Here is a 72,089-nt window from a genome sequence, read left to right as displayed (position 1 = left end):
CCAGGATCTGTTCAACAAGTATGTGAAAAACGCGAAACTGTGAGCCTGATGAGGGCAAATCTTAGACCTAACCTAGACCTAACATGCGTTATCCTCTAAAATATTGATCCAAACCAGGTTTAATGGACTGTTTCAGTGTGGTACCACATTACTATGTGATCCAAACCAGAAAATAACCCAGGATCTGTTCAACGAGTATGTGAAGTGTGCGAAAGTATGAGTCTGATGAGGGCAAATCCCAGACCTATCCCAGACCTAACATGCGTTTTCCTCTAAAATATTTATCAAGACCAGGTTTAATTGATTGTTTCAGTGTGGACCCACATTACTACATGATCCAAACCAGAAAAAACCCAGGATCCGTTCAACAAGTATGAGAAGAATGCGAAAGTATGAGTCTGATGAGTGAAAATCCCAGGGCTAACCTAGACCTAACATGCGTTATCCTCTAAAATATTGATCCAAACCAGGTTTAATGGACTGTTTCAGGGTGGTACCACACTACTACGTGATACAAACCTGAAAAAACCCAGGATCTGTTCAACAAGAATGTGAAAAACGCAAAAGTATGAGCCTGATGAGGGCGAATCCCAGACCTATGCCAGACCTAACTTACGTTGTTCTCCAAGATATTGATGGAAACCAGGTTTAATTGACTGTTTCAGTGTTGTACTTCATTACTACGTGATGCAATCCAGAAAAAGCCCAGGATCTAGCCATCAAGTATGAGAAATATGCGAAAGTATGAGCCTGATGAGAGCAAATCCCAGACCTAACCTAGACCTAACATGCGTTATCCTCTAAAATATTTATCAAGACCAGGTTTGATTGAATGTTTCAGTGTGGTACCACTGTACTACGTGATCCAAAGCAGAAAAAACCCTCGATCAGGTCAACATGTATGTTAAAACTGCGAAAGTATGACCCTGATGAGGGCAAATCCCAGGCCTAACCTAGACCTAACTTGCGTTATCCTCTAACATATTGATCGAAACCAGGTTTAATTGACTGTTTCAGTGTGGTACCACATTACTACGTCATACAATCCAGAAACAGCCCAGGATCTAGCCATCAAGTATGAGAAATATGCGAAAGTATGAGTCTGATGAGTGAAAATCCCAGGCCTAACCTAGACCTAACATGCGTTATCCTCTAAAATATTTATCAAGACCAGGATTAATTGACTGTTTCAGTGTGGAACCACATTACTACATGATCCAAAGCAGAAAAAACCCAGGATCAGTTCAACAAGTATGTGAAGAATGCGAAAGTATGAGTCTGATGAGTGAAAAAACCAGGCCTGACCTAGACCAAACATGCGTTATCCTCTAAAATATTGAGCGAAACCAGGTTTAATGGACTGTTACAGTGTGGTACCACACTACCACGGGATCCAAACCAGAAAAAACCCAGGATCTGTTCAACAAGTATGTGAAAAACGCGACAGTATGAGCCTGATGTGGGCAAATCCCAGACCTATCCCAGACCTAACTTGCGTTGTGCTCTAAAATATTGATGGAAACCAGGTTTAATTGACTGTTTCAGTGTTGTACTTCATTACTACGTGATGCAATCCAGAAAAAGCTCAGGATCTAGCCATCAAGTATGAGAAATATGCGAAAGAATGAGCCTGATGGGGGCAAATCCTAGACCTAACCCAGACCTAACATGCGTTATCCTCTAAAATGTTTATCAAGACCAGGTTTAACTGAATGTTTCAGTGTAGTATCACACTACTACGTGACCCAAACCACAAAAAACCCAGGATCTGTTCAACAAGTATGTGAAAAACGCGAAAGTATGAGCCTGATGAGGGCAAATCCCGGACCTATCCCAGACCTAACTTGCGTTATCCTCTAAAATATTGATCGAAACCAGGTTTAATTGAATGTTTCAGTGTGGTACCATATTACTACGTGATCCAAACCAGTAAAAACCCAGGATCCGTTCTACAAGTATGTGAAGAATGCGAAAGTATGAGTCTGATGAGTGAAAATCCCAGGCCTAACCTAGACCTAACATGCGTTATCCTGAAAAATATTGATCGAAACCTGGTTTAATCGACTGTTTCAGTGTGGTACCACATTACTATGTGATCCAAACCAGAAAATAACCCAGGATCTGTTCAACGAGTATGTGAAGTGTGCGAAAGTATGAGTCTGATGAGGGCAAATCCCAGACCTATCCCAGACCTAACATGCGTTATCGTCTAAAATATTTATCAAGACCAGGTTTAATTGAATGTTTCAGTGTGGACCCACATAACTACGTGATCCAAACCAGAAAAAACCCAGGATCCGTTCAACAAGTATGTGAAGAATGCGAAAGTATGAGTCTGATGAGTGAAAAAACCAGGCCTGACCTAGACCTAACATGCGTTATCCTCTAAAATATTGAGCGAAACCAGGTTTAATGGACTGTTTCAGTGTGGTACCACACTACTACGGGATCCAAACCAGAAAAAACCCAAGGATCTGTTGAACAAGTATGTGAAAAACGCGACAGTATGATCCTCATGTGGGCAAATCCCAGACCTATCCCAGACCTAACTTGCGTTGTCCTCTAAAATATTGATGGAAACCAGGTTTAATTGACTGTTTCAGTGTTGTACTTCATTACTACGTGATGCAATCCAGAAACAGCCCAGGATCTAGCCATGAAGTAACAGAAATATGCGATAGTAAGAGCCTGATGAGGGCAAATCCTAGAACTATCCCAGACCTAACTTGCGTTATCCTCTAAAATATTGATCGAAACCATGTTTAATTGACTGTTTCAGCGTGGTACCACATTACTACGTGATACAATGCGGAAACTGCCCAGGATCTAGCCATCAAGTATGAGACATATGCGAAGGAATGAGCCTGATGAGGGCAAATCCTAGACCTAACCCAGACCTAACATGCGTTATCCTTTAAAATATTTATCAAGACCAGGTTTAATTGAATGTTTCAGTGTGGTACCACATTTCTATGTGATCCAAACCAGAAAATAACGCAGGATCTGTTCAACGAGTATGTGAAGTGTGCGAAAGTATGAGCCTGATGAGGGCAAATCCCAGACCTATCCCAGACCTAACATGCGTTATCCTCTAAAATATTTATCAAGACCAGGTTTAATTGATTGTTTCAGTGTGGAGCCACATTACTACGTGATCCAAACCAGAAAAAACCCAGGATCCGTTCAACAAGTATGTGAAGAATGCGAAAGTATGAGTCTGATGAGTGAAAATCCCAGGCCTGACCTAGACCTAACTTGCGTTATCCTCTAAAATATTGAGCGAAACCAGGTTTAATGGACTGTTTCAGTGTGGTACCACACTACTACGTGATTCAAACCAGAAAGAACCCAGGATCCGTTCAACAAGTATGTGAAGTGTGCGAAAGTATGAGCCTGATGAGAGCAAATCCCAGACCTAACCTAGACCTAACATGAATTATTCTCTAAAATATTGGTCGAAACCAGGTTTAATTGACTGTTTCAGTGTGGACCCACATTAATACGTGACCCAAACCAGAAAAAACCCAGGATCCGTTCAACAAGTATGTGAAGAATGCGAAAGTATGAGTCTGATGAGTGAAAATCCCAGGCCTGGCCTAGACCTAACATGCGTTATCCTCTAAAATATTGAGCGAAACCAGGTTTAATCGACTGTTTCAGTGTGGTACCACATTACTATGTGATCCAAACCAGAAAATAACCCAGGATCTGTTCAGCGAGTATGTGAAGTGTGCGAAAGTATGAGTCTGATGAGGGCAAATCCCAGACCTATCCCAGACCTAACATGCGTTATCCTCTAATATATTTATCAAGACCAGGTTTAATTGATTGTTTCAGTGTGGACCCACATTACTACGTGATCCAAACCAGAAAAAACCCAGGATCCGTTCAACAAGTATGTGAAGAATGCGAAAGGATGAGTGTGATGAGTGAAAATCCCAGGCCTGACCTAGACCTAACATGCGTTATCCTCTAAAATATTGAGCGAAACCATGTTTAATGGACTGTTTCAGTATGGTACCACATTACTACGTGATCCAAACCAGAAAAAACCCAGGATCTGTCCAACAAGTATGTGAAAAACGCGAAACTGTGAGCCTGATGAGGGCAAATCTTAGACCTAACCTAGACCTAACGTGCGTTATCCTCTAAAATATTGATCCAAACCAGGTTTAATGGACTGTTTCAGTGTGGTACCACATTACTATGTGATCCAAACCAGAAAATAACCCAGGATCTGTTCAACGAGTATGTGAAGTGTGCGAATGTATGAGTCTGATGAGGTCAAATCCCAGACCAATCCCAGACTTAACTTGCGTTATCCTCTATGATATTGATCGAAACCAGGTTTAATCGACTGTTTCAGTGTGGTGCCACATTACTACGTGATACAAACCAGAAAAAACCCGGGATCAGTTCAGCAAGTATGAGAAGAATGCGAAAGTATGAGTCTGATGAGTGAAAATCCCAGGGCTAACCTAGACCTAACATGCGTTATCCTCTAAAATATTGATCCAAACCAGGTTTAATGGACTGTTTCAGTGTGGTACCACACTACTACGTGATACAAACCAGAAAAAACCCGGGATCAGTTCAGCAAGTATGAGAAGAATGCGAAAGTATGAGTCTGATGAGTGAAAATCCCAGGGCTAACCTAGACCTAACATGCGTTATCCTCTAAAATATTGATCCAAACCAGGTTTAATCGACTGTTTCAGTGTGGTGCCACATTACTACGTGATACAAACCAGAAAAAACCCGGGATCAGTTCAGCAAGTATGAGAAGAATGCGAACGTATGAGTCTGATGAGAGCAAATCCCAGACCTAACCTAGACCTAACATGCGTTATCCTCTAAAATATTTATCAAGACCAGGTTTAATTGAATGTTTCAGTGTGGTACCACTGTACTACGTGATCCAAAGCAGAAAAAACCCTCGATCAGGTCAACATGTATGTTAAAACTGCGAAAGTATGACCCTGATGAGGGCAAATCCCAGGCCTAACCTAGACCTAACTTGCGTTATCCTCTAACATATTGATCGAAACCAGGTTTAATTGACTGTTTCAGTGTGGTACCACATTACTATGTGATCCAAACCAGAAAATAACCCAGGATCTGTTCAACGAGTATGTGAAGTGTGCGAATGTATGAGTCTGATGAGGGCAAATCCCAGACCTATCCCAGACCTAACATGCGTTTTCCTCTAAAATATTTATCAAGACCAGGTTTAATTGATTGTTCCAGTGTGGACCCACATTACTACGTGATCCAAACCAGAAAAAACCCAGGATCCGTTCAACAAGTATGTGAAGAATGCGAAAGTATGAGTCTGATGAGTGAAAATCCCAGGCCTAACCTAGACCTAACATGCGTTATCCTCTAAAATATTTATCAAGACCAGGATTAATTGACTGTTTCAGTGTGGAACCACATTACTACGTGATCCAAACCAGAAAAAACCCAGGATCAGTTCAACAAGTATGTGAAGAATGCGAAAGTATGAGTCTGATGAGTGAAAAAACCAGGCCTGACCTAGACCTAACATGCGTTATCCTCTAAAATATTGAGCGAAACCAGGTTTAATGGACTGTTTCAGTGTGGTACCACACTACTACGGGATCCAAACCAGAAAAAACCCAGGATCTGTTGAACAAGTATGTGAAAAACGCGACTGTATGATCCTCATGTGGGCAAATCCCAGACCTATCCCAGACCTAACTTGCGTTGTCCTCTAAAATATTGATGGAAACCAGGTTTAATTGACTGTTTCAGTGTTGTACTTCATTACTACGTGAGGCAATCCAGAAAAAGCTCAGGATCTAGCCATCAAGTTTGAGAAATATGTGAAAGAATGAGCCTGATGAGGGCAAATCCTAGACCTAACCCAGACCTAACATGCGCTATCCTCTAAAATGTTTATCAAGACCAGGTTTAACTGAATGTTTCAGTGTAGTATCACACTACTACGTGACCCAAACAACAAAAAACCCAGGATCTGCTCAACAGGTATGTGAAAAACGCGAAACTGTGAGCCTGATGAGGGCAATTCTTAGACCTAACCCAGACCTAAGATGCGTTATCCTCTAAAATATTTATCCAGACCAGGTTTCATTGAATGTTTCAGTGTGGTACCACTTGACTACGTGTTCCAATCCAGAAACAGCCCAGGATCCAGCCATGAAGTATAAGAAATATGCGATAGTAAGAGCCTGATGAGGGCAAATCCTAGAACTATCCCAGACCTAACTTGCGTTGTCCTCTAAAATATTGATCGAAACCATGTTTAATTGACTGTTTCAGCGTGGTACCACATTACTACGTGATACAATGCGGAAACAGCCCAGGATCTAGCCATGAAGTATGAGAAATATGCGAAAATATGAGCCTGATGAGGGCAAATCCTAGACATAACCCAGACCTAACATGCGTTATCCTCTAAAATATTTATCAAGACCAGGTTAGTTGAATGTTTCAGTGCGGTACCACATTACTACGTGATCCAAACCCGAAAGGACCCAGGATCCGTTCAACAAGTATGAGAAGAATGCGAATGTATGAGTCTGATCAGTGAAAATCTCAGGCCTTACCTAGGCCTAACTTGCGTTGTCCTCTAAAATATTGATGGAAACCAGGTTTCATTGACTGTTTCAGTGTGGTACTACGTTACTACGTGATGCAATCCAGAAAAAGCCCAGGATCTAGCCATCAAGTATGAGACATATGCGAAGGAATGAGCCTCATGAGGGCAAATCCTAGACCTAACCCAGACCTAACATGCGTTATCCTTTAAAATATTTATCAAGACCAGGTTTAATTGAATGTTCCAGTGTGGTACCACATTACTATGTGATCCAAACCAGAAAATAACGCAGGATCTGTTCAACGAGTATGTGAAGTGTGCGAAAGTATGAGCCTGATGAGGGCAAATCCCAGACCTATCCCAGACCTAACATGCGTTATCCTCTAAAATATTTATCAAGACCAGGTTTAATTGATTGTTTCAGTGTGGAGCCACATTACTACGTGATCCAAACCAGAAAAAACCCAGGATCCGTACAACAAGTATGTGAAGAATGCGAAAGTATGAGTCTGATGAGTGAAAATCCCAGGCCTGACCTAGACCTAACGTGCGTTATCCTCTAAAATATTGAGCGAAACCAGGTTTAATGGACTGTTTCAGTGTGGTACCACACTACTACGTGATTCAAACCAGAAAAAACCCAGGATCCGTTCAACAAGTATGTGAAGTGTGCGAAAGTATGAGCCTGATGAGAGCAAATCCCAGACCTAACCTAGACCTAACATGAATTATTCTCTAAAATATTGGTCGAAACCAGGTTTAATTGACTGTTTCAGTGTGGTCCCACATTAATACGTGACCCAAACCAGAAAAAACCCAGGATCCGTTCAACAAGTATGTGAAGAATGCGAAAGTATGAGTCTGATGAGTGAAAATCCCAGGCCTGGCCTAGACCTAACATGCGTTATCCTCTAAAATATTGAGCGAAACCAGGTTTAATCGACTGTTTCAGTGTGGTACCACATTACTATGTGATCCAAACCAGAAAATAACCCAGGATCTGTTCAGCGAGTATGTGAAGTGTGCGAAAGTATGAGTCTGATGAGGGCAAATCCCAGACCTACCCCAGACCTAACATGCGTTATCCTCTAATATATTTATCAAGACCAGGTTTAATTGATTGTTTCAGTGTGGACCCACATTACTACGTGATCCAAACCAGAAAAAACCCAGGATCCGTTCAACAAGTATGTGAAGAATGCGAAAGGATGAGTGTGATGAGTGAAAATCCCAGGCCTGACCTAGACCTAACATGCGTTATCCTCTAAAATATTGAGCGAAACCATGTTTAATGGACTGTTTCAGTATGGTACCACATTACTACGTGATCCAAACCAGAAAAAACCCAGGATCTGTTCAACAAGTATGTGAAAAACGCGAAACTGTGAGCCTGATGAGGGCAAATCTTAGACCTAACCTAGACCTAACATGCGTTATCCTCTAAAATATTGATCCAAACCAGGTTTAATGGACTGTTTCAGTGTGGTACCACACTACTACGTGATACAAACCAGAAAAAACCCAGGATCTGTTCAACAAGAATGTGAAAAACGCAAAAGTATGAGCCTGATGAGGGCGAATCCCAGACCAATGCCAGACCTAACTTACGTTGTTCTCCAAGATATTGATGGAAACCAGGTTTAATTGACTGTTTCAGTGTTGTACTTCATTACTACGTGATGCAATCCAGAAAAAGCCCAGGATCTAGCCATCAAGTATGAGAAATGTGCGAACGTATGAGCCTGATGAGAGCAAATCCCAGACCTAACCTAGACCTAACATGCGTTATCCTCTAAAATATTTATCAAGACCAGGTTTAATTGAATGTTTCAGTGTGGTACCACTGTACTACGTGATCCAAAGCAGAAAAAACCCTCGATCAGGTCAACATGTATGTTAAAACTGCGAAAGTATGACCCTGATGAGGGCAAATCCCAGGCCTAACCTAGACCTAACTTGCGTTATCCTCTAACATATTGATCGAAACCAGGTTTAATTGACTGTTTCAGTGTGGTACCACATTACTACGTCATACAATCCAGAAACAGCCCAGGATCTAGCCATCAAGTATGAGAAATATGCGAAAGAATGTGCCTGATGAGAGCAAATCCCAGACCTAACCTAGACCTAACATGCGTTATCCTCTAAAATATTGATCCAAACCAGGTTTAATGGACGGTTTCAGTGTGGTACCACATTACTATGTGATCCAAACCAGAAAATAACCCAGGATCTGTTCAACGAGTATGTGAAGTGTGCGAAAGTATGAGCCTGATGAGGGCAAATCCCAGACCTATCCCAGACCTAACATGCGTTATCCTCTAAAATATTTATCAAGACCAGGTTTAATTGATTGTTTCAGTGTGGAGCCACATTACTACGTGATCCAAACCAGAAAAAACCCAGGATCCGTACAACAAGTATGTGAAGAATGCGAAAGTATGAGTCTGATGAGTGAAAATCCCAGGCCTGACCTAGACCTAACATGCGTTATCCTCTAAAATATTGAGCGAAACCATGTTTAATGGACTGTTTCAGTATGGTACCACATTACTACGTGATCCAAACCAGAAAAAACCCAGGATCTGTTCAACAAGTATGTGAAAAACGCGAAACTGTGAGCCTGATGAGGGCAAATCTTAGACCTAACCTAGACCTAACATGCGTTATCCTCTAAAATATTGATCCAAACCAGGTTTAATGGACTGTTTCAGTGTGGTACCACACTACTACGTGATACAAACCAGAAAAAACCCAGGATCTGTTCAACAAGAATGTGAAAAACGCAAAAGTATGAGCCTGATGAGGGCGAATCCCAGACCAATGCCAGACCTAACTTACGTTGTTCTCCAAGATATTGATGGAAACCAGGTTTAATTGACTGTTTCAGTGTTGTACTTCATTACTACGTGATGCAATCCAGAAAAAGCCCAGGATCTAGCCATCAAGTATGAGAAATATGCGAACGTATGAGCCTGATGAGAGCAAATCCCAGACCTAACCTAGACCTAACATGCGTTATCCTCTAAAATATTTATCAAGACCAGGTTTAATTGAATGTTTCAGTGTGGTACCACTGTACTACGTGATCCAAAGCAGAAAAAACCCTCGATCAGGTCAACATGTATGTTAAAACTGCGAAAGTATGACCCTGATGAGGGCAAATCCCAGGCCTAACCTAGACCTAACTTGCGTTATCCTCTAACATATTGATCGAAACCAGGTTTAATTGACTGTTTCAGTGTGGTACCACATTACTACGTCATACAATCCAGAAACAGCCCAGGATCTAGCCATCAAGTATGAGAAATATGCGAAAGAATGTGCCTGATGAGAGCAAATCCCAGACCTAACCTAGACCTAACATGCGTTATCCTCTAAAATATTGATCCAAACCAGGTTTAATGGACGGTTTCAGTGTGGTACCACATTACTATGTGATCCAAACCAGAAAATAACCCAGGATCTGTTCAACGAGTATGTGAAGTGTGCGAAAGTATGAGTCTGATGAGGGCAAATCCCAGACCTATCCCAGACCTAACATGCGTTTTCCTCTAAAATATTTATCAAGACCAGGTTTAATTGATTGTTTCAGTGTGGACCCACATTACTACGTGATCCAAACCAGAAAAAACCCGGGATCCGTTCAACAAGTATGTGAAGAATGCGAAAGTATGAGTCTGATGAGTGAAAATCCCAGGCCTAACCTAGACCTAACATGCGTTATCCTCTAAAATATTTATCAAGACCAGGATTAATTGATTGTTTCAGTGTGGAACCACATTACTACGTGATCCAAACCAGAAAAAACCCAGGATCAGTTCAACAAGTATGTGAAGAATGCGAAAGTATGAGTCTGATGAGTGAAAAAACCACGCCTGACCTAGACCTAACATGCGTTATCCTCTAAAATATTGAGCGAAACCAGGTTTAATGGACTGTTACAGTGTGGTACCACACTACTACGGGATCCAAACCAGAAAAAACCCAGGATCTGTTCAACAAGTATGTGAAAAACGCGACAGTATGAGCCTGATGAGTGAAAATCCCAGGCCTAACCTAGACCTAACATGCGTTATCCTGAAAAATATTGATCGAAACCTGGTTTAATCGACTGTTTCAGTGTGGTACCACATTACTATGTGATCCAAACCAGAAAATAACCCAGGATCTGTTCAACGAGTATGTGAAGTTTGCGAAAGTATGAGTCTGATGAGGGCAAATCCCAGACCTATCCCAGACCTAACATGCGTTATCGTCTAAAATATTTATCAAGACCAGGTTTAATTGATTGTTTCAGTGTGGACCCACATAACTACGTGATCCAAACCAGAAAAAACCCAGGATCCGTTCAACAAGTATGTGAAGAATGCGAAAGTATGAGTCTGATGAGTGAAAAAACCAGGCCTGACCTAGACCTAACATGCGTTATCCTCTAAAATATTGAGCGAAACCAGGTTTAATGGACTGTTTCAGTGTGGTACCACACTACTACGGGATCCAAACCAGAAAAAACCCAGGATCTGTTGAACAAGTATGTGAAAAACGCGACAGTATGATCCTCATGTGGGCAAATCCCAGACCTATCCCAGACCTAACTTGCGTTGTCCTCTAAAATATTGATGGAAACCAGGTTTAATTGACTGTTTCAGTGTTGTACTTCATTACTACGTGACGCAATCCAGAAAAAGCTCAGGATCTAGCCATCAAGTATGAGAAATATGTGAAAGAATGAGCCTGATGAGGGCAAATCCTAGACCTAACCCAGACCTAACATGCGTTATCCTCTAAAATGTTTATCAAGACCAGGTTTAATTGAATGTTTCAGTGTGGTACCACATTACTATGTGATCCAAACCAGAAAATAACGCAGGATCTGTTCAACGAGTATGTGAAGTGTGCGAAAGTATGAGCCTGATGAGGGCAAATCCCAGACCTATCCCAGACCTAATATGCGTTATCCTCTAAAATATTTATCAAGACCAGGTTTAATTGATTGTTTCAGTGTGGAGCCACATTACTACGTGATCCAAACCAGAAAAAACCCAGGATCCGTTCAACAAGTATGTGAAGAATGCGAAAGTATGAGTCTGATGAGTGAAAATCCCAGGCCTGACCTAGACCTAACGTGCGTTATCCTCTAAAATATTGAGCGAAACCAGGTTTAGTGGACTGTTTCAGTGTGGTACCACACTACTACGTGATTCAAACCAGAAAAAACCCAGGATCCGTTCAACAAGTATGTGAAGTGTGCGAAAGTATGAGCCTGATGAGAGCAAATCCCAGACCTAACCTAGACCTAACATGAATTATTCTCTAAAATATTGGTCGAAACCAGGTTTAATTGACTGTTTCAGTGTGGTCCCACATTAATACGTGACCCAAACCAGAAAAAACCCAGGATCCGTTCAACAAGTATGTGAAAAACGCGAAAGTATGAGCCTGATGAGAGCAAATCCCAGACCTATCCCAGACCTAACTTGCGTTGTCCTCTAAAATATTGATGGAAACCAGGTTTAATTGACTGTTTCAGTGTTGTACTTCATTACTACGTGATGCAATCCAGAAAAAGCCCAGGATCTAGCCATCAAGTATGAGAAATATGCGAAAGAATGAGCCTGATGAGAGCAAATCCCAGACCTAACCTACCCCTAACATGAATTATTCTGTAAAATATTGGTCGAAACCAGGTTTGATTGACTGTTTCAGTGTGGAACCACATTACTACGTGATCCAAACCAGAAAAAACCCAGGATCAGTTCAACAAGTATGTGAAGAATGCGAATGTATGAGTCTGATCAGTGAAAATCTCAGGCCTTACCTAGGCCTAACTTGCGTTGTCCTCTAAAATATTGATGGAAACCAGGTTTCATTGACTGTTTCAGTGTGGTACTACGTTACTACGTGATGCAATCCAGAAAAAGCCCAGGATCTAGCCATCAAGTATGAGACATATGCGAAGGAATGAGCCTGATGAGGGCAAATCCTAGACCTAACCCAGACCTAACATGCGTTATCCTTTAAAATATTTATCAAGACCAGGTTTAATTGAATGTTTCAGTGTGGTACCACATTACTATGTGATCCAAACCAGAAAATAACGCAGGATTTGTTCAACGAGTATGTGAAGTGTGCGAAAGTATGAGCCTGATGAGGGCAAATCCCAGACCTATCCCAGACCTAACATGCGTTATCCTCTAAAATATTTATCAAGACCAGGTTTAATTGATTGTTTCAGTGTGGAGCCACATTACTACGTGATCCAAACCAGAAAAAACCCAGGATCCGTTCAACAAGTATGTGAAGAATGCGAAAGTATGAGTCTGATGAGTGAAAATCCCAGGCCTGACCTAGACCTAACGTGCGTTATCCTCTAAAATATTGAGCGAAACCAGGTTTAATGGACTGTTTCAGTGTGGTACCACACTACTACGTGATTCAAACCAGAAAAAACCCAGGATCCGTTCAACAAGTATGTGAAGTGTGCGAAAGTATGAGCCTGATGAGAGCAAATCCCAGACCTAACCTAGACCTAACATGAATTATTCTCTAAAATATTGGTCGAAACCAGGTTTAATTGACTGTTTCAGTGTGGTCCCACATTAATACGTGACCCAAACCAGAAAAAACCCAGGATCCGTTCAACAAGTATGTGAAGAATGCGAAAGCATGAGTCTGATGAGTGAAAAAACCAGGCCTGACCTAGACCTAACATGCGTTATCCTCTAAAATATTGAGCGAAACCAGGTTTAATGGACTGTTTCAGTGTGGTACAACACTACTACGGGATCCAAACCGGAAAAAACCCAGGATCTGTTCAACAAGTATGTGAAAAACGCGAAAGTATGAGCCTGATGAGAGCAAATCCCAGACCTATCCCAGACCTAACTTGCGTTGTACTCTAAAATATTGATGGAAACCAGGTTTAATTGACTGTTTCAGTGTTGTACTTCATTACTACGTGATGCAATCCAGAAAAAGCCCAGGATCTAGCCATCAAGTATGAGAAATATGCGAAAGAATGAGCCTGATGAGAGCAAATCCCAGACCTAACCTACCCCTAACATGAATTATTCTGTAAAATATTGGTCGAAACCAGGTTTGATTGACTGTTTCAGTGTGGAACCACATTACTACGTGATCCAAACCAGAAAAAACCCAGGATCAGTTCAACAAGTATGTGAAGAATGCGAAAGTATGAGTCTGATGAGTGAAAATCCCAGGCCTAACCTAGACCTAACATGCGTTGTCCTCAAAAATATTGATCGAAACCTGGTTTAATCGACTGTTTCAGTGTGGTACCACATTACTATGTGATCCAAACCAGAAAATAACCCAGGATCTGTTCAACGAGTATGTGAAGTGTGCGAAAGTATGAGTCTGATGAGGGCAAATCCCAGACCTATCCCAGACCTAACATGCGTTATCCTCTAAAATATTTATCAAGACCAGGATTAATTGATTGTATCAGTGTGGACCCACATTACTACGTGATCCAAACCAGAAAAAACCCAGGATCCGTTCAACAAGTATGTGAAGAATGCGAAAGTATGAGTCTGATGAGTGAAAATCCCAGGCCTAACCTAGACCTAACATGCGTTATCCTCAAAAATATTGATCGAAACCTGGTTTAATCGACTGTTTCAGTGTGGTACCACATTACTATGTGATCCAAACCAGAAAATAACCCAGGATCTGTTCAACGAGTATGTGAAGTGTGCGAAAGTATGAGTCTAATGAGGGCAAATCCCAGACCTATCCCAGACCTAACATGCGTTATCCTCTAAAATATTTATCAAGACCAGGTTCAATTGATTGTTTCAGTGTTGTACTTCATTACTACGTGATGCAATCCAGAAAAAGCTCAGGATCTAGCCATCAAGTATGAGAAATATGCGAAAGAATGAGCCTGATGAGAGCAAATCCCAGACCTATCCCAGACCTAACTTGCGTTATCCTCCAAAATATTGATCGAAACCAGGTTTAATTGGCTGTTTTAGTGTGGTACCACATTACTACGTGATCCAAACCAGAAAAAACCCAGGATCTGTTCAACAAGTATGTGAAAAACGCGAAAATGTGAGCCTGATGAGGGCAAATCTTAGACCTAACCCAGACCTAAGATTCGTTATCCTCTAAAATATTTATCCAGACCAGGTTTCATTGAATGTTTCAGTGTGGTACCACATTACTACGTGATACAATGCGGAAACAGCCCAGGATCTAGCCATGAAGTATGAGAAATATGCGAAAATATGAGCCTGATGAGGGCAAATCCTAGACGTAACCCAGACCTAACATGCGTTATCCTCTAAAATATTTATCAAGACCAGGTTAGTTGAATGTTTCTGTGCGGTACCACATTACTACGTGATCCAAACCAGAAAGGACCCAGGATCCGTTCAACAAGTATGTGAAGAATGCGAATGTATGAGTCTGATCAGTGAAAATCTCAGGCCTTACCTAGACCTAACTTGCGTTGTCCTCTAAAATATTGATGGAAACCAGGTTTCATTGACTGTTTCAGTGTGGTACTACGTTACTACGTGATGCAATCCAGAAAAAGCCCAGGATCTAGCCATCAAGTATGAGACATATGCGAAAGAATGAGCCTGATGAGAGCAAATCCCAGACCTAACCTAGACCTAACATGTGTTATCCTCTAAAATATTGAGCGAAACCAGGTTTAATGGACGGTTTCAGTGTGGTACCACACTACTTCGTGATCCAAACCAGAAAAAACCCAGGATCTGTTCAACAAGTATGTGAAAAACGCGAAACTGTGAGCCTGATGAGGGCAAATCTTAGACCTATCCCAGACCTAAGATGCGTTGTCGTCTAAAATATTTATCCAGACCAGGTTTCATTGAATGTTTCAGTGTTGTACCACTTTACTACGTGATCCAATCCAGAAATAGCCCAGGATCTAGCCATGAAGTATGAGAAATATGCGAAAGTATGAGCCTGATGAGGGCAAATCCCAGACCTAACCTAGACCTAACATGTGTTATCCTCTAAAATATTGAGCGAAACCAGGTTTAATGGACGGTTTCAGTGTGGTACCACACTACTACGTGATTCAAACCAGAAAAAACCCAGGATCCGTTCAACAAGTATGTGAAGTGTGCGAAAGTATGAGCCTGATGAGAGCAAATCCCAGACCTAACCTAGACCTAACGTGAATTATTCTCTAAAATATTGGTCGAAACCAGGATTATTGACTGTTTCAGTGTGGTCCCACATTACTACGTGACCCAAACCAGAAAAAACCCAGGATCCGTTCAACAAGTATGTGAAGAATGCGAAAGTATGAGTCTGATGAGTGAAAAAACCAGGCCTGACCTAGACCTAACATGCGTTATCCTCTAAAATATTGAGCGAAACCAGGTTTAATGGACTGTTTCAGTGTGGTACCACACTACTACGGGATCCAAACCAGAAAAAAACCAGGATCCGTTCAACAAGTATGTGAAGAATGCGAAAGTATGGGTCTGATGAGTGAAAATCCCAGACCTAACCTAGACCTCACATGCGTTATCCTCTAAAATATTGATCCAAACCAGGTTTAATTGACAGTTTCAGTGTGGTACCACATTACTACGTGATCCAATCCAGAAATAGCCCAGGATCTAGCCATGAAGTATGAGAAATATGCGAAAGTATGAGCCAGACCAGGTCAAATCCTAGACCTAACCCAGACCTAACATGCGTTATCCTCTAAAATATTTATCAAGACCAGGTTTAATTGATTGTTTCAGTGTGGTCCCACATTACTACGTGATCCAAACCAGAAAAAACCCAGGATCCGTTCAACAAGTATGTGAAGAATGCGAAAGTATGAGTCTGATGAGTGAAAATCCCAGGCCTGACCTAGACCTAACATGCGTTATCCTCTAAAACATTGTGCGAAACCAGGTTTAATCGACTATTTCAGTGTGGTACCACATTACTATGTGATCCAAACCAGAAAATAATGCAGGATCTGTTCAACGAGTATGTGAAGTGTGCGAAAGTGTGAGTCTCATGAGGGCAAATCCCAGACCTATCCCAGACCTAACATGCGTTATGCTCTAATATATTTATCAAGACCAGGTTTAATTGACAGTTTTAGTGTGGTACCACATTACTACGTGATCCAAACCAGAAAAAACCCAGGATCCGTTCAACAAGTATGTGAAGAATGCGAAAGTATGAGTGTGATGAGTGAAAATCCCAGGCCTGACCTAGACCTAACATGTGTTATCCTCTAAAATATTGAGCGAAACCAGGTCTAATGGACAGTTTCAGTGTGGTACAACACTACTACGGGATCCAAACCAGAAAATAACCTGGGATCTGTTCAACGTGTATGTGAAGTGTGCGTAAGTATGAGTCTTATGAGGGCAAATCCCAGACCTATCACAGACCTAACTTGCGTTGTCCTCTAAAGTATTGATGGAAACCAGGTTTAATTGACTGTTTCAGTGTTGTACTTCATTACTACGTGATGCAATCCAGAAAAAGCCCAGGATCTAGCCATCAAGTATGAGAAATATGCGAAAGAATGAGCCTGATGGGAGCAAATCCCAGACCTAACCTAGACCTAACATGAATTATTCTCTAAAATATTGGTCGAAACCAGGTTTAATTGACTGTTTCAGTGTGGTCCCACATTACTACGTGACCCAAACCAGAAAAAACCCAGGATCCGTTCAACAAGTATGTGAAGAATGCGAAAGTATGAGTCTGATGAGTGAAAAAACCAGGCCTGACCTAGACCTAACATGCGTTATCCTCTAAAATATTGAGCGAAACCAGGTTTAATGGACTGTTTCAGTGTGGTACCACACTACTACGGGATCCAAACCAGAAAAAAACCAGGATCTGTTCAAGTAGTATGTGAAAAACGCGAAAGTATGAGCCTGATGAGGGCAAATCCCAGACCTATCCCAGACCTAACTTGCGTTATCCTCTAAAATATTGATCGAAACCAGGTTTAATTGAATGTTTCAGTGTGGTACCACATTACTATGTGATCCAAACCAGAAAATAACCCAGGATCTGTACAACGAGTATGTGAAGAGTGCGAAAGTATGAGTCTGATGAGGTCAAATCCCAGACCAATCCCAGACTTAACTTGCATTATCCTCTAAAATATTAATCGAAACCAGGTTTAATCGACTGTTTCAGTGTGAAACCACATTACTACGTGATCAAAACCAGAAAAAAACCCAGGATCTTGTCAACGAGTATGTGAAGTGTGCGAAAGTATGAGTCTGATGAGGGCTAATCCCAGACCTATCCCAGACCTAGCTTGCGTTATCCTCTAAAATATTGATCAAAACCAAGTTTAATTGACTGTTTTAGTGTGGTACCACATTACTACGTGATCCAAACCAGAAAAAACCCAGGATCTGTTCAACAAGTATGTGAAGAATGCGAAAGTATGAGTCTGATGAGTGAAAAAACCAGGCCTGACCTAGACCTAACATGCGTTGTCCTCTAAAATATTGAGCGAAACCAGGTTTAATCGACTGTTCCAGTGTGGTCCCACATTACTACGTGATCCAAACTAGATAAAACCCAGGATCCGTTCAACAAGTATGTGAAGAATGCGAAAGTACGAGCCTGATGAGGGCAAATCCCAGACCTATCCCAGACCTAACTTGCGTTGTCCTCTAAAATATTGATGGAAACCAGGTTTAATTGACTGTTTCAGTGTTGTACTTCATTACTACGTGTTGCAATCCAGAAAAAGCCCAGGATCTAGCCATCAAGTATGAGAAATATGCGAAAGAATGAGCCTGATGAGAGCAAATCCCAGACCTAAACTAGACCTAACACGAATTATTCTCTAAAATATTGGTCGAAACCAGGTTTAAGTGACTGTTTCAGTATGGTCCCACATTACTACGTGATCCAAACCAGAAAAAAGCCAGGCTCCGTTCAAGAAGTATGTGAAAAACGCGAAACTGTGAGCCTGATGAGGGCAAATCTTAGACCTAACCCAGACCTAAGATGCGTTATCCTCTAAAATAATTATCCAGACCAGGTTTCATTGAATGTTTCAGTGCGGTACCACTTTACTACGTGATCCAATCCAGAAATAGCCCAGGATCTAGCCATGAAGTATGAGAAATATGTGAAAGTATGAGCCTGATGAGGGCAAATCCTAGACCTAACCCACACCTAATATGTGTTATCCTCTAAAATATTTATCAAGACCAGGTTTAGTTGAATGTTTCAGTCTGGTACCACATTACTACGTGATCCAATCCAGAAAAAGCCCAGGATCTAGCCATCAAGTATGAGAAATATGCGAAAGTATGGGCCTGATGAGGGCAAATCCTAGACCTAACCCAGACCTAACATACGTTATCCTCTAAAATATTTATCAAGACCAGGTTTAATTGAATGTTTCAGTGTGGTACCACATTACTATGTGATCCAAACCAGAAAATAACCCAGGATCTGTTCAACGAGTATGTGAAGTGTGCGAAAGTATGAGTCTCATGAGGGCAAATCCCAGACCTATCCCAGACCTAACATGCGTTATCCTCTAATATATTTATCAAGACCAGGTTTAATTGACAGTTTTAGTGTGGTACCACATTACTACGTGAGCCAAACCAGAAAAATCCAGGATCCGTTCAACAAGTATGTGAAGAATGCGAAAGTATGAGTATGATGAGTGAAAATCCCAGGCCTGACCTAGACCTAACATGCGTTATCCTCTAAAATATTGAGCGATACCAGGTTTAATGGACTGTTTCAGTGTGGTACAACACTACTACGGTATCCAAACCAGAAAAAACCCAGGATCTGTTCAACAAGTATGTGAAGAACGCGAAAGTATGAGCCTGATGTGTGAAAATCCCAGGCCTGACCTAGACCTAACATGCGTTATCCTCAAAAATATTGATCGAAACCTGGTTTAATCGACTGTTTCAGTGTGGTACCACATTACTATGTGATCCAAACCAGAAAATAACCCAGGATCTGTTCAACGAGTATGTGAAGAATGCGAAAGTATGAGTCTGATGTGTGAAAATCCCAGGCCTAACCTAGACCTAACATGCGTTATTCTCTAAAATATTGGTCGAAACCAGGTTTAATTGACTGTTTCAGTGTGGTCCCACATTACTACGTGACCCAAACCAGAAAAAACCCAGGATCCGTTCAACAAGTATGTGAAGAATGCGAAAGTATGAGTCTGATGAGTGAAAAAACCAGGCCTGACCTAGACCTAACATGCGTTATCCTCTAAAATATTGAGCGAAACCAGGTTTAATGGACTGTTTCAGTGTGGTACCACACTACTACGGGATCCAAACCAGAAAAAAACCAGGATCTGTTCAAGTAGTATGTGAAAAACGCGAAAGTATGAGCCTGATGAGGGCAAATCCCAGACCTATCCCAGACCTAACTTGCGTTATCCTCTAAAATATTGATCGAAACCAGGTTTAATTGAATGTTTCAGTGTGGTACCACATTACTATGTGATCCAAACCAGAAAATAACCCAGGATCTGTACAACGAGTATGTGAAGAGTGCGAAAGTATGAGTCTGATGAGGTCAAATCCCAGACCAATCCCAGACTTAACTTGCATTATCCTCTAAAATATTAATCGAAACCAGGTTTAATCGACTGTTTCAGTGTGAAACCACATTACTACGTGATCAAAACCAGAAAAAAACCCAGGATCTTGTCAACGAGTGTGTGAAGTGTGCGAAAGTATGAGTCTGATGAGGGCTAATCCCAGACCTATCCCAGACCTAGCTTGCGTTATCCTCTAAAATATTGATCGAAACCAGGTTTAATTGACTGTTTTAGTGTGGTACCACATTACTACGTGATCCAAACCAGAAAAAACCCAGGATCTGTTCAACAAGTATGTGAAGAATGCGAAAGTATGAGTCTGATGAGTGAAAAAACCAGGCCTGACCTAGACCTAACATGCGTTGTCCTCTAAAATATTGAGCGAAACCAGGTTTAATCGACTGTTCCAGTGTGGTCCCACATTACTACGTGATCCAAACTAGATAAAACCCAGGATCCGTTCAACAAGTATGTGAAGAATGCGAAAGTACGAGCCTGATGAGGGCAAATCCCAGACCTATCCCAGACCTAACTTGCGTTGTCCTCTAAAATATTGATGGAAACCAGGTTTAATTGACTGTTTCAGTGTTGTACTTCATTACTACGTGTTGCAATCCAGAAAAAGCCCAGGATCTAGCCATCAAGTATGAGAAATATGCGAAAGAATGAGCCTGATGAGAGCAAATCCCAGACCTAAACTAGACCTAACACGAATTATTCTCTAAAATATTGGTCGAAACCAGGTTTAAGTGACTGTTTCAGTATGGTCCCACATTACTACGTGATCCAAACCAGAAAAAAGCCAGGCTCCGTTCAAGAAGTATGTGAAAAACGCGAAACTGTGAGCCTGATGAGGGCAAATCTTAGACCTAACCCAGACCTAAGATGCGTTATCCTCTAAAATAATTATCCAGACCAGGTTTCATTGAATGTTTCAGTGCGGTACCACTTTACTACGTGATCCAATCCAGAAATAGCCCAGGATCTAGCCATGAAGTATGAGAAATATGTGAAAGTATGAGCCTGATGAGGGCAAATCCTAGACCTAACCCACACCTAATATGTGTTATCCTCTAAAATATTTATCAAGACCAGGTTTAGTTGAATGTTTCAGTCTGGTACCACATTACTACGTGATCCAATCCAGAAAAAGCCCAGGATCTAGCCATCAAGTATGAGAAATATGCGAAAGTATGGGCCTGATGAGGGCAAATCCTAGACCTAACCCAGACCTAACATACGTTATCCTCTAAAATATTTATCAAGACCAGGTTTAATTGAATGTTTCAGTGTGGTACCACATTACTATGTGATCCAAACCAGAAAATAACCCAGGATCTGTTCAACGAGTATGTGAAGTGTGCGAAAGTATGAGTCTCATGAGGGCAAATCCCAGACCTATCCCAGACCTAACATGCGTTATCCTCTAATATATTTATCAAGACCAGGTTTAATTGACAGTTTTAGTGTGGTACCACATTACTACGTGAGCCAAACCAGAAAAATCCAGGATCCGTTCAACAAGTATGTGAAGAATGCGAAAGTATGAGTATGATGAGTGAAAATCCCAGGCCTGACCTAGACCTAACATGCGTTATCCTCTAAAATATTGAGCGATACCAGGTTTAATGGACTGTTTCAGTGTGGTACAACACTACTACGGTATCCAAACCAGAAAAAACCCAGGATCTGTTCAACAAGTATGTGAAGAACGCGAAAGTATGAGCCTGATGTGTGAAAATCCCAGGCCTAACCTAGACCTAACATGCGTTATCCTCAAAAATATTGATCGAAACCTGGTTTAATCGACTGTTTCAGTGTGGTACCACATTACTATGTGATCCAAACCAGAAAATAACCCAGGATCTGTTCAACGAGTATGTGAAGAATGCGAAAGTATGAGTCTGATGTGTGAAAATCCCAGGCCTAACCTAGACCTAACATGCGTTATCCTCAAAAATATAGATCGAAACCTGGTTTAATCGACTGTTTCAGTTTGGTACCACATTACTATGTGATCCAAACCAGAAAATAACCCAGGATCTGTTCAACGTGTATGTGAAGTGTGCGTAAGTATGAGTCTGATGAGGGCAAATCCCAGACCTATCCCAGACCTAACATGCGTTATCCTCTAAAATATTTATCAAGACCAGGTTTAATTGATTGTTTCAGTGTGGGCCCACATTACTACGTGACCCAAACCAGAAAAAACCCATGATCCGTTCAACAAGTATGTGAAGAATGCGAAAGTATGAGTCTGATGAGTGAAAATCCCAGGCCTGACCTAGACCTAACATGCGTTATCCTCTAAAATATTGAGCGAAACCAGGTTTAATGGACTGTTTCAGTGTGGTACCACACTACTACGTGATCCAAACCAGAAAAAACCCAGGATCCGTTCAACAAGTATGTGAAGTGTGCGAAAGTATGAGCCCGATGAGAGCAAATCCCAGACCTAACCTAGACCTAACATGAATTATTCTCTAAAATATTGGTCGAAACCAGGTTTAATTGACTGTTTCAGTGTGGTCCCACATTACCACGTGACCCAAACCAGAAAAAACCCAGGATCCGTTCAACAAGTATGTGAAGAATGCGAAAGTATGAGTCTGATGAGTGAAAAAACCAGGCCTGACCTAGACCTAACATGCGTTATCCTCCAAAATAATGAGCGAAACCAGGTTTAATGGACTGTTTCAGTGTGGTACCACACTACTACGGGATCCAAACCAGAAAAAACCCAGGATCTGTTCAACTGGTATGTAAAAAACGCGAAAGTATGAGCCTGAAGAGGGCAAACCCCAGACCTATCCCAGACCTAACTTGGGTTATCCTCTAAAATATTGATCGAAACCAGGTTTAATCGACTGTTTCAGTGTGGAACCACATTACTACGTGATCCAAACCGGAAAAAAACCCAGGATCTTGTCAACGAGTATGTGAAGTGTGCGAAAGTACGAGCCTGATGAGGGCAAATCCCAGACCTATCCCAGACCTAACTTGCGTTGTCCTCTAAAATATTGATGGAAACCAGGTTTAATTGACTGTTTCAGTGTTGTACTTCATTACTACGAGTTGCAATCCAGAAAAAGCCCAGGATCTAGCCATCAAGTATGAGAAATATGCGAAAGAATGAGCCTGATGAGAGCAAATCCCAGACCTAAACTAGACCTAACATGAATTATTCTCTAAAATATTGGTCGAAACCAGGTTTAAGTGACTGTTTCAGTATGGTCCCACATTACTACGTGATCCAAACCAGAAAAAAGCCAGGCTCCGTTCAAGAAGTATGTGAAAAACGCGAAACTGTGAGCCTGATGAGGGCAAATCTTAGACCTAACCCAGACCTAAGATGCGTTATCCTCTAAAATAATTATCCAGACCAGGTTTCATTGAATGTTTCAGTGCGGTACCACTTTACTACGTGATCCAATCCAGAAATAGCCCAGGATCTAGCCATGAAGTATGAGAAATATGTGAAAGTATGAGCCTGATGAGGGCAAATCCTAGACCTAACCCAGACCTAATATGTGTTATCCTCTAAAATATTTATCAAGACCAGGTTTAGTTGAATGTTTCAGTCTGGTACCACATTACTACGTGATCCAATCCAGAAAAAGCCCAGGATCTAGCCATCAAGTATGAGAAATATGCGAAAGTATGGGCCTGATGAGGGCAAATCCTAGACCTAACCCAGACCTAACATGCGTTATCCTCTAAAATATTTATCAAGACCAGGTTTAATTGAATGTTTCAGTGTGGTACCACATTACTATGTGATGCAAACCAGAAAATAACCCAGGATCTGTTCAACGAGTATGTGAAGTGTGCGAAAGTATGAGTCTCATGAGGGCAAATCCCAGACCTATCCCAGACCTAACATGCGTTATCCTCTAATATATTTATCAAGACCAGGTTTAATTGACAGTTTTTGTGTGGTACCACATTACTACGTGAGCCAAACCAGAAAAATCCAGGATCCGTTCAACAAGTATGTGAAGAATGCGAAAGTATGAGTATGATGAGTGAAAATCCCAGGCCTGACCTAGACCTAACATGCGTTATCCTCTAAAATATTGAGCGATACCAGGTTTAATGGACTGTTTCAGTGTGGTACAACACTACTACGGTATCCAAACCAGAAAAAACCCAGGATCTGTTCAACAAGTATGTGAAGAACGCGAAAGTGTGAGCCTGATGTGTGAAAATCCCAGGCCTAACCTAGACCTAACATGCGTTATCCTCAAAAATATTGATCGAAACCTGGTTTAATCGACTGTTTCAGTGTGGTACCACATTACTATGTGATCCAAACCAGAAAATAACCCAGGATCTGTTCAACGAGTATGTGAAGAATGCGAAAGTATGAGTCTGATGTGTGAAAATCCCAGGCCTAACCTAGACCTAACATGCGTTATCCTCTAAAATATTGATCGAAACCAGGTTTAATCGACTGTTTCAGTGTGGAAACACATTACTACGTGATCCAAACCAGAAAATAACCCAGGATCTGTTCAACGAGTATGTGAAGTGTGCGAAAGTATGAGTCTGATGAGGGCAAATCCCAGACCTATCCCAGACCTAACATGCGTTATCCTCTAAAATATTTATCAAGACCAGGTTTAATTGATTGTTTCAGTGTGGGCCCACGTTACTACGTGACCGAAACCAGAAAAAACCCATGATCCGTTCAACAAGTATGTGAAGAATGCGAAAGTATGAGTCTGATGAGTGAAAATCCCAGGCCTGACCTAGACCTAACATGCGTTATCCTCTAAAATATTGAGCGAAACCAGGTTTAATGGACTGTTTCAGTGTGGTACCACACTACTACGTGATCCAAACCAGAAAAAACCCAGGATCCGTTCAACAAGTATGTGAAGTGTGCGAAAGTATGAGCCCGATGAGAGCAAATCCCAGACCTAACCTAGACCTAACATGAATTATTCTCTAAAATATTGGTCGAAACCAGGTTTAATTGACTGTTTCAGTGTGGTCCCACATTACTACGTGACCCAAACCAGAAAAAACCCAGGATCCGTTCAACAAGTATGTGAAGAATGCGAAAGTATGAGTCTGATGAGTGAAAAAACCAGGCCTGACCTAGACCTAACATGCGTTATCCTCCAAAATAATGAGCGAAACCAGGTTTAATGGACTGTTTCAGTGTGGTACCACACTACTACGGGATCCAAACCAGAAAAAACCCAGGATCTGTTCAACTGGTATGTAAAAAACGCGAAACTGTGAGCCTGATGAGGGCAAATCTTAGACCTAACCCAGACCTAAGATGCGTTATCCTCTAAAATAATTATCCAGACCAGGTTTCATTGAATGTTTCAGTGCGGTACCACTTTACTACGTGATCCAATCCAGAAATAGCCCAGGATCTAGCCATGAAGTATGAGAAATATGTGAAAGTATGAGCCTGATGAGGGCAAATCCTAGACCTAACCCAGACCTAATATGTGTTATCCTCTAAAATATTTATCAAGACCATGTTTAGTTGAATGTTTCAGTCTGGTACCACATTACTACGTGATCCAATCCAGAAAAAGCCCAGGATCTAGCCATCAAGTATGAGAAATATGCGAAAGTATGGGCCTGATGAGGGCAAATCCTAGACCTAACCCAGACCTAACATGCGTTATCCTCTAAAATATTTATCAAGACCAGGTTTAATTGAATGTTTCAGTGTGGTACCACATTACTATGTGATCCAAACCAGAAAATAACCCAGGATCTGTTCAACGAGTATGTGAAGTGTGCGAAAGTATGAGTCTCATGAGGGCAAATCCCAGACCTATCCCAGACCTAACATGCGTTATCCTCTAATATATTTATCAAGACCAGGTTTAATTGACAGTTTTAGTGTGGTACCACATTACTACGGTATCCAAACCAGATAAAACCCAGGATCTGTTCAACAAGTATGTGAAGAACGCGAAAGTATGAGCCTGATGTGTGAAAATCCCAGGCCTAACCTAGACCTAACATGCGTTATCCTCAAAAATATTGATCGAAACCTGGTTTAATCGACTGTTTCAGTGTGGTACCACATTACTATGTGATCCAAACCAGAAAATAACCCAGGATCTGTTCAACGAGTATGTGAAGAATGCGAAAGTATGAGTCTGATGTGTGAAAATCCCAGGCCTAACCTAGACCTAACATGCGTTATCCTCAAAAATATTGATCGAACCCTGGTTTAATCGACTGTTTCAGTTTGGTACCACATTACTATGTGATCCAAACCAGAAAATAACCCAGGATCTGTTCAACGAGTATGTGAAGTGTGCGAAAGTATGAGTCTGATGAGGGCAAATCCCAGACCTATCCCAGACCTAACATGCGTTATCCTCTAAAATATTTATCAAGACCAGGTTTAATTGATTGTTTCAGTGTGGGCCCACATTACTACGTGACCCAAACCAGAAAAAACCCATGATCCGTTCAACAAGTATGTGAAGAATGCGAAAGTATGAGTCTGATGAGTGAAAATCCCAGGCCTGACCTAGACCTAACATGCGTTATCCTCTAAAATATTGAGCGAAACCAGGTTTAATTGACTGTTTCAGTGTGGAACCACATTACTACGTGATCCAAACCGGAAAAAAACCCAGGATCTTGTCAACGAGTATGTGAAGTGTGCGAAAGTACGAGCCTGATGAGGGCAAATCCCAGACCTATCCCAGACCTAACTTGCGTTGTCCTCTAAAATATTGATGGAAACCAGGTTTAATTGACTGTTTCAGTGTTGTACTTCATTACTACGAGTTGCAATCCAGAAAAAGCCCAGGATCTAGCCATCAAGTATGAGAAATATGCGAAAGAATGAGCCTGATGAGAGCAAATCCCAGACCTAAACTAGACCTAACATGAATTATTCTCTAAAATATTGGTCGAAACCAGGTTTAAGTGACTGTTTCAGTATGGTCCCACATTACTACGTGATCCAAACCAGAAAAAAGCCAGGCTCCGTTCAAGAAGTATGTGAAAAACGCGAAACTGTGAGCCTGATGAGGGCAAATCTTAGACCTAACCCAGACCTAAGATGCGTTATCCTCTAAAATAATTATCCAGACCAGGTTTCATTGAATGTTTCAGTGCGGTACCACTTTACTACGTGATCCAATCCAGAAATAGCCCAGGATCTAGCCATGAAGTATGAGAAATATGTGAAAGTATGAGCCTGATGAGGGCAAATCCTAGACCTAACCCAGACCTAATATGTGTTATCCTCTAAAATATTTATCAAGACCAGGTTTAGTTGAATGTTTCAGTCTGGTACCACATTACTACGTGATCCAATCCAGAAAAAGCCCAGGATCTAGCCATCAAGTATGAGAAATATGCGAAAGTATGGGCCTGATGAGGGCAAATCCTAGACCTAACCCAGACCTAACATGCGTTATCCTCTAAAATATTTATCAAGACCAGGTTTAATTGAATGTTTCAGTGTGGTACCACATTACTATGTGATCCAAACCAGAAAATAACCCAGGATCTGTTCAACGAGTATGTGAAGTGTGCGAAAGTATGAGTCTCATGAGGGCAAATCCCAGACCTATCCCAGACCTAACATGCGTTATCCTCTAATATATTTATCAAGACCAGGTTTAATTGACAGTTTTTGTGTGGTACCACATTATTACGTGAGCCAAACCAGAAAAATCCAGGATTCGTTCAACAAGTATGTGAAGAATGCGAAAGTATGAGTATGATGAGTGAAAATCCCAGGCCTGACCTAGACCTAACATGCGTTATCCTCTAAAATATTGAGCGATACCAGGTTTAATGGACTGTTTCAGTGTGGTACAACACTACTACGGTATCCAAACCAGAAAAAACCCAGGATCTGTTCAACAAGTATGTGAAGAACGCGAAAGTATGAGCCTGATGTGTGAAAATCCCAGGCCTAACCTAGACCTAACATGCGTTATCCTCAAAAATATTGATCGAAACCTGGTTTAATCGACTGTTTCAGTGTGGTACCACATTACTATGTGATCCAAACCAGAAAATAACCCAGGATCTGTTCAACGAGTATGTGAAGAATGCGAAAGTATGAGTCTGATGTGTGAAAATCCCAGGCCTAACCTAGACCTAACATGCGTTATCCTCAAAAATATTGATCGAAACCTGGTTCAATCGACTGTTTCAGTTTGGTACCACATTACTATGTGATCCAAACCAGAAAATAACCCAGGATCTGTTCAACGAGTATGTGAAGTGTGCGTAAGTATGAGTCTGATGAGGGCAAATCCCAGACCTATCCCAGACCGAACTTGCGTTATCCTCTAAAATATTGATCGAAACCAGGTTTAATCGACTGTTTCAGTGTGGAAACACATTACTACGTGATCCAAACCAGAAAATAACCCAGGATCTGTTCAACGAGTATGTGAAGTGTGCGAAAGTATGAGTCTGATGAGGGCAAATCCCAGACCTATCCCAGACCTAACATGCGTTATCCTCTAAAATATTTATCAAGACCAGGTTTAATTGATTGTTTCAGTGTGGGCCCACATTACTACGTGACCCAAACCAGAAAAAACCCATGATCCATTCAACAAGTATGTGAAGAATGCGAAAGTATGAGTCTGATGAGTGAAAATCCCAGGCCTGACCTAGACCTAACATGCGTTATCCTCTAAAATATTGAGCGAAACCAGGTTTAATGGACTGTTTCAGTGTGGTACCACACTACTACGTGATCCAAACCAGAAAAAACCCAGGATCCGTTCAACGAGTATGTGAAGAATGCGAAAGTATGAGTCTGATGTGTGAAAATCCCAGGCCTAACCTAGACCTAACATGCGTTATCCTCAAAAATATTGATCGAAACCTGGTTTAATCGACTGTTTCAGTTTGGTACCACATTACTATGTGATCCAAACCAGAAAATAACCCAGGATCTGTTCAACGAGTATGTGAAGTGTGCGTAAGTATGAATCTGATGAGGGCAAATCCCAGACCTATCCCAGACCTAACATGCGTTATCCTCTAAAATATTTATCAAGACCAGGTTTAATTGATTGTTTCAGTGTGGGCCCACATTACTACGTGACCCAAACCAGAAAAAACCCATGATCCGTTCAACAAGTATGTGAAGAATGCGAAAGTATGAGTCTGATGAGTGAAAATCCCAGGCCTGACCTAGACCTAACATGCGTTATCCTCTAAAATATTGAGCGAAACCAGGTTTAATGGACTGTTTCAGTGTGGTACCACACTACTACGTGATCCAAACCAGAAAAAACCCAGGATCCGTTCAACAAGTATGTGAAGTGTGCGAAAGTATGAGCCCGATGAGAGCAAATCCCAGACCTAACCTAGACCTAACATGAATTATTCTCTAAAATATTGGTCGAAACCAGGTTTAATTGACTGTTTCAGTGTGGTCCCACATTACCACGTGACCCAAACCAGAAAAAACCCAGGATCCGTTCAACAAGTATGTGAAGAATGCGAAAGTATGAGTCTGATGAGTGAAAAAACCAGGCCTGACCTAGACCTAACATGCGTTATCCTCCAAAATAATGAGCGAAACCAGGTTTAATGGACTGTTTCAGTGTGGTACCACACTACTACGGGATCCAAACCAGAAAAAACCCAGGATCTGTTCAACTGGTATGTAAAAAACGCGAAAGTATGAGCCTGAAGAGGGCAAACCCCAGACCTATCCCAGACCTAACTTGGGTTATCCTCTAAAATATTGATCGAAACCAGGTTTAATCGACTGTTTCAGTGTGGAACCACATTACTACGTGATCCAAACCGGAAAAAAACCCAGGATCTTGTCAACGAGTATGTGAAGTGTGCGAAAGTACGAGCCTGATGAGGGCAAATCCCAGACCTATCCCAGACCTAACTTGCGTTGTCCTCTAAAATATTGATGGAAACCAGGTTTAATTGACTGTTTCAGTGTTGTACTTCATTACTACGAGTTGCAATCCAGAAAAAGCCCAGGATCTAGCCATCAAGTATGAGAAATATGCGAAAGAATGAGCCTGATGAGAGCAAATCCCAGACCTAAACTAGACCTAACATGAATTATTCTCTAAAATATTGGTCGAAACCAGGTTTAAGTGACTGTTTCAGTATGGTCCCACATTACTACGTGATCCAAACCAGAAAAAAGCCAGGCTCCGTTCAAGAAGTATGTGAAAAACGCGAAACTGTGAGCCTGATGAGGGCAAATCTTAGACCTAACCCAGACCTAAGATGCGTTATCCTCTAAAATAATTATCCAGACCAGGTTTCATTGAATGTTTCAGTGCGGTACCACTTTACTACGTGATCCAATCCAGAAATAGCCCAGGATCTAGCCATGAAGTATGAGAAATATGTGAAAGTATGAGCCTGATGAGGGCAAATCCTAGACCTAACCCAGACCTAATATGTGTTATCCTCTAAAATATTTATCAAGACCAGGTTTAGTTGAATGTTTCAGTCTGGTACCACATTACTACGTGATCCAATCCAGAAAAAGCCCAGGATCTAGCCATCAAGTATGAGAAATATGCGAAAGTATGGGCCTGATGAGGGCAAATCCTAGACCTAACCCAGACCTAACATGCGTTATCCTCTAAAATATTTATCAAGACCAGGTTTAATTGAATGTTTCAGTGTGGTACCACATTACTATGTGATGCAAACCAGAAAATAACCCAGGATCTGTTCAACGAGTATGTGAAGTGTGCGAAAGTATGAGTCTCATGAGGGCAAATCCCAGACCTATCCCAGACCTAACATGCGTTATCCTCTAATATATTTATCAAGACCAGGTTTAATTGACAGTTTTTGTGTGGTACCACATTACTACGTGAGCCAAACCAGAAAAATCCAGGATCCGTTCAACAAGTATGTGAAGAATGCGAAAGTATGAGTATGATGAGTGAAAATCCCAGGCCTGACCTAGACCTAACATGCGTTATCCTCTAAAATATTGAGCGATACCAGGTTTAATGGACTGTTTCAGTGTGGTACAACACTACTACGGTATCCAAACCAGAAAAAACCCAGGATCTGTTCAACAAGTATGTGAAGAACGCGAAAGTGTGAGCCTGATGTGTGAAAATCCCAGGCCTAACCTAGACCTAACATGCGTTATCCTCAAAAATATTGATCGAAACCTGGTTTAATCGACTGTTTCAGTGTGGTACCACATTACTATGTGATCCAAACCAGAAAATAACCCAGGATCTGTTCAACGAGTATGTGAAGAATGCGAAAGTATGAGTCTGATGTGTGAAAATCCCAGGCCTAACCTAGACCTAACATGCGTTATCCTCTAAAATATTGATCGAAACCAGGTTTAATCGACTGTTTCAGTGTGGAAACACATTACTACGTGATCCAAACCAGAAAATAACCCAGGATCTGTTCAACGAGTATGTGAAGTGTGCGAAAGTATGAGTCTGATGAGGGCAAATCCCAGACCTATCCCAGACCTAACATGCGTTATCCTCTAAAATATTTATCAAGACCAGGTTTAATTGATTGTTTCAGTGTGGGCCCACGTTACTACGTGACCGAAACCAGAAAAAACCCATGATCCGTTCAACAAGTATGTGAAGAATGCGAAAGTATGAGTCTGATGAGTGAAAATCCCAGGCCTGACCTAGACCTAACATGCGTTATCCTCTAAAATATTGAGCGAAACCAGGTTTAATGGACTGTTTCAGTGTGGTACCACACTACTACGTGATCCAAACCAGAAAAAACCCAGGATCCGTTCAACAAGTATGTGAAGTGTGCGAAAGTATGAGCCCGATGAGAGCAAATCCCAGACCTAACCTAGACCTAACATGAATTATTCTCTAAAATATTGGTCGAAACCAGGTTTAATTGACTGTTTCAGTGTGGTCCCACATTACTACGTGACCCAAACCAGAAAAAACCCAGGATCCGTTCAACAAGTATGTGAAGAATGCGAAAGTATGAGTCTGATGAGTGAAAAAACCAGGCCTGACCTAGACCTAACATGCGTTATCCTCCAAAATAATGAGCGAAACCAGGTTTAATGGACTGTTTCAGTGTGGTACCACACTACTACGGGATCCAAACCAGAAAAAACCCAGGATCTGTTCAACTGGTATGTAAAAAACGCGAAACTGTGAGCCTGATGAGGGCAAATCTTAGACCTAACCCAGACCTAAGATGCGTTATCCTCTAAAATAATTATCCAGACCAGGTTTCATTGAATGTTTCAGTGCGGTACCACTTTACTACGTGATCCAATCCAGAAATAGCCCAGGATCTAGCCATGAAGTATGAGAAATATGTGAAAGTATGAGCCTGATGAGGGCAAATCCTAGACCTAACCCAGACCTAATATGTGTTATCCTCTAAAATATTTATCAAGACCATGTTTAGTTGAATGTTTCAGTCTGGTACCACATTACTACGTGATCCAATCCAGAAAAAGCCCAGGATCTAGCCATCAAGTATGAGAAATATGCGAAAGTATGGGCCTGATGAGGGCAAATCCTAGACCTAACCCAGACCTAACATGCGTTATCCTCTAAAATATTTATCAAGACCAGGTTTAATTGAATGTTTCAGTGTGGTACCACATTACTATGTGATCCAAACCAGAAAATAACCCAGGATCTGTTCAACGAGTATGTGAAGTGTGCGAAAGTATGAGTCTCATGAGGGCAAATCCCAGACCTATCCCAGACCTAACATGCGTTATCCTCTAATATATTTATCAAGACCAGGTTTAATTGACAGTTTTAGTGTGGTACCACATTACTACGGTATCCAAACCAGATAAAACCCAGGATCTGTTCAACAAGTATGTGAAGAACGCGAAAGTATGAGCCTGATGTGTGAAAATCCCAGGCCTAACCTAGACCTAACATGCGTTATCCTCAAAAATATTGATCGAAACCTGGTTTAATCGACTGTTTCAGTGTGGTACCACATTACTATGTGATCCAAACCAGAAAATAACCCAGGATCTGTTCAACGAGTATGTGAAGAATGCGAAAGTATGAGTCTGATGTGTGAAAATCCCAGGCCTAACCTAGACCTAACATGCGTTATCCTCAAAAATATTGATCGAACCCTGGTTTAATCGACTGTTTCAGTTTGGTACCACATTACTATGTGATCCAAACCAGAAAATAACCCAGGATCTGTTCAACGAGTATGTGAAGTGTGCGAAAGTATGAGTCTGATGAGGGCAAATCCCAGACCTATCCCAGACCTAACATGCGTTATCCTCTAAAATATTTATCAAGACCAGGTTTAATTGATTGTTTCAGTGTGGGCCCACATTACTACGTGACCCAAACCAGAAAAAACCCATGATCCGTTCAACAAGTATGTGAAGAATGCGAAAGTATGAGTCTGATGAGTGAAAATCCCAGGCCTGACCTAGACCTAACATGCGTTATCCTCTAAAATATTGAGCGAAACCAGGTTTAATTGACTGTTTCAGTGTGGAACCACATTACTACGTGATCCAAACCGGAAAAAAACCCAGGATCTTGTCAACGAGTATGTGAAGTGTGCGAAAGTACGAGCCTGATGAGGGCAAATCCCAGACCTATCCCAGACCTAACTTGCGTTGTCCTCTAAAATATTGATGGAAACCAGGTTTAATTGACTGTTTCAGTGTTGTACTTCATTACTACGAGTTGCAATCCAGAAAAAGCCCAGGATCTAGCCATCAAGTATGAGAAATATGCGAAAGAATGAGCCTGATGAGAGCAAATCCCAGACCTAAACTAGACCTAACATGAATTATTCTCTAAAATATTGGTCGAAACCAGGTTTAAGTGACTGTTTCAGTATGGTCCCACATTACTACGTGATCCAAACCAGAAAAAAGCCAGGCTCCGTTCAAGAAGTATGTGAAAAACGCGAAACTGTGAGCCTGATGAGGGCAAATCTTAGACCTAACCCAGACCTAAGATGCGTTATCCTCTAAAATAATTATCCAGACCAGGTTTCATTGAATGTTTCAGTGCGGTACCACTTTACTACGTGATCCAATCCAGAAATAGCCCAGGATCTAGCCATGAAGTATGAGAAATATGTGAAAGTATGAGCCTGATGAGGGCAAATCCTAGACCTAACCCAGACCTAATATGTGTTATCCTCTAAAATATTTATCAAGACCAGGTTTAGTTGAATGTTTCAGTCTGGTACCACATTACTACGTGATCCAATCCAGAAAAAGCCCAGGATCTAGCCATCAAGTATGAGAAATATGCGAAAGTATGGGCCTGATGAGGGCAAATCCTAGACCTAACCCAGACCTAACATGCGTTATCCTCTAAAATATTTATCAAGACCAGGTTTAATTGAATGTTTCAGTGTGGTACCACATTACTATGTGATCCAAACCAGAAAATAACCCAGGATCTGTTCAACGAGTATGTGAAGTGTGCGAAAGTATGAGTCTCATGAGGGCAAATCCCAGACCTATCCCAGACCTAACATGCGTTATCCTCTAATATATTTATCAAGACCAGGTTTAATTGACAGTTTTTGTGTGGTACCACATTATTACGTGAGCCAAACCAGAAAAATCCAGGATTCGTTCAACAAGTATGTGAAGAATGCGAAAGTATGAGTATGATGAGTGAAAATCCCAGGCCTGACCTAGACCTAACATGCGTTATCCTCTAAAATATTGAGCGATACCAGGTTTAATGGACTGTTTCAGTGTGGTACAACACTACTACGGTATCCAAACCAGAAAAAACCCAGGATCTGTTCAACAAGTATGTGAAGAACGCGAAAGTATGAGCCTGATGTGTGAAAATCCCAGGCCTAACCTAGACCTAACATGCGTTATCCTCAAAAATATTGATCGAAACCTGGTTTAATCGACTGTTTCAGTGTGGTACCACATTACTATGTGATCCAAACCAGAAAATAACCCAGGATCTGTTCAACGAGTATGTGAAGAATGCGAAAGTATGAGTCTGATGTGTGAAAATCCCAGGCCTAACCTAGACCTAACATGCGTTATCCTCAAAAATATTGATCGAAACCTGGTTCAATCGACTGTTTCAGTTTGGTACCACATTACTATGTGATCCAAACCAGAAAATAACCCAGGATCTGTTCAACGAGTATGTGAAGTGTGCGTAAGTATGAGTCTGATGAGGGCAAATCCCAGACCTATCCCAGACCGAACTTGCGTTATCCTCTAAAATATTGATCGAAACCAGGTTTAATCGACTGTTTCAGTGTGGAAACACATTACTACGTGATCCAAACCAGAAAATAACCCAGGATCTGTTCAACGAGTATGTGAAGTGTGCGAAAGTATGAGTCTGATGAGGGCAAATCCCAGACCTATCCCAGACCTAACATGCGTTATCCTCTAAAATATTTATCAAGACCAGGTTTAATTGATTGTTTCAGTGTGGGCCCACATTACTACGTGACCCAAACCAGAAAAAACCCATGATCCATTCAACAAGTATGTGAAGAATGCGAAAGTATGAGTCTGATGAGTGAAAATCCCAGGCCTGACCTAGACCTAACATGCGTTATCCTCTAAAATATTGAGCGAAACCAGGTTTAATGGACTGTTTCAGTGTGGTACCACACTACTACGTGATCCAAACCAGAAAAAACCCAGGATCCGTTCAACGAGTATGTGAAGAATGCGAAAGTATGAGTCTGATGTGTGAAAATCCCAGGCCTAACCTAGACCTAACATGCGTTATCCTCAAAAATATTGATCGAAACCTGGTTTAATCGACTGTTTCAGTTTGGTACCACATTACTATGTGATCCAAACCAGAAAATAACCCAGGATCTGTTCAACGAGTATGTGAAGTGTGCGTAAGTATGAATCTGATGAGGGCAAATCCCAGACCTATCCCAGACCGAACTTGCGTTATCCTCTAAAATATTGATCGAATCCAGGTTTAATCGACTGTTTCAGTGTGGAAACACATTACCACGTGATCCAAACCAGAAAATAACCCAGGATCTGTTCAACGAGTATGTGAAGTGTGCGAAAGTATGAGTCTGATGAGGGCAAATCCCAGACCTATCCCAGACCTAACATGCGTTATCCTCTAAAATATTTATCAAGACCAGGTTTAATTGATTGTTTCAGTGTGGGCCCACATTACTACGTGACCCAAACCAGAAAAAACCCATGATCCGTTCAACAAGTATGTGAAGAATGCGAAAGTATGAGTCTGATGAGTGAAAATCCCAGGCCTGACCTAGACCTAACATGCGTTATCCTCTAAAATATTCCGCGAAACCAGGTTTAATGGACTGTTTCAGTGTGGTACCACACTACTACGTGATCCAAACCAGAAAAAACCCAGGATCCGTTCAACAAGTATGTGAAGTGTGCGAAAGTATGAGCCCGATGAGAGCAAATCCCAGACCTAACCTAGACCTAACATGAATTATTCTCTAAAATATTGGTCGAAACCAGGTTTAATTGACTGTTTCAGTGTGGTCCCACATTACTACGTGACCCAAACCAGAAAAAACCCAGGATCCGTTCAACAAGTATGTGAAGAATGCGAAAGTATGAGTCTGATGAGTGAAAAAACCAGGCCTGACCTAGACCTAACATGCGTTATCCTCCAAAATAATGAGCGAAACCAGGTTTAATGGACTGTTTCAGTGTGGTACCACACTACTACGGGATCCAAACCAGAAAAAACCCAGGATCTGTTCAACTGGTATGTAAAAAACGCGAAAGTATGAGCCTGATGAGGGCAAACCCCAGACCTATCTCAGACCTAACTTGGGTTATCCTCTAAAATATTGATCGAAACCAGGTTTAATCGACTGTTTCAGTGTGGAACCACATTACTACGTGATCCAAACCGGAAAAAAACGCAGGATCTTGTCAACGAGTATGTGAAGTGTGCGAAAGTACGAGCCTGATGAGGGCAAATCCCAGACCTATCCCAGACCTAACTTGCGTTGTCCTCTAAAATATTGATGGAAACCAGGTTTAATTGACTGTTTCAGTGTTGTACTTCATTACTACGTGTTGCAATCCAGAAAAAGCCCAGGATCTAGCCATCAAGTATGAGAAATATGCGAAAGAATGAGCCTGATGAGAGCAAATCCCAAACCTAAACTAGACCTAACATGAATTATTCTCTAAAATATTGGTCGAAACCAGGTTTAAGTGACTGTTTCAGTATGGTCCCACATTACTACGTGATCCAAACCAGAAAAAAGCCAGGCTCCGTTCAAGAAGTATGTGAAAAACGCGAAACTGTGAGCCTGATGAGGGCAAATCTTAGACCTAACCCAGACCTAAGATGCGTTATCCTCTAATATAATTATCCAGACCAGGTTTAATCGACTGTTTCAGTGTGGAACCACATTACTACGTGATCCAAACCGGAAAAAAACCCAGGATCTTGTCAACGAGTATGTGAAGTGTGCGAAAGTACGAGCCTGATGAGGGCAAATCCCAGACCTATCCCAGACCTAACTTGCGTTGTCCTCTAAAATATTGATGGAAACCAGGTTTAATTGACTGTTTCAGTGTTGTACTTCATTACTACGTGTTGCAATCCAGAAAAAGCCCAGGATCTAGCCATCAAGTATGAGAAATATGCGAAAGAATGAGCCTGATGAGAGCAAATCCCAGGCCTAAACTAGACCTAACATGAATTATTCTCTAAAATATTGGTCGAAACCAGGTTTAAGTGACTGTTTCAGTATGGTCCCACATTACTACGTGATCCAAACCAGAAAAAAGCCAGGCTCCGTTCAAGAAGTATGTGAAAAACGCGAAACTGTGAGCCTGATGAGGGCAAATCTTAGACCTAACCCAGACCTAAGATGCGTTATCCTCTAAAATAATTATCCAGACCAGGTTTCATTGAATGTTTCAGTGCGGTACCACTTTACTACGTGATCCAATCCAGAAATAGCCCAGGATCTAGCCATGAAGTATGAGAAATATGTGAAAGTATGAGCCTGATGAGGGCAAATCCTAGACCTAACCCAGACCTAATATGTGTTATCCTCTAAAATATTTATCAAGACCAGGTTTAGTTGAATGTTTCAGTCTGGTACCACATTACTACGTGATCCAATCCAGAAAAGCCCAGGATCTAGCCATCAAGTATGAGAAATATGCGAAAGTATGGGCCTGATGAGGGCAAATCCTAGACCTAACCCAGACCTAACATGCGTTATCCTCTAAAATATTTATCAAGACCAGGTTTAATTGAATGTTTCAGTGTGGTACCACATTACTATGTGATCCAAACCAGAAAATAACCCAGGATCTTTTCAACGAGTATGTGAAGTGTGCGAAAGTATGAGTCTCATGAGGGCAAATCCCAGACCTATCCCAGACCTAACATGCGTTATCCTCTAATATATTTATCAAGACCAGGTTTAATTGACAGTTTTAGTGTGGTACCACATTACTACGTGAGCCAAACCAGAAAAATCCAGGATCCGTTCAACAAGTATGTGAAGAATGCGAAAGTATGAGTATGATGAGTGAAAATCCCAGGCCTGACCTAGACCTAACATGCGTTATCCTCTAAAATATTGAGCGATACCAGGTTTAATGGACTGTTTCAGTGTGGTACAACACTACTACGGTATCCAAACCAGAAAAAACCCAGGATCTGTTCAACAAGTATGTGAAGAACGCGAAAGTATGAGCCTGATGTGTGAAAATCCCAGGCCTAACCTAGACCTAACATGCGTTATCCTCAAAAATATTGATCGAAACCTGGTTTAATCGACTGTTTCAGTGTGGTACCACATTACTATGTGATCCAAACCAGAAAATAACCCAGGATCTGTTCAACGAGTATGTGAAGAATGCGAAAGTATGAGTCTGATGTGTGAAAATCCCAGGCCTAACCTAGACCTAACATGCGTTATCCTCAAAAATATTGATCGAAACCTGGTTTAATCGACTGTTTCAGTTTGGTACCACATTACTATGTGATCCAAACCGGAAAATAACCCAGGATCTGTTCAACGAGTATGTGAAGTGTGCGTAAGTATGAGTCTGATGAGGGCAAATCCCAGACCTATCCCAGACCGAACTTGCGTTATCCTCTAAAATATTGATCGAAACCAGGTTTAATCGACTGTTTCAGTGTGGAAACACATTACTACGTGATCCAAACCAGAAAATAACCCAGGATCTGTTCAACGAGTATGTGAAGTGTGCGAAAGTATGAGTCTGATGAGGGCAAATCCCAGACCTATCCCAGACCTAACATGCGTTATCCTCTAAAATATTTATCAAGACCAGGTTTAATTGATTGTTTCAGTGTGGGCCCACATTACTACGTGACCCAAACCAGAAAAAACCCATGATCCGTTCAACAAGTATGTGAAGAATGCGAAAGTATGAGTCTGATGAGTGAAAATCCCAGGCCTGTCCTAGACCTAACATGCGTTATCCTCTAAAATATTGAGCGAAACCAGGTTTAATGGACTGTTTCAGTGTGGTACCACACTACTGCGTGATCCAAACCAGAAAAAACCCAGGATCCGTTCAACAAGTATGTGAAGTGTGCGAAAGTATGAGCCCGATGAGAGCAAATCCCAGACCTAACCTAGACCTAACATGAATTATTCTCTAAAATATTGGTCGAAACCAGGTTTAATTGACTGTTTCAGTGTGGTCCCACATTACTACGTGACCCAAACCAGAAAAAACCCAGGATCCGTTCAACAAGTATGTGAAGAATGCGAAAGTATGAGTCTGATGAGTGAAAAAACCAGGCCTGACCTAGACCTAACATGCGTTATCCTCCAAAATAATGAGCGAAACCAGGTTTAATGGACTGTTTCAGTGTGGTACCACACTACTACGGGATCCAAACCAGAAAAAACCCAGGATCTGTTCAACTGGTATGTAAAAAACGCGAAAGTATGAGCCTGATGAGGGCAAACCCCAGACCTATCCCAGACCTAACTTGGGTTATCCTGTAAAATATTGATCGAAACCAGGTTTAATCGACTGTTTCAGTGTGGAGCCACATTACTACGTGATCCAAACCGGAAAAAAACCCAGGATCTTGTCAACGAGTATGTGAAGTGTGCGAAAGTACGAGCCTGATGAGGGCAAATCCCAGACCTATCCCAGACCTAACTTGCGTTGTCCTCTAAAATATTGATGGAAACCAGGTTTAATTGACTGTTTCAGTGTTGTACTTCATTACTACGTGTTGCAATCCAGAAAAAGCCCAGGATCTAGCCATCAAGTATGAGAAATATGCGAAAGAATGAGCCTGATGAGAGCAAATCCCAGACCTAAACTAGACCTAACATGAATTATTCTCTAAAATATTGGTCGAAACCAGGTTTAAGTGACTGTTTCAGTATGGTCCCACATTACTACGTGATCCAAACCAGAAAAAAGCCAGGCTCCGTTCAACAAGTATGTGAAAAACGCGAAACTGTGAGCCTGATGAGGGCAAATCTTAGACCTAACCCAGACCTAAGATGCGTTATCCTCTAAAATAATTATCCAGACCAGGTTTCATTGAATGTTTCAGTGTGGTACCACTTTACTACGTGATCCAATCCAGAAATAGCCCAGGATCTAGCCATGACGTATGAGAAATATGTGAAAGTATGAGCCTGATGAGGGCAAATCCTAGACCTAACCCAGACCTAATATGTGTTATCCTCTAAAATATTTATCAAGACCAGGTTTAGTTGAATGTTTCAGTCTGGTACCACATTACTACGTGATCCAATCCAGAAAAGCCCAGGATCTAGCCATCAAGTATGAGAAATATGCGAAAGTATGGGCCTGATGAGGGCAAATCCTAGACCTAACCCAGACCTAACATGCGTTATCCTCTAAAATATTTATCAAGACCAGGTTTAATTGAATGTTTCAGTGTGGTACCACATTACTATGTGATCCAAACCAGAAAATAACCCAGGATCTTTTCAACGAGTATGTGAAGTGTGCGAAAGTATGAGTCTCATGAGGGCAAATCCCAGACCTATCCCAGACCTAACATGCGTTATCCTCTAATATATTTATCAAGACCAGGTTTAATTGACAGTTTTAGTGTGGTACCACATTACTACGTGAGCCAAACCAGAAAAATCCAGGATCCGTTCAACAAGTATGTGAAGAATGCGAAAGTATGAGTATGATGAGTGAAAATCCCAGGCCTGACCTAGACCTAACATGCGTTATCCTCTAAAATATTGAGCGATACCAGGTTTAATGGACTGTTTCAGTGTGGTACAACACTACTACGGTATCCAAACCAGAAAAAACCCAGGATCTGTTCAACAAGTATGTGAAGAACGCGAAAGTATGAGCCTGATGTGTGAAAATCCCAGGCCTAACCTAGACCTAACATGCGTTATCCTCAAAAATATTGATCGAAACCTGGTTTAATCGACTGTTTCAGTGTGGTACCACATTACTATGTGATCCAAACCAGAAAATAACCCAGGATCTGTTCAACGAGTATGTGAAGAATGCGAAAGTATGAGTCTGATGTGTGAAAATCCCAGGCCTAACCTAGACCTAACATGCGTTATCCTCAAAAATATTGATCGAAACCTGGTTTAATCGACTGTTTCAGTTTGGTACCACATTACTATGTGATCCAAACCGGAAAATAACCCAGGATCTGTTCAACGAGTATGTGAAGTGTGCGTAAGTATGAGTCTGATGAGGGCAAATCCCAGACCTATCCCAGACCGAACTTGCGTTATCCTCTAAAATATTGATCGAAACCAGGTTTAATCGACTGTTTCAGTGTGGAAACACATTACTACGTGATCCAAACCAGAAAATAACCCAGGATCTGTTCAACGAGTATGTGAAGTGTGCGAAAGTATGAGTCTGATGAGGGCAAATCCCAGACCTATCCCAGACCTAACATGCGTTATCCTCTAAAATATTTATCAAGACCAGGTTTAATTGATTGTTTCAGTGTGGGCCCACATTACTACGTGACCCAAACCAGAAAAAACCCATGATCCGTTCAACAAGTATGTGAAGAATGCGAAAGTATGAGTCTGATGAGTGAAAATCCCAGGCCTGTCCTAGACCTAACATGCGTTATCCTCTAAAATATTGAGCGAAACCAGGTTTAATGGACTGTTTCAGTGTGGTACCACACTACTGCGTGATCCAAACCAGAAAAAACCCAGGATCCGTTCAACAAGTATGTGAAGTGTGCGAAAGTATGAGCCCGATGAGAGCAAATCCCAGACCTAACCTAGACCTAACATGAATTATTCTCTAAAATATTGGTCGAAACCAGGTTTAATTGACTGTTTCAGTGTGGTCCCACATTACTACGTGACCCAAACCAGAAAAAACCCAGGATCCGTTCAACAAGTATGTGAAGAATGCGAAAGTATGAGTCTGATGAGTGAAAAAACCAGGCCTGACCTAGACCTAACATGCGTTATCCTCCAAAATAATGAGCGAAACCAGGTTTAATGGACTGTTTCAGTGTGGTACCACACTACTACGGGATCCAAACCAGAAAAAACCCAGGATCTGTTCAACTGGTATGTAAAAAACGCGAAAGTATGAGCCTGATGAGGGCAAACCCCAGACCTATCCCAGACCTAACTTGGGTTATCCTGTAAAATATTGATCGAAACCAGGTTTAATCGACTGTTTCAGTGTGGAGCCACATTACTACGTGATCCAAACCGGAAAAAAACCCAGGATCTTGTCAACGAGTATGTGAAGTGTGCGAAAGTACGAGCCTGATGAGGGCAAATCCCAGACCTATCCCAGACCTAACTTGCGTTGTCCTCTAAAATATTGATGGAAACCAGGTTTAATTGACTGTTTCAGTGTTGTACTTCATTACTACGTGTTGCAATCCAGAAAAAGCCCAGGATCTAGCCATCAAGTATGAGAAATATGCGAAAGAATGAGCCTGATGAGAGCAAATCCCAGACCTAAACTAGACCTAACATGAACTATTCTCTAAAATATTGGTCGAAACCAGGTTTAAGTGACTGTTTCAGTATGGTCCCACATTACTACGTGATCCAAACCAGAAAAAAGCCAGGCTCCGTTCAACAAGTATGTGAAAAACGCGAAACTGTGAGCCTGATGAGGGCAAATCTTAGACCTAACCCAGACCTAAGATGCGTTATCCTCTAAAATAATTATCCAGACCAGGTTTCATTGAATGTTTCAGTGTGGTACCACTTTACTACGTGATCCAATCCAGAAATAGCCCAGGATCTAGCCATGACGTATGAGAAATATGTGAAAGTATGAGCCTGATGAGGGCAAATCCTAGACCTAACCCAGACCTAATATGTGTTATCCTCTAAAATATTTATCAAGACCAGGTTTAGTTGAATGTTTCAGTCTGGTACCACATTACTACGTGATCCAATCCAGAAAAGCCCAGGATCTAGCCATCAAGTATGAGAAATATGCGAAAGTATGGGCCTGATGAGGGCAAATCCTAGACATTACCCAGACCTAACATGCGTTATCCTCTAAAATATTTATCAAGACCAGGTTTAATTGAATGTTTCAGTGTGGTACCACATTACTATGTGATCCAAACCAGAAAATAACCCAGGATCTGTTCAACGAGTATGTGAAGTGTGCGAAAGTATGAGTCTCATGATGGCAAATCCCAGACCTATCCCAGACCTAACATGCGTTATCCTCCAATATATTTATCAAGACCAGGTTTAATTGACAGTTTTAGTGTGGTACCACATTACTACGTGAGCCAAACCAGAAAAATCCAGGATCCGTTCAACAAGTATGTGAAGAATGCGAAAGTATGAGTATGATGAGTGAAAATCCCAGGCCTGACCTAGACCTAACTTGCGTTATCCTCTACAATATTGAGCGATACCAGGTTTAATGGACAGTTTCAGTGTGGTACAACACTACTACGGTATCCAAACCAGAAAAAACCCAGGATCTGTTCAACAAGTATGTGAAGAACGCGAAAGTATGAGCCTGATGTGTGAAAATCCCAGGCCTAACCTAGACCTAACATGCGTTATCCTCAAAAATATTGATCGAAACCTGGTTTAATCGACTGTTTCAGTGTGGTACCACATTACTATGTGATCCAAACCAGAAAATAACCCAGGATCTGTTCAACGAGTATGTGAAGAATGCGAAAGTATGAGTCTGATGTGTGAAAATCCCAGGCCTAACCTAGACCTAACATGCGTTATCCTCAAAAATATTGATCGAAACCTGGTTTAATCGACTGTTTCAGTTTGGTACCACATTACTATGTGATCCAAACCAGAAAATAACCCAGGATCTGTTCAACGAGTATGTGAAGTGTGCGTAAGTATGAGTCAGATGAGGGCAAATCCCAGACCTATCCCAGACCGAACTTGCCTTATCCTCTAAAATATTGATCGAAACCAGGTTTAATCGACTGTTTCAGTGTGGAAACACATTACTACGTGATCCAAACCAGAAAATAACCCAGGATCTGTTCAACGCGTATGTGAAGTGTGCGAAAGTATGAGTCTGATGAGGGCAAATCCCAGACCTATCCCAGACCTAACATGCGTTTTCCTCTAAAATATTTATCAAGACCAGGTTTAATTGATTGTTTCAGTGTGGGCCCACATTACTACGTGACCCAAACCAGAAAAAACCCATGATCCGTTCAACAAGTATGTGAAGAATGCGATAGTATGAGTCTGATGAGTGAAAATCCCAGGCGTGACCTAGACCTAACATGCGTTATCCTCTAAAATATTGAGCGAAACCAGGTTTAATGGACTGTTTCAGTGTGGTACCACACTACTACGTGATCCAAACCAGAAAAAACCCAGGATCCGTTCAACAAGTATGTGAAGTGTGCGAAAGTATGAGCCCGATGAGAGCAAATCCCAGACCTAACCTAGACCTAACATGAATTATTCTCTAAAATATTGGTCGAAACCAGGTTTAATTGACTGTTTCAGTGTGGTCCCACATTACTACGTGACCCAAACCAGAGAAAACCCAGGATCCGTTCAACAAGTATGTGAAGAATGCGAAAGTATGAGTCTGATGAGTGAAAAAACCAGGCCTGACCTAGACCTAACATGCGTTATCCTCCAAAATAATGAGCGAAACCAGGTTTAATGGACTGTTTCAGTGTGGTACCACACTACTACGGGATCCAAACCAGAAAAAACCCAGGATCTGTTCAACTGGTATGTGAAAAACGCGAAAGTATGAGCCTGATGAGGGCAAACCCCAGACCTATCCCAGACCTAACTTGGGTTATCCTCTAAAATATTGATCGAAACCAGGTTTAATCGACTGTTTCAGTGTGGAACCACATTACTACGTGATCCAAACCGGAAAAAAACCCAGGATCTTGTCAACGAGTATGTGAAGTGTGCGAAAGTATGAGTCTGATGAGGGCTAATCCCAGACCTATCCGAGACCTAGCTTGCGTTATCCTCTAAAATATTGATCGAAACCAGGTTTAATTGACTGTTTTAGTGTGGTACCACATTACTACGTGATCCAAACCAGAAAAAACCCAGGATCTGTTTAACAAGTATGTGAAAAACGCGAAACTGTGAGCCTGATGAGGGCAAATCTTAGACGTAACCCAGACCTAAGATGCGTTATCCTCTAAAATATTTTTCCAGAACAGGTTTCATTGAATGTTTCAGTGTGGTACCACTTTACTACGTGATCCAATCCAGAAATAGCGCAGGATCTAGCCATGAAGTATGAGAAATATGCGATAGTAAGAGCCTGATGAGGGCAAATCCTAGACCTATCCCGGACCTAACTTGCGTTATCCTCTAAAATATTGATCGAAACCAGGTTTACTTGACTGTTTCAGCGTGGTACCACATTACTACGTGATACAATGCAGAAACAGCCCAGGATCTAGCCATGAAGTATGAGAAATATGAGATAGTAAGAGCCTGATGAGGGCAAATCCTAGAACTATCCCAGACCTAACTTGCGTTATCCTCTAAAATATTGAGCGAAACCAGGTTTAATGGACTGTTTCAGTGTGGTACCACACTACTTCGTGATCCAAACCAGAAAAAACCCAGGATCCGTTCAACAAGTATGTGAAGAATGCGAAAGTATGTGTCTGATGAGTGAAAAAACCAGGCCTGACCTAGACCTAACATGCGGTATCCTCTAAAATAATGAGCGAAACCAGGTTTAATGGACTGTTTCAGTGTGGTACCACACTACTACGGGATCCAAACCAGAAAAAACCCATGATCTGTTCAACAAGTATGTGAAAAACGCGAAACTGTGAGCCTGATGAGGGCAAATCTTAGACCTAACCCAGGCCTAAGATGCGTTATCCTCTAAAATATTTATCCAGAACAGGTTTCATCGAATGTTTCAGTGTGGTACCACCTTACTACGTGATCCAATCCAGAAATAGCCCAAGATCTAGCCACGAAGTATGAGAAATATGCGAAAGTATGAGCCTGATGAGGGCAAATCCTAGACCTAACCCAGACCTAACATGCGTTATCCTCTAAAATATTGATCGAAACCAGGTTTAATTGACTGTTTCAGTGTGGTAACACATTACTACGTGATCCAATCCAGAAATAGCCCAGGATCTAGCCATGAAGTATGAGAAATATGCGAAAGTATGAGTCTCATGAGGTCAAATCCCAGACCAATCCCAGACTTAACTTGCGTTTTCCTCTAAAATATTGATCGAAACCAGGTTTAATCGACTGTTTCAGTGTGGTACCACATTACTACGTGATCCAAACCAGAAAAAACCCAGGATCAGTTCAACAAGTATGAGAAGAATGCGAAAGTATGAGTCTGATGAGTGAAAATCCCAGGGCTAACCTAGACCTAACATGCGTTATCCTCTAAAATATTGATCCAAACCAGGTTTAATGGACTGTTTCAGTGTGGTACCACATTACTACGTGATACAAACCAGAAAAAACTCAGGATCCGTTCAACAAGTATGTGAAGAATGCGAAAGTATGAGTCTGATGAGTGAGAATCCCAGACCTAACCTAGACCTAACATGCGTTATCCTCAAAAATATTGATCGAAACCTGGTTTAATCGACTGATTCAGTTTGGTACCACATTACTATGTGATACAAACCAGAAAATAACCCAGGATCTGTTCAACGAGTATGTGAAGTGTGCGTAAGTATGAGTCTGATGAGGGCAAATCCCAGACCTATCCCAGACCTAACTTGCGTTATCCTCTAAAATATTGATCGAAACTAGGTTTAACCGACTGTTTCAGTGTGGAACCACATTACTACATGATCCAAACCAGAAAAAACCCAGGATCAGTTCAACAAGTATGTGAAGAATGCGAAAGTATGAGTCTGATGAGTGAAAATCCCAAGCCTAACCTAGACCTAACATGCGTTGTCCTCAAAAATATTGATCGAAACCTGGTTTAATCGTCTGTTTCAGAGTGGTACCACATTACTATGTGATCAGAACCAGAAAATAACCCAGGATCTGTTCAACGAGTATGTGAAGTGTGCGTAAGTATGAGTCTGATGAGGGCAAATCCCAGACCTACCCCAGACCTAACTTGTGTTATCCTCTAAAATATTGATCGAAACTAGGTTTAACCGACTGTTTCAGCGGGGAACCACATTACTACGTGATCCAAACCAGAAAAAACCCAGGATCAGTTCAACAAGTATGTGAAGAATGCGATAGTATGAGTCTGATGAGTGAGAATCCCAGACCTAACCTAGACCTAACATGCGTTATCCTCAAAAATATTGATCGAAACCTGGTTTAATCGACTGTTTCAGTTTGGTACCACATTACTATGTGATCCTAACCAGAAAATAACCCAGGATCTGTTCAACGAGTATGTGAAGTGTGCGAAAGTATGAGTCTCATGAGGGCAAATCCCAGACCTATCCCAGACCTAACATGCGTTATCCTCTAATATATTTATCAAGACCAGGTTTAATTGACAGTTTTAGTGTGGTACCACATTACTACGTGAGCCAAACCAGAAAAATCCAGGATCCGTTCAACAAGTATGTGAAGAATGCGAAAGTATGAGTATGATGAGTGAAAATCCCAGGCCTGACCTAGACCTAACATGCGTTATCCTCTAAAATATTGAGCGATACCAGGTTTAATGGACTGTTTCAGTGTGGTACAACACTACTACGGTATCCAAACCAGAAAAAACCCAGGATCTGTTCAACAAGTATGTGAAGAACGCGAAAGTATGAGCCTGATGTGTGAAAATCCCAGGCCTAACCTAGACCTAACATGCGTTATCCTCAAAAATATTGATCGAAACCTGGTTTAATCGACTGTTTCAGTGTGGTACCACATTACTATGTGATCCAAACCAGAAAATAACCCAGGATCTGTTCAACGAGTATGTGAAGAATGCGAAAGTATGAGTCTGATGAGGGCAAATCCCAGACCTATCCCAGACCGAACTTGCGTTATCCTCTAAAATATTGATCGAAACCAGGTTTAATCGACTGTTTCAGTGTGGAAACACATTACTACGTGATCCAAACCAGAAAATAACCCAGGATCTGTTCAACGAGTATGTGAAGTGTGCGAAAGTATGAGTCTGATGAGGGCAAATCCCAGACCTATCCCAGACCTAACATGCGTTATCCTCTAAAATATTTATCAAGACCAGGTTTAATTGATTGTTTCAGTGTGGGCCCACATTACTACGTGACCCAAACCAGAAAAAACCCATGATCCGTTCAACAAGTATGTGAAGAATGCGAAAGTATGAGTCTGATGAGTGAAAATCCCAGGCCTGACCTAGACCTAACATGAATTATTCTCTAAAATATTGGTCGAAACCAGGTTTAATTGACTGTTTCAGTGTGGTCCCACATTACTACGTGATACAATGCAGAAACAGCCCAGGATCCGTTCAACAAGTATGTGAAGAATGCGAAAGTATGAGTCTGATGAGTGAAAAAACCAGGCCTGACCTAGACCTAACATGCGTTATCCTCCAAAATAATGAGCGAAACCAGGTTTAATGGACTGTTTCAGTGTGGTACCACACTACTACGGGATCCAAACCAGAAAAAACCCAGGATCTGTTCAACTGGTATGCAAAAAACGCGAAAGTATGAGCCTGATGAGGGCAAACCCCAGACCTATCCCAGACCTAACTTGGGTTATCCTCTAAAATATTGATCGAAACCAGGTTTAATCGACTGTTTCAGTGTGGAACCACATTACTACGTGATCCAAACCGGAAAAAAACCCAGGATCTTGTCAACGAGTATGTGAAGTGTGCGAAAGTACGAGCCTGATGAGGGCAAATCCCAGACCTATCCCAGACCTAACTTGCGTTGTCCTCTAAAATATTGATGGAAACCAGGTTTAATTGACTGTTTCAGTGTTGTACTTCATTACTACGTGTTGCAATCCAGAAAAAGCCCAGGATCTAGCCATCAAGTATGAGAAATATACGAAAGAATGAGCCTGATGAGAGCAAATCCCAGACCTAAACTAGACCTAACATGAATTATTCTCTAAAATATTGGTCGAAACCAGGTTTAAGTGACTGTTTCAGTATGGTCCCACATTACTACGTGATCCAAACCAGAAAAAAGCCAGGCTCCGTTCAACAAGTATGTGAAAAACGCGAAACTGTGAGCCTGATGAGGGCAAACCTTAGACCTAACCCAGACCTAAGATGCGTTATCCTCTAAAATAATTATCCAGACCAGGTTTCATTGAATGTTTCAGTGTGGTACCACTTTACTACGTGATCCAATCCAGAAATAGCCCAGGATCTAGCCATGAAGTATGAGAAATATGTGAAAGTATGAGCCTGATGAGGGCAAATCCTAGACCTAACCCAGACCTAATATGTGTTATCCTCTAAAATATTTATCAAGACCAGGTTTAGTTGAATGTTTCAGTCTGGTACCACATTACTACGTGATCCAATCCAGAAAAAGCCCAGGATCTAGCCATCAAGTATGAGAAATATGCGAAAGTATGAGCCTGATGAGGGCAAATCCTAGACCTAACCCAGACCTAACATGCGTTATCCTCTAAAATATTTATCAAGACCAGGTTTAATTGAATGTTTCAGTGTGGTACCACATTACTATGTGATCCAAACCAGAAAATAACCCAGGATCTGTTCAACGAGTATGTGAAGTGTGCGAAAGTATGAGTCTCATGAGGGCAAATCCCAGACCTATCCCAGACCTAACATGCGTTATCCTCCAATATATTTATCAAGACCAGGTTTAATTGACAGTTTTAGTGTGGTACCACATTACTACGTGAGCCAAACCAGAAAAATCCAGGATCCGTTCAACAAGTATGTGAAGAATGCGAAAGTATGAGTATGATGAGTGAAAATCCCAGGCCTGACCTAGACCTAACATGCGTTATCCTCTAAAATATTGAGCGATACCAGGTTTAAAGGACTGTTTCAGTGTGGTACAACACTACTACGGTATCCAAACCAGAAAAAACCCAGGATATGTTCAACGAGTATGTGAAGAACGCGAAAGTATGAGCCTGATGTGTGAAAATCCCAGGCCTAACCTAGACCTAACATGCGTTATCCTCAAAAATATTGATCGAAACCTGGTTTAATCGACTGTTTCAGTGTGGTGCCACATTACTATGTGATCCAAACCAGAAAATAACCCAGGATCTGTTCAACGAGTATGTGAAGAATGCGAAAGTATGAGTCTGATGTGTGAAAATCCCAGGCCTAACCTAGACCTAACATGCGTTATCCTCAAAAATATTGATCGAAACCTGGTTTAATCGACTGTTTCAGTTTGGTACCACATTACTATGTGATCCAAACTAGAAAATAACCCAGGATCTGTTGAACGAGTATGTGAAGTGTGCGTAAGTATGAGTCTGATGAGGGCAAATCCCAGACCTATCCCAGACCGAACTTGCGTTATCCTCTAAAATATTGATCGAAACCAGGTTTAATCGACTGTTTCAGTGTGGAAACACATTACTACGTGATCCAAACCAGAAAATAACCCAGGATCTGTTCAACGAGTATGTGAAGTGTGCGAAAGTATGAGTCTGATGAGGGCAAATCCCAGACCTATCCCAGACCTAACTTGCGTTTTCCTCTAAAATATTTATCAAGACCAGGTTTAATTGATTGTTTCAGTGTGGGCCCACATTACTACGTGACCCAAACCAGAAAAAACCCATGATCCGTTCAACAAGTATGTGAAGAATGCGAAAGTATGAGTCTGATGAGTGAAAATCCCAGGCCTGACCTAGACCTAACATGCGTTATCCTCTAAAATATTGAGCGAAACCAGGTTTAATGGACTGTTTCAGTGTGGTACCACACTACTACGTGATCCAAACCAGAAAAAACCCAGGATCCGTTCAACAAGTATGTGAAGTGTGCGAAAGTATGAGGCCGATGAGAGCAAATCCCAGACCTAACCTAGACCTAACATGAATTATTCTCTAAAATATTGGTCGAAACCAGGTTTAATTGACTGTTTCAGTGTGGTCCCACATTACTACGTGACCCAAACCAGAAAAAACCCAGGATCCGTTCAACAAGTATGTGAAGAATGCGAAAGTATGAGTCTGATGAGTGAAAAAACCAGGCCTGACCTAGACCTAACATGCGTTATCCTCCAAAATAATAAGCGAAACCAGGTTTAATGGACTGTTTCAGTGTGGTACCACACTACTACGGGATCCAAACCAGAAAAAACCCAGGATCTGTTCAACTGGTATGTGAAAAATGCGAAAGTATGAGCCTGATGAGGGCAAACCCCAGACCTATCCCAGACCTAACTTGGGTTATCCTCTAAAATATTGATCGAAACCAGGTTTAATCGACTGTTTCAGTGTGGAACCACATTACTACGTGATCCAAACCGGAAAAAAACCCAGGATCTTGTCAACGAGTATGTGAAGTGTGCGAAAGTATGAGTCTGATGAGGGCTAATCCCAGACCTATCCGAGACCTAGCTTGCGTTATCCTCTAAAATATTGATCGAAACCAGGTTTAATTGACTGTTTTAGTGTGGTACCACATTACTACGTGATCCAAACCAGAAAAAACCCAGGATCTGTTTAACAAGTATGTGAAAAACGCGAAACTGTGAGCCTGATGAGGGCAAATCTTAGACGTAACCCAGACCTAAGATGCGTTATCTTCTAAAATATTTATCCAGAACAGGTTTCATTGAATGTTTCAGTGTGGTACCACTTTACTACGTGATCCAATCCAGAAATAGCCCAGGATCTAGCCATGAAGTATGAGAAATATGCGATAGTAAGAGCCTGATGAGGGCAAATCCTAGACCTATCCCGGACCTAACTTGCGTTATCCTCTAAAATATTGATCGAAACCAGGTTTAATTGACTGTTTCAGCGTGGTACCACATTACTACGTGATACAATGCAGAAACAGCCCAGGATCTAGCCATGAAGTATGAGAAATATGCGATAGTAAGAGCCTGATGAGGGCAAATCCTAGACCTATCCCAGACCTAACTTGCGTTATCCTCTAAAATATTGAGCGAAACCAGGTTTAATGGACTGTTTCAGTGTGGTACCACACTACTTCGTGATCCAAACCAGAAAAAACCCAGGATCCGTTCAACAAGTATGTGAAGAATGCGAAAGTATGTGTCTGATGAGTGAAAAAACCAGGCCTGACCTAGACCTAACATGCGGTATCCTCTAAAATAATGAGCGAAACCAGGTTTAATGGACTGTTTCAGTGTGGTACCACACTACTACGGGATCCAAACCAGAAAAAACCCAGGATGTGTTCAACAAGTATGTGAAAAACGCGAAACTGTGAGCCTGATGAGGGCAAATCTTAGACCTAACCCAGACCTAAGATGCGTTATCCTTTAAAATATTTATCCAGAACAGGTTTCATTGAATGTTTCAGTGTGGTACCACCTTACTACGTGATCCAATTCAGAAATAGCCCAGGATCTAGCCACGAAGTATGTGAAATATGCGAAAGTATGAGCCTGATGAGGGCAAATCCTAGACCTAACCCAGACCTAACATGCGTTATCCTCTAAAATATTGATCGAAACCAGGTTTAATTGACTGTTTCAGTGTGGTACCACATTACTACGTGATCCAATCCAGAAATAGCCCAGGATCTAGCCATGAAGTATGAGAAATATGCGAAAGTATGAGTCTGATGAGGTCAAATCCCAGACCAATCCCAGACTTAACTTGCGTTTTCCTCTAAAATATTGATCGAAACCAGGTTTAATCGACTGTTTCAGTGTGGTACCACATTACTACGTGATCCAAACCAGAAAAAACCCAGGATCAGTTCAACAATTATGAGAAGAATGCGAAAGTATGAGTCTGGTGAGTGAAAATCCCAGGGCTAACCTAGACCTAACATGCGTTATCCTCTAAAATATTGATCCAAACCAGGTTTAATGGACTGTTTCAGTGTGGTACCACATTACTACGTGATACAAACCAGAAAAAACCCAGGATCCGTTCAACAAGTATGTGAAGAATGCGAAAGTATGAGTCTGATGAGTGAAAATCCCAGGCCTAACCTAGACCTAACATGCGTTATCCTCAAAAATATTGATCGAAACCTGGTTTAATTGACTGTTTCAGTTTGGTACCACATCACTATGTGATCCAAACCAGTAAATAACCCAGGATCTGTTCAACGAGTATGTGAAGTGTGCGTAAGTATGAGTCTGATGATGGCAAATCCCAGACCTATCCCAGACCTAACATGCGTTATCCTCTAAAATATTTATCAAGACCAGGTTTAATTGAATGTTTCAGTGTGGTACCACATTACTACGTGATCCAAACCGGAAAAAACCCAGGATCCGTTCAACAAGTATGTGAAGAATGCGAATGTATGAGTCTGATCAGTGAAAATCTCAGGCCTTACCTAGACCTAACTTGCGTTGTCCTCTAAAATATTGATGGAAACCAGGTTTCATTGACTGTTTCAGTGTGGTACTACATTACTACGTGATGCAATCCAGAAAAAGCCCAGGATCTAGCCATCAAGTATGAGACATATGCGAAAGAATGAGCCTGATGAGAGCAAATCCCAGACCTAACCTAGACCTAACATGCGTTATCCTCTAAAATATTGAGCAAAACCAGGTTTAATGGACGGTTTCAGTGTGGTACCACATTACTACGTGATACAAACCAGAAATAACCCTGGATCCGTTCAACAAGTATGTGAAGAATGCGAAAGTATGAGTCTGATGAGGGCAAATCCCAGACCTATCCCAGACCTAACTTGCGTTATCCTCTAAAATATTGATCGAAACTAGGTTTAACCGACTGTTTCAGTGTGGAACCACATTACTACGTGATCCAAACCAGAAAAAACCCAGGATCCGTTCAACAAATATGTGAAGTATGCGAAAGTATGAGTCTGATGAGTGAAAATCCCAAGCCTAACCTAGACCTAACATGCGTTATCCTCAAAAATATTGATCAAAACCTGGTTTAATCGACTGTCTCAGAGTGGTACCACATTACTAGTGATCCCAACTAGAAAATAACCCAGGATCTGTTCAACGAGTATGTGAAGTGTGCGAAAGTATGAGTCTGATGATGGCAAATCCCAGACCTATCCCAGACCTAACATGCGTTATCCTCTAAAATATTTATCAAGACCAGGTTTAATTGATTGTTTTCAGTGTGGACCCACATTACGACGTGTTCCAAACCAGAAATAACCCTGGATCCGTTCAACAAGTATGTGAAGAATGCGAAAGTATGAGTCTGATGAGGGCAAATCCCAGACCTATCCCAGACCTAACATGCGTTATCGTCTAAAATATTTATCAAGACCAGGTTTAATTGATTCTTTCAGTGTGGAGCCACATTACTACGTGATACAATGCAGAAACAGCCCAGGATCTAGCCATGAAGTATGAGAAATATGCGATAGTAAGAGCCTGATGAGGGCAAATCCTAGACCTATCCCAGACCTAACTTGCGTTATCCTCTAAAATATTGAGCGAAACCAGGTTTAATGGACTGTTACAGTGTGGTACCACACTACTACGGGATCCAAACCAGAAAAAACCCAGGATCTGTTCAACAAGTATGTGAAAAACGCGACAGTATGAGCCTGATGAGTGAAAATCCCAGGCCTAACCTAGACCTAACATGCGTTATCCTGAAAAATATTGATCGAAACCTGGTTTAATCGACTGTTTCAGTGTGGTACCACATTACTATGTGATCCAAACCAGAAAATAACCCAGGATCTGTTCAACGAGTATGTGAAGTTTGCGAAAGTATGAGTCTGATGAGGGCAAATCCCAGACCTATCCCAGACCTAACATGCGTTATCGTCTAAAATATTTATCAAGACCAGGTTTAATTGATTGTTTCAGTGTGGACCCACATAACTACGTGATCCAAACCAGAAAAAACCCAGGATCCGTTCAACAAGTATGTGAAGAATGCGAAAGTATGAGTCTGATGAGTGAAAAAACCAGGCCTGACCTAGACCTAACATGCGTTATCCTCTAAAATATTGAGCGAAACCAGGTTTAATGGACTGTTTCAGTGTGGTACCACACTACTACGGGATCCAAACCAGAAAAAACCCTGGATCTGTTGAACAAGTATGTGAAAAACGCGACAGTATGATCCTCATGTGGGCAAATCCCAGACCTATCCCAGACCTAACTTGCGTTGTCCTCTAAAATATTGATGGAAACCAGGTTTAATTGACTGTTTCAGTGTTGTACTTCATTACTACGTGACGCAATCCAGAAAAAGCTCAGGATCTAGCCATCAAGTATGAGAAATATGTGAAAGAATGAGCCTGATGAGGGCAAATCCTAGACCTAACCCAGACCTAACATGCGTTATCCTCTAAAATGTTTATCAAGACCAGGTTTAATTGAATGTTTCAGTGTGGTACCACATTACTATGTGATCCAAACCAGAAAATAACGCAGGATCTGTTCAACGAGTATGTGAAGTGTGCGAAAGTATGAGCCTGATGAGGGCAAATCCCAGACCTATCCCAGACCTAATATGCGTTATCCTCTAAAATATTTATCAAGACCAGGTTTAATTGATTGTTTCAGTGTGGAGCCACATTACTACGTGATCCAAACCAGAAAAAACCCAGGATCCGTTCAACAAGTATGTGAAGAATGCGAAAGTATGAGTCTGATGAGTGAAAATCCCAGGCCTGACCTAGACCTAACGTGCGTTATCCTCTAAAATATTGAGCGAAACCAGGTTTAGTGGACTGTTTCAGTGTGGTACCACACTACTACGTGATTCAAACCAGAAAAAACCCAGGATCCGTTCAACAAGTATGTGAAGTGTGCGAAAGTATGAGCCTGATGAGAGCAAATCCCAGACCTAACCTAGACCTAACATGAATTATTCTCTAAAATATTGGTCGAAACCAGGTTTAATTGACTGTTTCAGTGTGGTCCCACATTAATACGTGACCCAAACCAGAAAAAACCCAGGATCCGTTCAACAAGTATGTGAAAAACGCGAAAGTATGAGCCTGATGAGAGCAAATCCCAGACCTATCCCAGACCTAACTTGCGTTGTCCTCTAAAATATTGATGGAAACCAGGTTTAATTGACTGTTTCAGTGTTGTACTTCATTACTACGTGATGCAATCCAGAAAAAGCCCAGGATCTAGCCATCAAGTATGAGAAATATGCGAAAGAATGAGCCTGATGAGAGCAAATCCCAGACCTAACCTACCCCTAACATGAATTATTCTGTAAAATATTGGTCGAAACCAGGTTTGATTGACTGTTTCAGTGTGGAACCACATTACTACGTGATCCAAACCAGAAAAAACCCAGGATCAGTTCAACAAGTATGTGAAGAATGCGAATGTATGAGTCTGATCAGTGAAAATCTCAGGCCTTACCTAGGCCTAACTTGCGTTGTCCTCTAAAATATTGATGGAAACCAGGTTTCATTGACTGTTTCAGTGTGGTACTACGTTACTACGTGATGCAATCCAGAAAAAGCCCAGGATCTAGCCATCAAGTATGAGAAATATGCGAAAGTATGAGCCTGATGAGGGCAAATCCTAGACCTAACCCAGACCTAACATGCGTTATCCTCTAAAATATTTATCAAGACCAGGTTTAATTGAATGTTTCAGTGTGGTACCACATTACTATGTGATCCAAACCAGAAAATAACCCAGGATCTGTTCAACGAGTATGTGAAGTGTGCGAAAGTATGAGTCTCATGAGGGCAAATCCCAGACCTATCCCAGACCTAACATGCGTTATCCTCCAATATATTTATCAAGACCAGGTTTAATTGACAGTTTTAGTGTGGTACCACATTACTACGTGAGCCAAACCAGAAAAATCCAGGATCCGTTCAACAAGTATGTGAAGAATGCGAAAGTATGAGTATGATGAGTGAAAATCCCAGGCCTGACCTAGACCTAACATGCGTTATCCTCTAAAATATTGAGCGATACCAGGTTTAAAGGACTGTTTCAGTGTGGTACAACACTACTACGGTATCCAAACCAGAAAAAACCCAGGATCTGTTCAACGAGTATGTGAAGAACGCGAAAGTATGAGCCTGATGTGTGAAAATCCCAGGCCTAACCTAGACCTAACATGCGTTATCCTCAAAAATATTGATCGAAACCTGGTTTAATCGACTGTTTCAGTGTGGTGCCACATTACTATGTGATCCAAACCAGAAAATAACCCAGGATCTGTTCAACGAGTATGTGAAGAATGCGAAAGTATGAGTCTGATGTGTGAAAATCCCAGGCCTAACCTAGACCTAACATGCGTTATCCTCAAAAATATTGATCGAAACCTGGTTTAATCGACTGTTTCAGTTTGGTACCACATTACTATGTGATCCAAACTAGAAAATAACCCAGGATCTGTTGAACGAGTATGTGAAGTGTGCGTAAGTATGAGTCTGATGAGGGCAAATCCCAGACCTATCCCAGACCGAACTTGCGTTATCCTCTAAAATATTGATCGAAACCAGGTTTAATCGACTGTTTCAGTGTGGAAACACATTACTACGTGATCCAAACCAGAAAATAACCCAGGATCTGTTCAACGAGTATGTGAAGTGTGCGAAAGTATGAGTCTGATGAGGGCAAATCCCAGACCTATCCCAGACCTAACTTGCGTTTTCCTCTAAAATATTTATCAAGACCAGGTTTAATTGATTGTTTCAGTGTGGGCCCACATTACTACGTGACCCAAACCAGAAAAAAACCCATGATCCGTTCAACAAGTATGTGAAGAATGCGAAAGTATGAGTCTGATGAGTGAAAATCCCAGGCCTGACCTAGACCTAACATGCGTTATCCTCTAAAATATTGAGCGAAACCAGGTTTAATGGACTGTTTCAGTGTGGTACCACACTACTACGTGATCCAAACCAGAAAAAACCCAGGATCCGTTCAACAAGTATGTGAAGTGTGCGAAAGTATGAGCCCGATGAGAGCAAATCCCAGACCTAACCTAGACCTAACATGAATTATTCTCTAAAATATTGGTCGAAACCAGGTTTAATTGACTGTTTCAGTGTGGTCCCACATTACTACGTGACCCAAACCAGAAAAAAACCCAGGATCCGTTCAACAAGTATGTGAAGAATGCGAAAGTATGAGTCTGATGAGTGAAAAAACCAGGCCTGACCTAGACCTAACATGCGTTATCCTCCAAAATAATAAGCGAAACCAGGTTTAATGGACTGTTTCAGTGTGGTACCACACTACTACGGGATCCAAACCAGAAAAAACCCAGGATCTTGTCAACGAGTATGTGAAGTGTGCGAAAGTATGAGTCTGATGAGGGCTAATCCCAGACCTATCCGAGACCTAGCTTGCGTTATCCTCTAAAATATTGATCGAAACCAGGTTTAATTGACTGTTTTAGTGTGGTACCACATTACTACGTGATCCAAACCAGAAAAAACCCAGGATCTGTTTAACAAGTATGTGAAAAACGCGAAACTGTGAGCCTGATGAGGGCAAATCTTAGACGTAACCCAGACCTAAGATGCGTTATCTTCTAAAATATTTATCCAGAACAGGTTTCATTGAATGTTTCAGTGTGGTACCACTTTACTACGTGATCCAATCCAGAAATAGCCCAGGATCTAGCCATGAAGTATGAGAAATATGCGATAGTAAGAGCCTGATGAGGGCAAATCCTAGACCTATCCCGGACCTAACTTGCGTTATCCACTAAAATATTGATCGAAACCAGGTTTAATTGACTGTTTCAGCGTGGTACCACATTACTACGTGATACAATGCAGAAACAGCCCAGGATCTAGCCATGAAGTATGAGAAATATGCGATAGTAAGAGCCTGATGAGGGCAAATCCTAGACCTATCCCAGACCTAACTTGCGTTATCCTCTAAAATATTGAGCGAAACCAGGTTTAATGGACTGTTTCAGTGTGGTACCACACTACTTCGTGATCCAAACCAGAAAAAACCCAGGATCCGTTCAACAAGTATGTGAAGAATGCGAAAGTATGTGTCTGATGAGTGAAAAAACCAGGCCTGACCTAGACCTAACATGCGGTATCCTCTAAAATAATGAGCGAAACCAGGTTTAATGGACTGTTTCAGTGTGGTACCACACTACTACGGGATCCAAACCAGAAAAAACCCAGGATCTGTTCAACAAGTATGTGAAAAACGCGAAACTGTGAGCCTGATGAGGGCAAATCTTAGACCTAACCCAGACCTAAGATGCGTTATCCTTTAAAATATTTATCCAGAACAGGTTTCATTGAATGTTTCAGTGTGGTACCACCTTACTACGTGATCCAATCCAGAAATAGCCCAGGATCTAGCCACGAAGTATGTGAAATATGCGAAAGTATGAGCCTGATGAGGGCAAATCCTAGACCTAACCCAGACCTAACATGCGTTATCCTCTAAAATATTGATCGAAACCAGGTTTAATTGACTGTTTCAGTGTGGTACCACATTACTACGTGATCCAATCCAGAAATAGCCCAGGATCTAGCCATGAAGTATGAGAAATATGCGAAAGTATGAGTCTGATGAGGTCAAATCCCAGACCAATCCCAGACTTAACTTGCGTTTTCCTCTAAAATATTGATCGAAACCAGGTTTAATCGACTGTTTCAGTGTGGTACCACATTACTACGTGATCCAAACCAGAAAAAACCCAGGATCAGTTCAACAAGTATGAGAAGAATGCGAAAGTATGAGTCTGGTGAGTGAAAATCCCAGGGCTAACCTAGACCTAACATGCGTTATCCTCTAAAATATTGATCCAAACCAGGTTTAATGGACTGTTTCAGTGTGGTACCACATTACTACGTGATACAAACCAGAAAAAACCCAGGATCCGTTCAACAAGTATGTGAAGAATGCGAAAGTATGAGTCTGATGAGTGAAAATCCCAGGCCTAACCTAGACCTAACATGCGTTATCCTCAAAAATATTGATCGAAACCTGGTTTAATTGACTGTTTCAGTTTGGTACCACATCACTATGTGATCCAAACCAGTAAATAACCCAGGATCTGTTCAACGAGTATGTGAAGTGTGCGTAAGTATGAGTCTGATGATGGCAAATCCCAGACCTATCCCAGACCTAACATGCGTTATCCTCTAAAATATTTATCAAGACCAGGTTTAATTGAATGTTTCAGTGTGGTACCACATTACTACGTGATCCAAACCGGAAAAAACCCAGGATCCGTTCAACAAGTATGTGAAGAATGCGAATGTATGAGTCTGATCAGTGAAAATCTCAGGCCTTACTTAGACCTAACTTGCGTTGTCCTCTAAAATATTGATGGAAACCAGGTTTCATTGACTGTTTCAGTGTGGTACTACATTACTACGTGATGCAATCCAGAAAAAGCCCAGGATCTAGCCATCAAGTATGAGACATATGCGAAAGAATGAGCCTGATGAGAGCAAATCCCAGACCTAACCTAGACCTAACATGCGTTATCCTCTAAAATATTGAGCAAAACCAGGTTTAATGGACGGTTTCAGTGTGGTACCACATTACTACGTGATACAAACCAGAAATAACCCTGGATCCGTTCAACAAGTATGTGAAGAATGCGAAAGTATGAGTCTGATGAGGGCAAATCCCAGACCTATCCCAGACCTAACTTGCGTTATCCTCTAAAATATTGATCGAAACTAGGTTTAACCGACTGTTTCAGTGTGGAACCACATTACTACGTGATCCAAACCAGAAAAAACCCAGGATCCGTTCAACAAATATGTGAAGTATGCGAAAGTATGAGTCTGATGAGTGAAAATCCCAAGCCTAACCTAGACCTAACATGCGTTATCCTCAAAAATATTGATCAAAACCTGGTTTAATCGACTGTCTCAGAGTGGTACCACATTACTAGTGATCCCAACTAGAAAATAACCCAGGATCTGTTCAACGAGTATGTGAAGTGTGCGAAAGTATGAGTCTGATGATGGCAAATCCCAGACCTATCCCAGACCTAACATGCGTTATCCTCTAAAATATTTATCAAGACCAGGTTTAATTGATTGTTTTCAGTGTGGACCCACATTACGACGTGTTCCAAACCAGAAATAACCCTGGATCCGTTCAACAAGTATGTGAAGAATGCGAAAGTATGAGTCTGATGAGGGCAAATCCCAGACCTATCCCAGACCTAACATGCGTTATCGTCTAAAATATTTATCAAGACCAGGTTTCATTGAATGTTTCAGTGTGGTACCACTTTACTACGTGATCCAATCCAGAAATAGCCCAGGATCTAGCCATGAAGTATGAGAAATATGCGAAAGTATGAGCCTGATGAGGGCAAACCCTAGACCTAACCCAGACCTAACATGCGTTATCCCCTAAAATATTTATCAAGACCAGGTTTAATTGAATGTTTCAGTGTGATACCACTTTACTACGTGATCCAATCCAGAAATAGACCAGGATCTAGCCATGAAGTATGAGACATATGCGAAGGAATGAGCCTGATGAGGGCAAATCCTAGACCTAACCCAGACCTAACATGCGTTATCCTTTAAAATATTTATCAAGACCAGGTTTAATTGAATGTTTCAGTGTGGTACCACATTACTATGTGATCCAAACCAGAAAATAACGCAGGATTTGTTCAACGAGTATGTGAAGTGTGCGAAAGTATGAGCCTGATGAGGGCAAATCCCAGACCTATCCCAGACCTAACATGCGTTATCCTCTAAAATATTTATCAAGACCAGGTTTAATTGATTGTTTCAGTGTGGAGCCACATTACTACGTGATCCAAACCAGAAAAAACCCAGGATCCGTTCAACAAGTATGTGAAGAATGCGAAAGTATGAGTCTGATGAGTGAAAATCCCAGGCCTGACCTAGACCTAACGTGCGTTATCCTCTAAAATATTGAGCGAAACCAGGTTTAATGGACTGTTTCAGTGTGGTACCACACTACTACGTGATTCAAACCAGAAAAAACCCAGGATCCGTTCAACAAGTATGTGAAGTGTGCGAAAGTATGAGCCTGATGAGAGCAAATCCCAGACCTAACCTAGACCTAACATGAATTATTCTCTAAAATATTGGTCGAAACCAGGTTTAATTGACTGTTTCAGTGTGGTCCCACATTAATACGTGACCCAAACCAGAAAAAACCCAGGATCCGTTCAACAAGTATGTGAAGAATGCGAAAGCATGAGTCTGATGAGTGAAAAAACCAGGCCTGACCTAGACCTAACATGCGTTATCCTCTAAAATATTGAGCGAAACCAGGTTTAATGGACTGTTTCAGTGTGGTACAACACTACTACGGGATCCAAACCAGAAAAAACCCAGGATCTGTTCAACAAGTATGTGAAAAACGCGAAAGTGTGAGCCTGATGAGAGCAAATCCCAGACCTATCCCAGACCTAACTTGCGTTGTACTCTAAAATATTGATGGAAACCAGGTTTAATTGACTGTTTCAGTGTTGTACTTCATTACTACGTGATGCAATCCAGAAAAAGCCCAGGATCTAGCCATCAAGTATGAGAAATATGCGAAAGAATGAGCCTGATGAGAGCAAATCCCAGACCTAACCTACCCCTAACATGAATTATTCTGTAAAATATTGGTCGAAACCAGGTTTGATTGACTGTTTCAGTGTGGAACCACATTACTACGTGATCCAAACCAGAAAAAACCCAGGATCAGTTCAACAAGTATGTGAAGAATGCGAAAGTATGAGTCTGATGAGTGAAAATCCCAGGCCTAACCTAGACCTAACATGCGTTGTCCTCAAAAATATTGATCGAAACCTGGTTTAATCGACTGTTTCAGTGTGGTACCACATTACTATGTGATCCAAACCAGAAAATAACCCAGGATCTGTTCAACGAGTATGTGAAGAATGCGAAAGTATGAGTCTGATGAGTGAAAATCCCAGGCCTAACCTAGACCTAACATGCGTTATCCTCAAAAATATTGATCGAAACCTGGTTTAATCGACTGTTTCAGTTTGGTACCACATCACTATGTGATCCAAACCAGTAAATAACCCAGGATCTGTTCAACGAGTATGTGAAGTGTGCGTAAGTGTGAGTCTGATGAGGGCAAATTCCAGACCTATCCCAGACCTAACTTGCGTTATCCTCTAAAATATTGATCGAAACTAGGTTTAACCGACTGTTTCAGTGTGGAACCACATTACTACGTCATCCAAACCAGAAAAAACCCAGGATCCGTTCAACAAGTATGTGAAGAATGCGAAAGTATGAGTCTGATGAGTGAAAATCCCAAGCCTAACCTAGACCTAACATGCGTTATCCTCAAAAATATTGATCAAAACCTGGTTTAATCGACTGTCTCAGAGTGGTACCACATTACTAGTGATCCCAACTAGAAAATAACCCAGGATCTGTTCAACGAGTATGTGAAGTGTGCGAAAGTATGAGTCTGATGAGGGCAAATCCCAGACCTATCCCAGACCTAACTTGCGTTATCCTCTAAAATATTGATCGAAACCAGGTTTAATCGACTGTTTCAGTGAGGAAACACATTACTACGTGATCCAAACCAGAAAAAAACCCAGGATCTTGTCATCGAGTATGTGAAGTGAACGAAAGTATGAGTCTGATGAGGGCTAATTCCAGACCTATCCCAGACCTAACATGCGTTATCCTCTAAAATATTTATCAAGACCAGGTTTAATTGATTGTTTTCAGTGTGGACCCACATTACGACGTGTTCCAAACCAGAAAAAACCCTGGATCCGTTCAACAAGTATGTGAAGAATGCGAAAGTATGAGTCTGATGAGTGAAAATCCCATGCCTAACCTAGACCTAACATGCGTTATCCTCTAAAATATAGATCGAAACCAGGTTTAATCGACTGTTTCAGTGAGGAAACACATTACTACGTGATCCAAACCAGAAAAAAACCCAGGATCTTGTCATCGAGTATGTGAAGTGAACGAAAGTATGAGTCTGATGAGGGCTAATCCCAGACCTATCCCAGACCTAACTTGCGTTATCCTCTAAAATATTGATCGAAACCAGGTTTAATTGACTGTTTTAGTGTGGTACCACATTACTACGTGATCCAAACCAGAAAAAACCCAGGATCCGTTCAACAAGTATGTGAAAAACGCGAAACTGGGAGCCTGATGAGGGCAAATCTTAGACCTAACCCAGACCTAAGATGCGTTATCCTCTAAAATATTTATCCAGTCCAGGTTTCATTGAATGTTTCAGTGTGACACCACTTTACTACGTGATCCAATCCAGAAATAGCCCAGGATCTAGCCATGAAGTATGAGAAATATGCGATAGTAAGAGTCTGATGAGGGCAAATCCTAGACCTATCCCAGACCTAACTTGCGTTATCGTCTAAAATATTGATCGAAACCAGGTTTAATTGACTGTTTCAGCGTGTTACCACATTACTACGTGATACAATGCAGAAACAGCCCAGGATCTAGCCATGAAGTATGAGAAATATGCGAAAGTATGAGCCTGTTGGGGGCAAATCCTAGACGTAACCCAGACCTAACATGCGTTATCCTCTAAAATATTGATCGCAACCAGGTTTAATGGACTGTTTCTGTGTGGTACCGCACAACTACGTGATCCAAAACAGAAAAAACCCAGGATCTGTTCAACAAGTATGTGAAAAACGCGAAAGTATGAGCCTGATGAGGGCAAATCCCAGACCTATCCCAGACCTAACTTGCGTTATCCTCTAAAATATTGATCGAAACCAGGTTTAATTGACTGTTTCAGTGTGGTACCACATTACTACGTGATCCAATCCAGAAATAGCCCAGGATCCGTTCAACAAGTATGTGAAGAATGCGAAAGTATGAGTCTGATGAGTGAAAATCCCAGGCCTGACCTAGACCTAACATGCGTTATCCTCTAAAATAATGAGCGAAACCAGGTTTAATGGACTGTTTCAGTGTGGTACCACACTACTACGGGATCCAAACCAGAAAAAACCCAGGATCTGTTCAACAAGTATGTGAAAAACCCGAAAGTATGAGCCTGATGAGGGCAAATCCCAGACCTATCCCAGACCTAACTTGCGTTGTCCTCTAAAATATTGATGGAAACCAGGTTTAATTGACTGTTTCAGTGTTGTACTTCATTACTACGTGATGCAATCCAGAAAAAGCCCAGGATCCGTTCAACAAGTATGTGAAATATGCGAAAGAATGAGCCTGATGAGAGCAAATCCCAGACCTAACCTAGACCTAACATGAATTATTCTCTAAAATATTGGCCGAAAACAGGTTTAATTGACTGTTTCAGTGTGGTCCCACATTACTACGTGATCCAAACCAGAAAAAACCCAGGATCCGTTCAACAAGTATGTGAAAAACGCGAAACTGTGAGCCTGATGAGGGCAAATCTTAGACCTAACCCAGACCTAAGATGCGTTATCCTCTAAAATATTTATCCAGACCAGGTTTCATTGAATGTTTCAGTGTGGTACCACTTTACTACGTGATCCAATCCAGAAATAGCCCAGGATCTAGCCATGAAGTATGAGAAATATGCGAAAGTATGAGCCTGATGAGGGCAAACCCTAGACCTAACCCAGACCTAACATGCGTTATCCCCTAAAATATTTATCAAGACCAGGTTTAATTGAATGTTTCAGTGTGATACCACTTTACTACGTGATCCAATCCAGAAATAGACCAGGATCTAGCCATGAAGTATGAGAAATATGCGATAGTAAGAGCCTGATGAGGGCAAATCCTAGTCCTATCCCAGACCTACCTTGCGTTATCGTCTAAAATATTGATCGAAACCAGGTTTAATTGACTGTTTCAGCGTGATACCACATTACTACGTGATACAATGCAGAAACAGCCCAGGATCTAGCCATGAAGTATGAGAAATATGCGAAAGTATGAGCCTGATGGGGGCAAATCCTAGACGTAACCCAGACCTAACATGCGTTATCCTCTAAAATATTGATCGAAACCAGGTTCAATTGACTGTTTCAGTGTGGTACCACATTACTACGTGATCCAATCCAGAAATAGCCCAGGATCTAGCCATGAAGTATGAGAAATATGCGAAAGTATGAGTCTGATGAGGGCAAATCCCAGACCTATCCCAGACCTAACATGCGTTATCCTCTAAAATATTTATCAAGACCAGGTTTAATTGATTGTTTCAGTGTGGTCCCACATTACTACGTGATCCAAACTAGAAAAAACCCAGGATCCGTTCAACAAGTATGTGAAGAATGCGAAAGTATGGGTCTGATGAGTGAAAATCCCAGACCTAACCTAGACCTAACATGCGTTATCCCCTAAAATATTGATCCAAACCAGGTTTAATGGACTGTTTCAGTGTGGAACCACACTACTACGTGATCCAAGCCAGAAAAAACCCAGGATCTGTTCAACAAGTATGTGAAAAACGTGAAAGTACGAGCCTGATGAGGGCAAGTCCCAGACCTATCCCAGACCTAACTTGCGTTATCCTCTAAAATATTGATCGAAACCAGGTTTAGTTGACTGTTTCAGTGTGGTACCACTTTACTACGTGATCCAATCCAGAAATAGCCCAGGATCTGTTCAACAAGTATGCGAAAAACGCGAAACTGTGAGCCTGATGAGGGCAAATCTTAGACCTAACCCAGACCTAAGATGCGTTATCCTCTAAAATATTTATCAAGACCAGGTTTAATTGATTGTCTCAGTGTGGTTCCACATTACTACGTGATCCAAACCAGAAAAAACCCAGGATCCGTTCAACAAGTATGTGAAGAATGCGAAAGTATGGGTCTGATGAGTGAAAATCCCAGAACTAACCTAGACCTAACATGCGTTATCCTCTAAAATATTGATCCAATCCAGGTTTAATGGACTGTTTCAGTGTGGAACCACACTACTACGTGATCCAAGCCAGAAAAAACCCAGGATCTGTTCAACAAGTATGTGAAAAACGCGAAAGTATGAGCCTGATGAGGGCAAATCTCAGACCTATCCCAGACCTAACTTGCGTTATCCTCTAAAATATTGATCGAAACCAGGTTTAATTGACTGTTTTAGTGTGGTACCACATTACTACGTGATCCAAACCAGAAAAAACCCAGGATCTGTTCAACAAGTATGTGAAAAACGCGAAACTGTGAGCCTGATGAGGGCAAATCCTAGACCTAACCCAGACCTAACATGCGTTATCCTCTAAAATATTTATCCAGACCAGGTTTCATTGAATGTTTCAGTGTGACACCACTTTACTACGTGATCCAATCCAGAAATAGCCCAGGATCCGTTCAACAAGTATGTGAAGAATGCGAAAGTATGAGTCTGATGAGTGAAAATCCCAGGCCTGACCTAGACCTAACAAGCGTTATCCTCTAAAATAATGAGCGAAACCAGGTTTAATGGACTGTTTCAGTGTGGTACCACACTACTACGGGATCCAAACCAGAAAAAACCCAGGATCTGTTCAACAAGTATGTGAAGAATGCGAAAGTATGAGTCTGATGAGTGAAAATCCCAGGCCTAACCTAGACCTAACATGCGTTATCCTCAAAAATATTGATCAAAACCTGGTTTAATCGACTGTTTCAGAGTGGTACCACATTACTAGTGATCCAAACCAGAAAATAACCCAGGATCTGTTCAACGAGTATGTGAAGTGTGCGAAAGTATGAGTCTGATGAGGGCAAATCCCAGACCTATCCCAGACCTAACAGGCGTTATCCTCTAAAATATTTATCAAGACCAGGTTTAATTGATTGTTTCAGTGTGGACCCACATTACGACGTGTTCCAAACCAGAAAAAACCCAGGATCCGTTCAACAAGTATGTGAAGAATGCGAAAGTATGAGTCTGATGAGTGAAAATCCCATGCCTAACCTAGACCTAACATGCGTAATCCTCAAAAATATTGATCGAAACCTGGTTTAATCGACTGTTTCAGTGTGGTACCACATTACTATGTGATCCAAACCAGAAAATAACCCAGGATCTGTTCAACGAGTATGTGAAGTGTGCGAAAGTATGAGTCTGATGAGGGCAAATCCCAGACCTATCCCAGACCTAACTTGCGTTATCCTCTAAAATATTGATCGAAACCAGGTTTAATCGACTGTTTCAGTGTGGAAACACATTACTACGTGATCCAAACCAGAAAAAAACCCAGGATCTTGTCATCGAGTATGTGAAGTGTGCGAAAGTATGAGTCTGATGAGGGCTAATCCCAGACCTATCCCAGACCTAACTTGCGTTATCCTCTAAAATATTGATCGAAACCAGGTTTAATTGACTGTTTTAGTGTGGTACCACATTACTACGTGATCCAAACCAGAAAAAACCCAGGATCTGTTCAACAAGTATGTGAAAAACGCGAAACTGTGAGCCTGATGAGGGCAAATCTTAGACCTAACCCAGACCTAAGATGCGTTATCCTCTAAAATATTTATCCAGACCAGGTTTCATTGAATGTTTCAGTGTGACACCACTTTACTACGTGATCCAATCCAGAAATAGCCCAGGATCTAGCCATGAAGTATGAGAAATATGCGATAGTAAGAGCCTGATGAGGGCAAATCCTAGACCTATCCCAGACCTAACTTCCGTTATCGTCTAAAATATTGATCGAAACCAGGTTTAATTGACTGTTTCAGCGTGTTACCACATTACTACGTGATACAATGCAGAAACAGCCCAGGATCTAGCCATGAAGTATGAGAAATATGCGAAAGTATGAGCCTGATGGGGGCAAATCCTAGACGTAACCCAGACCTAACATGCGTTATCCTCTAAAATATTGATCGCAACCAGGTTTAATGGACTGTTTCTGTGTGGTACCGCACAACTACGTGATCCAAACCAGAAAAAACCCAGGATCTGTTCAACAAGTATGTGAAAAACGCGAAAGAATGAGCCTGATGAGGGCTAATCCCAGACCTATCCCAGACCTAACTTGCGTTATCCTCTAAAATATTGATCGAAACCAGGTTTAGTTGACTGTTTCAGTGTGGTACCACATTATTACGTGATCCAATCCAGAAAAAACCCAGGATCTGTTCAACAAGTATGTGAAAAACGCGAAAGTATGAGCCTGATGAGGGCAAATCCCAGACCTATCCCAGACCTAACTTGCGTTATCCTCTAAAATATTGATCGACACCAGGTTTAATTGACAGTTTCAGTGTGGTACCACATTACTACGTGATCCAATCCAGGAATAGCCCAGGATCTAGCCATGAAGTATGAGAAATATGCGAAAGTATGAGCCTGACGAGGGCAAATCCTAGACCTAACCCAGACCTAACATGCGTTATCCTCTAAAATATTTATCAAGACCAGGTTTAATTGATTGTTTCAGTGTGGTCCCACATTACTACGTGATCCAAACCAGAAAAACCCCAGGATCCGTTCAACAAGTATGTGAAGAATGCGAAAGTATGAGTCTGATGAGTGAAAATCCCAGGCCTGACCTAGACCTAACAAGCGTTATCCTCTAAAATAATGAGCGAAACTAGGTTTAATGGACTGTTTCAGTGTGGTACCACACTACTACGGGATCCAAACCAGAAAAAACCCAGGATCCGTTCAACAAGTATGTGAAGAATGCGAAAGTATGGGTCTGATGAGTGAAAATCCCAGAACAAACCTAGACCTAACATGCGTTATCCTCTAAAATATTGATCGAAACCAGGTTTAGTTGACTGTTTCAGTGTGGTACCACATTATTACGTGATCCAATCCAGAAAAAACCCAGGATCTGTTCAACAAGTATGTGAAAAACGCGAAAGTATGAGCCTGATGAGGGCAAATCCCAGACCTATCCCAGACCTAACTTGCGTTATCCTCTAAAATATTGATCGACACCAGGTTTAATTGACAGTTTCAGTGTGGTACCACATTACTACGTGATCCAATCCAGGAATAGCCCAGGATCTAGCCATGAAGTATGAGAAATATGCGAAAGTATGAGCCTGACGAGGGCAAATCCTAGACCTAACCCAGACCTAACATGCGTTATCCTCTAAAATATTTATCAAGACCAGGTTTAATTGATTGTTTCAGTGTGGTCCCACATTACTACGTGATCCAAACCAGAAAAACCCCAGGATCCGTTCAACAAGTATGTGAAGAATGCGAAAGTATGAGTCTGATGAGTGAAAATCCCAGGCCTGACCTAGACCTAACAAGCGTTATCCTCTAAAATAATGAGCGAAACCAGGTTTAATGGACTGTTTCAGTGTGGTACCACACTACTACGGGATCCAAACCAGAAAAAACCCAGGATCCGTTCAACAAGTATGTGAAGAATGCGAAAGTATGGGTCTGATGAGTGAAAATCCCAGAACAAACCTAGACCTAACATGCGTTATCCTCTAAAATATTGATCCAAACCAGGTTTAATGGACTGTCAGTGTGGAACCACACTACTACGTGATCCAAGCCAGAAAAAACCCAGGATCTGTTCAACAAGTATGTGAAAAACGCGAAAGTATGAGCCTGATGAGGGCAAATCCCAGACCTATCCCAGACCTAACTTGCGTTATCCTCTAAAATATTGATCGACACCAGGTTTAATTGACTGCTTCAGTGTGGTCCCACATTACTACGTGATCCAAGCCAGAAAAAACCCAGGATCCGTTCAACAAGTATGTGAAAAACGCGAAACTGTGAGCCTGATGAGGGCAAATCTTAGACCTATCCCAGACCTAACTTGCGTTATCCTCTAAAATATTGATCGAAACCAGGTTTAATCGACTGTTTCAGTGTGGTACCACATTACTACGTGACCCAAACCAGAAAAAACCCAGAATCCGTTAAACAAGTATGTGAAGAATGCGAAAGTATGAGTCTGATGAGTGAAAAAACCAGGCCTGACCTAGACCTAACATGCGTTATCCTCTAAAATATTGAGCGAAACCAGGTTTAATGGACTGTTTCAGTGTGGTACCACACTACTACGGGATCCAAACCAGAAAAAACCCAGGATCTGTTCAACTAGTATGTGAAAAACGCGAAAGTATGAGCCTGATGAGGGCAAACCCCAGACCTATCCCAGACCTAACTTGCGTTATCCTCTAAAATATTGATCGAAACCAGATTTAATTGGTTGTTTTAGTGTGGTACCGCACAACTACGTGATCCAAACCAGAAAAAACCCAGGATCTGTTCAACAAGTATGTGAAAAACGCGAAAGTATGAGCCTGATGAGGGCTAATCCCAGACCTATCCCAGACCTAACTTGCGTTATCCTCTAAAATATTGATCGAAACCAGGTTTAGTTGACTGTTTCAGTGTGGTACCACTTTACTACGTGATCCAATCCAGAAATAGCCCAGGATCTGTTCAACAAGTATGCGAAAAACGCGAAACTGTGAGCCTGATGAGGGCAAATCTTAGACCTAACCCAGACCTAAGATGCGTTATCCTCTAAAATATTTATCAAGACCAGGTTTAATTGATTGTCTCAGTGTGGTTCCACATTACTACGTGATCCAAACCAGAAAAAACCCAGGATCCGTTCAACAAGTATG

The sequence above is a fragment of the Colletes latitarsis genome, unplaced genomic scaffold (assembly GCF_051014445.1).
Source record: "Colletes latitarsis isolate SP2378_abdomen unplaced genomic scaffold, iyColLati1 scaffold0018, whole genome shotgun sequence".
Classification (NCBI taxonomy): Eukaryota; Metazoa; Arthropoda; class Insecta; order Hymenoptera; family Colletidae; genus Colletes; species Colletes latitarsis.
This window is presented reverse-complemented; position numbering follows the sequence as displayed.